At 35.7% G+C, this 71,439-nt stretch overlaps 6 protein-coding genes across 11 annotated transcripts in view; 3 read left to right on the top strand and 3 right to left on the bottom strand.

Annotated features, from left to right (window-relative positions):
* The first annotated feature begins 27,814 nt into the window (after positions 1-27,814).
* Positions 27,815-31,188, top strand: LOC136416835 (pre-mRNA splicing regulator USH1G-like). Of its 2 annotated transcripts, none has more exons than XM_066402202.1 (7): positions 27,815-27,895; positions 29,462-29,605; positions 29,658-29,937; positions 29,985-30,266; positions 30,318-30,625; positions 30,679-30,794; positions 30,847-31,188. In XM_066402202.1, exons 1-7 carry the CDS (start codon positions 27,870-27,872, stop codon positions 31,098-31,100), a joined length of 1,410 nt encoding a protein of 469 aa, XP_066258299.1. In that variant the 5' UTR covers positions 27,815-27,869; the 3' UTR covers positions 31,101-31,188. The 2 variants fall into 2 exon arrangements, with proteins under 2 accessions (XP_066258299.1, XP_066258300.1); XM_066402203.1 differs by having other exon boundaries at positions 27,863-28,152.
* Positions 31,189-32,213: 1,025 nt separating this feature from the next.
* On the bottom strand, positions 32,214-32,627 carry Mpp6 (M-phase phosphoprotein 6). The gene has a single exon (XM_066402165.1). It carries the CDS (start codon positions 32,625-32,627, stop codon positions 32,214-32,216), a length of 414 nt encoding a protein of 137 aa, XP_066258262.1.
* Positions 32,628-35,421: 2,794 nt separating this feature from the next.
* Usp16-45 (ubiquitin specific protease 16/45) lies at positions 35,422-40,973 on the top strand. Of its 2 annotated transcripts, XM_066402171.1 has the most exons (8): positions 35,422-35,593; positions 35,716-36,210; positions 36,965-37,241; positions 38,539-38,775; positions 38,895-39,630; positions 39,688-39,850; positions 39,906-40,175; positions 40,231-40,973. In XM_066402171.1, the coding sequence occupies exons 2-8, from the start codon at positions 35,725-35,727 to the stop codon at positions 40,642-40,644; spliced, it is 2,583 nt and encodes an 860-aa protein (XP_066258268.1). In that variant the 5' UTR covers positions 35,422-35,593; positions 35,716-35,724; the 3' UTR covers positions 40,645-40,973. The 2 variants fall into 2 exon arrangements, with proteins under 2 accessions (XP_066258268.1, XP_066258269.1); XM_066402172.1 differs by lacking the exon at positions 35,422-35,593 and having other exon boundaries at positions 35,633-36,210.
* A 353-nt stretch (positions 40,974-41,326) lies between these two features.
* Positions 41,327-54,239, bottom strand: LOC136416869 (microtubule-associated protein futsch-like). Of its 4 annotated transcripts, XM_066402260.1 has the most exons (15): positions 54,076-54,239; positions 53,603-53,981; positions 51,928-52,381; positions 51,770-51,874; positions 48,141-51,717; positions 45,742-45,879; positions 45,399-45,626; positions 45,200-45,345; positions 44,939-45,143; positions 44,661-44,846; positions 44,504-44,591; positions 43,280-43,387; positions 43,100-43,201; positions 42,918-43,022; positions 41,327-42,854 (listed from the first exon to the last, which is right to left on the bottom strand). In XM_066402260.1, the coding sequence occupies exons 2-15, from the start codon at positions 53,892-53,894 to the stop codon at positions 42,835-42,837; spliced, it is 5,754 nt and encodes a 1,917-aa protein (XP_066258357.1). In that variant the 5' UTR covers positions 53,895-53,981; positions 54,076-54,239; the 3' UTR covers positions 41,327-42,834. The 4 variants fall into 4 exon arrangements, with proteins under 4 accessions (XP_066258357.1, XP_066258356.1, XP_066258359.1 ...); XM_066402259.1 differs by lacking the exon at positions 54,076-54,239 and having other exon boundaries at positions 53,603-54,034; XM_066402262.1 differs by lacking the exon at positions 54,076-54,239 and having other exon boundaries at positions 44,945-45,143; positions 53,603-54,034.
* Positions 54,240-54,752: 513 nt separating this feature from the next.
* Positions 54,753-55,622, bottom strand: LOC136416927 (uncharacterized). Its single transcript, XM_066402369.1, has 2 exons — positions 55,480-55,622; positions 54,753-55,416 (listed from the first exon to the last, which is right to left on the bottom strand). Exons 1-2 carry the CDS (start codon positions 55,491-55,493, stop codon positions 55,095-55,097), a joined length of 336 nt encoding a protein of 111 aa, XP_066258466.1. The 5' UTR covers positions 55,494-55,622; the 3' UTR covers positions 54,753-55,094.
* Positions 55,623-66,246: 10,624 nt separating this feature from the next.
* Positions 66,247-71,439, top strand: part of Art4 (arginine methyltransferase 4) — a 7,341-nt gene continuing 2,148 nt past the window's right edge. Inside the window, exons 1-6 of the mRNA XM_066402298.1 lie at positions 66,247-67,059; positions 68,029-68,317; positions 68,373-68,609; positions 68,662-68,873; positions 68,926-69,171; positions 70,571-71,439. The exon at positions 70,571-71,439 is cut by the window's right edge and continues 2,148 nt beyond it. Coding sequence (XP_066258395.1) covers positions 66,429-67,059; positions 68,029-68,317; positions 68,373-68,609; positions 68,662-68,873; positions 68,926-69,171; positions 70,571-70,770 — 1,815 coding nt within the window. The 5' untranslated portion in view covers positions 66,247-66,428 and the 3' untranslated portion in view covers positions 70,771-71,439. The remainder of the gene's footprint in view (positions 67,060-68,028; positions 68,318-68,372; positions 68,610-68,661; positions 68,874-68,925; positions 69,172-70,570) is intronic.

Raw genomic sequence — 71,439 nt, 5'->3', positions numbered from 1 at the left:
TAAGTTGTTATAATCTTTAATCTATCAATAATTTTAAGTCTCAATTCTCCTAAAATCTCATTAATTAGCCTTTCAAATTCTTCCAAAAACTGGTCTGACTATGTATGCAGTCTGTCCCAGATAAAGATGAACGGCATGGGGATTTTCGAAACGCTAATAAATACAAAATCGCTTAAATTAGGAAAAAATTGTACAATGTAAAGCAAATTAATAATGTGTTTTTACATCGACTCCCATGAATTTCAAATGGTTACGAAGATATTCGAAAAAAAAACGAATTTGGTGATTTTCGTTTTTTGTAAATAACTCTTAAAGGGTTACAGTTAGAGAAATGAAAGTTTTACATTATTAAGAAACTTTTTTTGAGAACTTCTTTGCAGTACTGCCAGTTTTCTTGTTAAGTCCTTACTTTTGGAGATAAATTGTTAAACTTTTGATTTTCATGTAGACGCAATATCGAATATTTATATTTTTAAAATCGTCGTAACATTCTCTTTTCAGCCATGTATCATTGGTATTTTTCTCAGAAACTCTATGAGTTATAGCCATTAAAACATTTTTTGATAAGTCGGGTATAATTTTGACTTATAGTGATGGAGCACGTTAAATAAATAAACTTTATGAAAATGTCATAAATATTTTAAAGTTGTAAAATCTTAAATTTGTTCGACGTGTGTATCTTTACGACTCAAAACTTCTTCTCCAATGAAGAGAAATTTGATATCTTGTCGTGCTACATATTATGTCACAGAAATTATGTAGACGCTGAACATATGCATGTATTCAAATCAGATCCCAGAAGGAAAGCAACCCGGAAAATCCATATTTAGAAGACTGGTATTTAATTGGAAGGAATACGGTTCGTTTAAGCATTTATTTATTTATTGTGTATCATTGTTATAAGTCAATATCATAATAGACTTATCAAAAAATGTTTTAATGGCTATAACTCATAGAGTTTCTGAGAAAAATACCAATGATACATGGGTGAAAAGGGAATTTTATGACGATTTTAAAAATATAAATATTCGATATTGTGCCTATATGAAAATCAAAAGTTTAACAACTTGTCTATAAAAGTAAGGACTTAACAAGAAAACTGGCAGCATTACAAAGAAGTTCTCAAAAAATGTAAAACGTTCATTCCTCTAATTGTAACCCTTTAAGAGTTATTTACAAAAAGCCAAATTCGTTTTTTTTTATATCTTCGTAACCATTTAGAATTTAGCCAGTAAAAAAACAAATTATTAATTTGCTTTAAATTTCCTATTTTTAGGAAGTTTTTCCTAATTTAAGAAATTTTCTCTATTTATTACCGTTTCCGATATCCCATGCTGTTCATCCTTAACTGGGATAAACCGTATATTTCAATGCCAGGTAGAATAAGCACTTCCTTCAGTTTAAATTCACATGCTCTGCATTGTCACTGTTAACCCCAGTTTTCTTACTGCCCTCTTATAATCAACTTGTCACCCTGTCCTTGATGTCCTTGATTGATTTGATGATTTATATCTTTGATGTCCTTAATGTTCAAGTGCTCTTTGAGGTTTTTCATTGCTTATCCAGCGCTACTCACGTTGTCAATATGATATAATGTTTTATGCTTTTTATTGTTTTTGGTATTCCAAAACCTTTTCCTTTTGAGGCTTTAGGTTTTGAGTTATTGATAGTTCACTCATTACCACTGTCCTTGTTATCGGACGTATTTTCGCTATGCGAGTTCCTTTGAATAGCTTCCCTGAATTATTTGTTTTGAGGCGCGTCCATGGTACGCCCGTGTAGATTTACTTCTCTACTTGTTCATTTATCTGGATTTTAGTTTACAGGTTTGTTTTCTTCAGTTCTCCAACTTTAAGTATCAAGAAGGTCAGGCTTTTATAAATCTGCACTTTGGCTTCTCCCATAAGCTTAAGCTCTTCATGCGAGATATAAATTTCTTCATTTTCATCTTTTTGGCTAATTTGATCCAGTACCAAAAAGACGTCTGTGATCATTCCTTCTTGACCTATTAAAAGTCAACAATTTATTATCGTGTACATTTTCAAGGTATTGATCTTTCGTTCTAGCTGTTCTTTCCATTGAGGCATTACTATCGCATAGTGCCTCTCGTGTGTGCTTTGTTTTTATGGGCTTAAGAGGCCGAGCATAAAATCTTCATAATGGGTAACTTTTCAAGAGCACATATTTCGTTCTCATTGATTTGCTTCAAAACGGTTTATTACCTCATATGGCGGCATGGGACCATTCAAAGGATAACCAGAGATAACCCAGGGGTCTAACATTTGTCATCTAACGGAAGCAGGCCTGTTAATGAATAAGACAAGACATTTACAATTAACTACTGTTATTTCTAATTGTGCTCCAGATTTATGTTCACTTTATCAATACATTACTGATATCTGCCCTGAATTTATGGATTTTTGAATGTCTATAATCAGCGATTCATTGATAATAAAACCAATATTACATTACATACACGCTCCCGAGGTATTTAAAAAATTAAATGGGATTAAAAGCGAGACCATATCGAGCAGAACTATCGCAATTCCCAGCTGAAATTTTAATTTAAAACCGGTCATAAACAGTGCTGGCACCGAATTTCCGTATCTGGACAGACGTAATTCGATTGGGGAGACCATTTAAGCCCTGCTACAATTAACATTGGGTCAAATTGGAGCCTGGAGCAATAGATAACGGGCCATGCAATTGGCCAATCCTCGCAGGATGCGGCTGCAGGACAGTTTTTCCTGCTGCCGAATTTAATGCCGCGCCGGTGTCGCATAAATATAATTGGGATGCGGTGTAAATTTCGATTGTTTATTGGCCATGGATCTAATTTTAAGGCAGAAGCAATAAAAAGGCAAAACTGCTAATTTACGGGAAACTTTTCTTTTCGGGAAAGTTCTCAGTCGACGTAATGCAATAATGGTGATTTTTTGCCCCCTCCCTGAAAACCACGACCCGAAAACAAATTCCAAAGTCCGTCGTATATTTCATAATTAGTTTTGACGGATATCTGTTTTAAAAAGCGACTGTCCGACTTTTTAATTCGTTCCCGTTTGTCGTCCGGGTCGTAATTTTATTTTGGCCCTCGTGTTAATCTAAAGGGCAAGTTTAAAATTAATTTGCCCTAATGAAGAACGACGCAAATAATTTATGTTTCGATTCTCATTTCGAGGAACGCTGACGTCCGTTTGATAGCAATAGCCCACACAGGAGGTCAGGTGAAGGTCGCAGAGACGGTAGCCTGATGAGGAAATCTTTCCTGAAGTGTTTCAATAATATTAAATTTATCAAAAGAAATTTGATATTTTGGCCGAAACTGTGATAATTTCTCAATCGATCACATAATTGAAATTTTTAATTTTGTTCTAATTTTGTTTCTTAAAGCAAAATTGTATTTTTCGGACATACAGTGGCGGCCATAGAAATAGCACACTTCACAAATTTATTTATTTCTATCAAACTGTAAACAAACTCTTGGAATAAAGGTTTTCCGAAAATGTACCAGTCAACAACAATAAAAAATACATCGCCAAAAAATAGGTATTATTGTTTATTGACTTCTTAAACCTACTTTACCATTTGACCGAAGAGCACATAAATAGCACACGATATACATTTATTGTTTAAACTTATTTTTTTGGCGTTCATTTATTTTCTCAGATAAGAAATTAATTAGTAAGTAGCTCTATTTGTTATTTAAAGCATTTAAATTGATTGTTTTTAAGTGGGTAGAAAAAAGCACTGCAGTGCCGGGAAGCGTGCATTAATAATTGAATTGAAAAATGATGGAAAGGGCATAACTGAAATTAGTAAAAGTTTAAAGTGTTCAAGGAAGCTCATCTACAATGCGATAAAACTACATATGCAGACAGGCAGTACATCAAATAAAATTAGAGCAGCCCGAAAGAGAAAAACTACTGAGAAGATGGATAAAATTATCCAACGTTTAAGCAAGCTTAATCCTTTTTGGAGAGCGAAACAAATTAGGCAGGAAATTGTAAGAAATTACGATATAAATGTGTCAATAAGAACCATAAGACGCCGATTAAATGAACCGAACCTTCGGGGATGTATTGCCAGAAAAAAACCGCTTGTATCTAAACGAAATCTTAAAAAGCGACTACTTTTCGCTAAAGAACATATAGCAAAAAGTATAAATTTTTGGAAAAACGTGTTGTGGAGTGACGAATCTAAGTTTAACCGATTCGGAAGTGATTGTAAATCTTACCTTCGTCGTCCTCCAAATACTAGTTTTCATCCTCAATACACAGTCAAAACTGTAAAGCACGGAGGGGGTTCATTCATGATTTGGGGTGCAATGTCCTGGCGAGGAGTGGGTCCTATTTACAGGATACAAGGTAATATGGACCAATTTGTGTATAGGAACATACTTGAAAATGTAATGGAACCTTATGCTGATGAGTTTCTACCGGTTTCATACAGATTTATGCATGACAACGACCCAAAACACACTTCACGGCTTGTGAAATCGTGGTTCCAGGAACATGCAGTGGATGTTTTGGATTGGCCACCTCAAAGCCCGGACTTGAACCCCATTGAGAACTTATGGGAACATATAAAAACAGATCTCAAGGGGAAAAATCCATCTAATCTTAATGAATTGTGGGAAAATATCCGGAATTCCTGGTACGCTATTCCGAATAACATTTGCCAAAAATTAGTGGAATCTGTACCATCTAGACTTAAAGTTGTCATTCAAAATAAGGGTTTTCCTACGAAATATTAGTTTTTAAAGTTAATTTTTAGTTTTTTTTCACAATTTTTCAAAGTGTGCTATTTAAATGCCTCTAGATGTTAGAAAAGATTTTGTTTTTCCTAATTTTAATTCATTTTTTCTGAATTTTTTTTCTTTTATAACTTCTGTATCTTTCATAGAAATATAAGCCATATTGCATTTTATTTTATTTACTTGTCTTTAACTTATTTTAAGTTTTCTATGAAGTGTGCTATTTCTATGACCGCCACTGTATATACAGGGCGCTTCAAAACATGTGTCGGAAAATGAAGAGTGTGATTCTTTGGCTCATTTTAAGAAAAAAATCCTAATAACATGGGTCCGCAAACGCACCGTTTTCGAGATATAGGGTGTCAAAAAACATTTTTTTTTTCACTGTTTTGACGATATCTCGAGAATCGCTTAAGATACAGAAACCACATTTTGTTCACCTATTATCATTAATATTAGTTACATTTTGAGCACTATTTCAATTTTTCTCCATATGCCAGAGGTGAAGAATTTTAGGGTTGCGTGAGATTTTCATGTTATTGTCAGGTTTATTCATGTTGCTAATTTTTTACATGTTTTTTTCGACAATGGTTCGCATTAGAGCTTTTTGTGTAGAACATATTAGCGGTATAAAACGCATCTCTAAAATGTTAATTTTCCCCGTAGCGTAAAAATTAGGGGCAAAAAATCTCACGCAACCTTAAAATCTCCGCCTCTGGTATATAAGGAAAAATTGAAGTAGCGCTCAAAGCGTAACTAATATTAATGATAATAGGATTACAAAATTTAGGAATTTTTTTTCTTAAAATGAACCAAAGAATCATACCCTTCATTTTCCGACACATGTTTTGAAACACTCTGTATATTTACACCTCTCTTAAGGTTTAAAATACCTCACTAAAATAAATCACTCTTAGTAATTGCTGGAAAAATAAAGCTGTAGGAAAAGGTATATTTTTGGCAAACGTTGAGATTAAATTCACAACATTGCTATTATTTAAAACATTATTACTTCTCTGGTAGTTAAACTGCAGGCGTCATTTTATCGGAAATTGAGGCATCATAACAAAGTATACATATAGGTATTGTGTGAATTTCATGGCTTAATTGCCTATAAATAGGGCAATAGTAACCATCTCAAAGTAGACAAATTTTTCTAGGCACATTTGAGACATGATAGAAAAACTATTAGCCCTCTGACAGAATAGTTGCGGTCACCATTTTGTCATAAATTGAGGTGCCTATAACAGAGTGTTTTATACGAAGTGGACAGTTTGATTAATGAAGAAATGGAGCTGTAGCCAGAATCTAAAAGAATTACCATTTTTCTGTTAAAATTTAAGTCCTTGTTAAAAAGTTTGTTACTCTTCTAGTAATAGAACTGCAGTCACTATTTCGCCGCAAATTGAGGTCACTATAACAAAGTATTTCGTGTGAAATTACCAAGTTGATTGAGTCAGAAACAGGGTCGTGGCAAGTATGTCAAGGAGGGGGCATTTGTTAAACCAAATTTTAAATGTAATTTAAAAAATTGTTACTCCTCTAGTAAATCTGCAACAGTCACCATTTAGCACAAATTGGAGCCACTATAACAAAGTTTGTTGAAATAGACGAGTTAATTGATGAAGAAACAGGTCCGCCACAAACATTTCAAAGAAGCCGATGTTTTCAGGCCAAATTTTAAACAAAATTAAAATAATTATGATTCTTCTGATAGTAGAACTGCATTCTCAATTTTGTCATATATTGACTTTATTCTATCAAAAATATAATGAGCGAAGTTGGCAAGTTGATTCTTGAGGAATCTGGACCCGAGCTTAAATCTAAAGGGAGAGGCATTTTCAAGCAAAACTTGAGATGTAGATAAAAAAAATATGACTCCTCCGGTAGTAAAGCTACATTCACTATCTTACAGTAAACTAGTATATTACTTAAAATTGACAAATTAATTGATGGAGAAAAAAGGTCGTAGCAACTCTCTCTCAGAAGATAATTTTTCAGACCAAATCTGAAACTTAATTTAAAAATTTTATTCCCCTCATATTATATATGAACATTATTATATATGAAAATTATATAGAACTACAGTGGGCACTTTGCCAGATATAGACACGATCAGGGTATAGAGGGTGAAATGAAAAAGCTGATTGATCAGAAAACATGATCCTCGAAGGACTTGAAGGAATGATCTTTTTGCAAGCAACATTTGAGGCATATTTAAAAAAATGTTTCTTCTGTGATAATAGATACACAATCAGCAAACAATTTTACCATAAATTGAACCTGCTGCAATAGGAAATATTATGTGAAATTGGGAGGTTTATTTATTAAGAAGCAGAACCTTATTGAGCATTTAATAGAAGAGACATTCTTCTAACTATATTGACCATTGAATTGGGATCAAGAGGACTAGCGGAATTCAAGAACCTCATGAATCAACCTAAAGTAACTTCTAATTATGCTGCGAATGTCTAATACTATTATTAGATGTCTAAGTCCTTAGGACAAATCTGGAACAAGCTGATTGAATTGTTCACAATGATTCACAAAAATCAAGTGTTTGCTGTTGTTATTGTAATACAAAAACAATAAATGCCAATATTTCATTCATAGCAAATCTAAAAACGACGCATTTCCGCAGATAGTGGTCAATAAATCAACATCCACAGAAAATAGAATAAATAATCACATCTAATGGATTTTATCATTATATTCCAGCCAATCGAGGTCAGTACTGCTCAATTAATAATCGAGAATAATTTCAAATATTAATTGTAAAATACCTTATTTACATCCATTCATTATGGTGTGTTCGTTATCGAAACGAAAGCAGCTACAATATACGACTTTGGCAATAATTTATTGAAACAATTAAAAGACAACTGTTTTATTCGGTCAACGTGACAAATGTGGCATAATACGGTGAAATAATCACACAGAAAACCAATTACAATGACAGTGAACAGCCCCAATTCAAAAAGCTACAAGAGATGACAGGATAAGGTTCCCCCATAAATTCCCAGGTTAATTTCTCAAGACAAGTAGCACAAAAGCTAATAAATAGGATCGCCCTAACAATGTTAAAATATTCATGATTCCATCAAGGAAACGTTTTATACTTTGATACCCCATTAATGGACGTCCTGTGGAGAGGACAGCCGGTGTTTTGCCTGTTGGCCCCAATTTCTTAGCGATAACAACACCCGAAAAGTGCGAATCATTGCCTAAATTAACAGATAAAATTGGAAGATATCTATGAGATATTTGTTCATTTCAGGAATTAGATGGTTCTATTTGTAGGTGTTCCTGTCTTCTGGGACTGTCAATCTGGCTCCCCCTGTTACAGCTGGTCCATTCTTTACGCGTTTATTATAATTCTATGACAATATGTTTCGTGATACAAAACCATTAGTTTCAGCTACTTGGCTTTTAATAATGACTCTATTTAGGAAGTCGCCTATTCTCCATGCTATACGTGTATAGTTGCTTTTCTAATAAATTCAATAGGGGTTAAAAAATGAAAAAAGCAGGCCTCGGACTGTGCTTAACAAGGCGGCAGTCAATAAGTAGCCGCATATACGACCTGAACTTATTATATGAAAATCGCCCTTTCGTTTAGATGATTATCGGGAGGAGTGATGGCTTCTTTCGACATACGTCGTTAACCTTAATAGTATTCCAAATTACCGAAAATTTCATTATATTAATTTTAGTATACTCACACTTTCCTGAACATTGCTTTAATGGCTGAGGCAATTTGTACGCGTCAAGAAGACTTTGAGAAGGAATTGCTGGGTCAAACAATTGGGATTTGGCTCCTAGGTTTCATGGCAAACAAACCGACATTTTAATAAGGGCGATAGCACGAAATATAAATTAAAACTGGCACTTTATCGCTCCGGGCATATTCCGAAAACACACGCCTCAGCTTGGAACGAATGAAGACATTAGCAATGAAATTTCCTTCCATGTTCGTGCCGGCCTAATTACGATTAATGTTCGCTATATAAAGCAGTTAAACCTTCGGGTTAAACCAGTCATTTTCGACAAGAGGCAATCATAAGTCGTACTCACCCTTAAAACTTTAAAACTATCGATTTCTTGCCATTTGGAAAAATTGTGAAAGGTTAAGCTTAAAATGGAACATTTGCCACAGGGCCACCATGAAAGCTTGGCAGTTAATGTTTAGAGGCGCAGAAGTGTCTAAGATCGTATCACGAGAGAATCGTGACTACCCAGAAAGTAACGTGCAAATTTTCTTGTTCTTATTAGCTGAAAGGAAGTATGAAAGTGATAATAAAATGTTATGGTGTCTGCATATTGAAGGAACAAACGTCGTTGCTAAGCCATTAAAGCGAGGAAATTTCGTGGGACTTAATTTGAGCTCGTTTGAGATCTTGGAACAAAGATTTTTGGAATTGTGTGAAAGGTTCTAATAATAACCAAAGAAGAGCTGTTAAAAGTGACAATAAAACCCATCTCGAATTTAGAGGTTAGGGCGAAATATCTTTAAAAAATGGTCATATAGAGAAGTCAATTAAGGGGAATATGGCACACAATAAATAAATAAATGCTTAAACGAACCATATTCCTTCCAATTAGGCACCAATCTTCTAAATATGGATTTTCCGGGCTGCTTTCTTTCTGGGAACTTATTTAAATACGTAAAGTCCATTTATTATAAGAACCGACTGACGTCAAAAATGAAAATGAATTGTTGCCAACCAACAAATATAGCTTTAGCTTTGTTTGTTGCAATGCGATTTGCGCGTCTAGTTACCCGATTTTTTGGCTAACCTGATGCGGCGTTGACGCATATTTTTAGGAATTTTACACAAAGTAATGGATATTCAACAAATATGTTCAGATGTGAACATTTAGACATTGTTTGTCAGGTAAGCATAAAATTAAAAAACAGTATTGTTGGTTTTTTAAACATTTAAGTTGTAAGAATAAACCTCCAAAAAAAATACGTTATTGACAATCTAACGGAAAAATATGGGCACACGATCTTGAGACATCCACCGTATCATTGCATTTTTAATGCAATTGAAAAAATATGGGGTATTGCGAAAAAGTACTATGATCGACATGTTGGTCGAGATGGTAACACGGAAATCGATCGTCTTAATATGTGGCATGAAGCATTTGCAATAATAACTAATAAAATGATTAATCGGTGGTATGAAAGGGAGCACATCTGGATTGAGACGAACTTTTACGCCTAATTACACTGGTTTACACGGTTTATATGTATACTTTCGTCATAAAATATCATTTCTTATAGATTTGGGAGTGCTAAGTATGGAAAGAATATTGAAAAAGTTCTCTCACCTCTTATTAAGAAAACATTTATTTAACAAAAAAAATCAATTTAATAGCTTAAAATACAAAAAAAAATAAAAATGATTAAATTTGCTCTTCTTCTTATAACTTTCTAAGTCAGTTCTGTTAAAACAAACCAACAATAATCTCCTAACATACTTTCGTCCCAAAAACCTTTGTGTCTATCTTAAAAAATTTTGAGATCATGGTGAAAACGCTCGTCTTGCCCCTCACTCACGGCGCCTAAGTTTTCAGGAAATAAATCCAGGTGTGAATCAAGAAAATGTATCTTAAGAAACATGTTCACACCCATTGCATGATAATTTTTTTCATAAATTATCAATAATTTCTTTACAATTTTCATCTTTACGGTTCACTAAGAATACTTGGACGGCCATTTTAAAGGATTTCCAAGCATTCCTTTCTTTTGTAGATAAAAACTTTTCAAAACCATTATCTTGCATTAATTTACGTACCTGCGGACCCATAAAAGTTCCCTCTCTTAGTTTTGCGTTCAAAATACTTGGAAAAATGTTGTGTAAATATTTAAAAGCAGCAATGTTTTTATCTATGGCTTTGATAAATTTTTTTATCACGCCCAATTTAGTGTGTAATGCTGACAGAATTATGTTCTGAGGATCCACTAAAAATGTATTTTTGACATTCATTTTCCCTGGAGTAAATTCCTTTCGGATAAGTCATACTTTTTTTTTGAAATGATGTAGCTTAGTTCAGCTATCTCATAGGCACAAAAAACATGAATATTTGGTATATCCGCCCTGTAAGCCCAATAACAATCCAACTACTTTTAAATCACCACATATTTTCCAGTTGTGCTGTTCATATTTTATAAGTTTTATTAGCGCAGACATTGTTTCGTAGGTCTCTTTACTATTTACAGCGTGGCCGATTAGTAAAGATTGTTTTATATTACCGTTGTGAAGTAATAGAGCTTTTAAACTATATTTAGACGAATCAATGAATAAACGCCATCCATTTGGATCATAGTTTTGATTCATCGCATTAAAAAGCATTAAAAAATTAGGAATACATGATAAAAGTCATCCCGTCTTGTAAAAAAACTGCTGTAAATTTGACTTCTCTTCCTGTAATAAGTTACTTTTGTGTTCGATGTTAATATTATAATAATAACTTTTACTGTTGTAAACGAGAAATAATAATTTCTGCCATCAATCTAGATAGTTGCAAGTCTCGCACAAGATCATTTAATTCATTTTGATTAATTAGGTACGGTGTACTCATCTTTGAACGTGAAATCTCCATCACAATCACTATGCACATACAGATTTTCACTATCTTCACTAGTTGTGCTTAACATATCTGGACATGCAGGGTGTGGCAGAGTTTCCGAATGCAAAATTGGGTTTGTGACTGACGAAACATCCGAATATTTAATGTTCTGTTTATTTTTTGAATTAAAACCGGTAGTATTTGTCATGCAGAAGTAACAATCATTTTCGTTATTTGAGGGTTCTCTCCACAATATTGGCGATCCAAATTGTACATGAACTTTTTCGCCTGAGGTCCAACATATTAGTCATCCTGCAAGTTTCACAAAAAACATATGGCGCTCACTTTTTGCCTTGAAGACGCACTGAAAATCCAATATAATGCAGATATGCTGTGTTCAGAGATTCGGAAATAGGTTTTCTTTTTTTTGCAAATATGAATTTTCTACAAACGTAACAAAAACGATCAGGACTTAATTTACACACTCTATTAGACACTTTATCAAAAATAAAACCACTTTCTTTCATAAAAACTTTAAGAAATTAAGTTTCGAATAAAAGTAAAGAGTGCAGGTAGGTAAATAAAAATAATTCTGGTATTAGCAATATGAGACATGATAAAAAAAATTAAATACTACATTTTACTAGTAGAAGGACGTGGAATAAAAAATAAGAATTTCATCCGAGATATACATATAAAAAATTGTAAAATTTGGAAACCAGCGTTATCAGTATGAATGAAGATAGCGACAGCAGCGAAAGTGATTTTCTGTCAGATTATTAGATGGAAACTAAATTAAAAATATGTTATTACTTTTCAAGCCATTTCAATCAAAGAGTATTAAGATAACTTCCAGATAACTTCACATTACTTCGTTCGCATACATATCTAAACTATTAAAATTCAGTTTAATCCGAGACGCTCTAAAGCTACGTCAAGTTTGGCATCACTGCACGGTATTTGTGTTATGACGTCAGTCTGCGTTTATAATTAACAGATTATACATATGTTCAGCGTTTACACAATTTCTGTGACATAACATGCAGCATGACAACATATCAAATCCCTCTTCATTAGGGAAGCAATTTTGAGCCACAATTATACACATGTCAAACAAATTTAAGGTCTTTACAACTTTAAAATATTTTTGACGTTTCCTTAGCATCTATTTATTTAATGTGTACCATCGCTATAAGTTAAAATCATAGCCGAATTATAGCCATTAAAATATTATTTAATAACTCATAGAGTTTCTGAGAGAAATACCAATAATACAAGACTGAAAAGGGAATTTTATGACGATTTTAAAAATGTAAATATTCGGTATTACGCATATATGACTATCAAAACCTGAATAATTTATCTCCAAAAGTAAGGACTTAACAAGAAAACTGGCAGTACTGCAAAGAAGTTCTCAAAAAAAGTCTCTTAATAATGTAAAACTTTCATTCCTCTAACTGTAACCCTTTGGGAGTTATTTGCAAAAAGCCACATTCGTTTTTTTTCGGATATCTTCGTAACCATTCGGAATTTAGTCGGTATAAAAATAAATTATTAATTTGCTTTAAATTGCCCAAGTTTTTCCTAATTTAAGCGATTTTGTATCTATTACTTTTTCCGAGATCCCCATGTTATTCATCCTTATCTGGGACAGACTGTGTAATTAAAAATTTCATTCATATGTGCATCGAAAATTTTCGATAAATTTTACAGCAATATGCACTCATGCAATTTGTATCGAAAGAAAGTACTAGTACATATGTGCACTCATGCTTTTTACCCCAAAGCACATTAATGCAAATTGCTCTAAAATTACTGGATAATTTTCAATTCACTCGGTATTCAACATAAGATTAATTCATTGATCGTTTGCCACATAAACATTCGAAAATTTAATTTCTGCATTGTCTACATGAACGCATGGACTTGGTTCTATCTTTCAATTAGCCAGGCTGAAGCATTGGGTTTTAGATGGCGCTACCGTCACACCGTTTTTTGCGCTCTTATCAAAATTTTAATATATTGAGTTTTATTGAGCAATTAAAACCCATGAGTGACAATCTAAATCGACAATGGACGATTAAAATCTTGTAAAACAGCCTTGTGGAAAAGATTAAAGCCCATTTTTCATTGCCTAACATCGTTTTTAAATAGAGCTGTCGCGTTCAAGTGCAGAGCGTAAGTGATCGATAGTGGTACCCTATCAATAAACCACTGTAAGGAGTTTCTTATATGTTGAATTAAAAATAACGATTAATTCGCTAACGAACAACAATCATTTTCAGCTTGTTGTGTTTATGTTTACAGGTTATTTTCTCTTCTAACATGTTTAGAGGTTTTCTAATCTCTATGTTTCGCTTAATAAGTACCTACTGATGCAACCATCAACAACACCCAATGGCGACCCATCAGCAATATCTTAGAAAGAAACCGAGAGATGCCTAATAAAGACCGCCAATATTAATTACTACGCCTCGGGCTCTTCAGCCTTAAATTAAGATTTTTTTAATAAAAGATTCCTAGTGTTTATTACCTGACACATTATTTCAAGCCGAGTAAAATAATAAATAACTTCACGGCCACGATTTCTCTTAAGGTGTTTCTGGAGTGACTGCATCGTGACAGCAGCCCCAGATATCTTAATAATGCAATTTGGCAGGTAAATTGCGCATAACCAACTGGTCGCCCTGTAGATAGTACATAAACCATCGCCGAGATTAGCGTTCGCCTCCCATTTGGTCTTGTCATTAACTTTCAAGCTCCAAGATTCCTTCCAGAGGGTTGCCGCAGTGGATTGCCATTATCACAGTTCCCTTTGTTAGTTTCATTATTTTTTAATTAGTTATAAAATACTCATAACAAACAATAAAATTTAGGTGCTGAATAAAATACGAGGGGTCTCATTTGAAAAAATCGAGTTATGAAAACTCGTTGGATGTTCAGCACCCGCATCAGTGCACTCGCAGTGTGGTAATATGGGCCACTTTTTTTACTGCCTCTGTTTTACTATGACGTATGGTAATATGTTAGACCAACGAAGAAAACATTCGGCGACCATATTGCTGCTCCCAGGGCGCACTTTTTGGATGCTCGAATTCGCCATCGGTCACGACTCCATTTTAGTAAGTCACACAAAACGCCGACTTTTTGGAAAGCCCCAAATTTTTGGAAATCTATGCATAGGATAAACATCGAGAATTTACATTCTATATAATCGCATTTAACAGTGAAATTTAACTTTGAGAGAACGCATAGGGTACCTCATTCGAAAAAATCGAGTTATTAAAAGTCGAATATGAGCCAGGTTCAAAATGCAAATTTTCACAAACCTTTGAATTCCTCGCAACTGAAAAAGATAACTGTAGCACCATCATACTCATACGCAACTAACCTGAACAAGAGACTAATATTCTCTATGAGCATAGATATAATGAAAATTTCCAATTTCCCGTTAAAAATACAGATCGAACTCCGCTTCGCGTCGTTCAGTCAACTGCAATCAATGGGCGTAAAGTATCTTACTTTGCGTACTTGTTAGGTAAATAACTATCACTGCTTCATTACTCCTCCATATTTTAATTAAAATCGCTGGAATTAGCGTTAGAGCCCCGGAGCGGAAGTCTCTAATAAGAATTCTAATATATTTAAATTATTATGTATTACCTATACATATTTCCCCGTAGAGAACCAAGCCTAATAGACAAGAAAATAGTTAGCCATTTTGTTTTATGCGAGTATCATTCCACGTCGGTCCATTAACTCTCGCCCAAAGAATCCTCAAAGATAATGAAGACATTAAAGTTTTATTGTTTCTCTCCAATCGCCATTTTGCACGGATCGCTTTTTCTTTGGAAATTTCAATTTATGAGTTGTAAACTCGAAGATTTCTTTTGCCTTTCCAACGGTCGTAAATTGTTTAATAAACTTTTACGATGCGTCGCTAATTGGAAAATATTAATTAAATCTCGCCAAGACGTAATAATGACGTCTATGGATATGATGATGTTGCCATTGTCTCGAAACCTCCAAAAAATACAGCCAGAATGTACTAAGCGTGGGAACAATCGTTGTGATAATTTTAGTTTTGCTTAAATGGAACCGTCCAAAAATTATAAACCGAAATCAATTTCCTTAATCCCTCCTGAAACTTAAATGAATGAAATAAGCTGTTTTAAAGTCCGCAGGACCGCATTATACGACCCAAAATTTACTACCTACAAGCCGCGGCTACCATAACAACATAATGATCGAAAAGACGCTACACAAAGGACTAAATTAAAAAATCTAGAAATTATCGGTAGGCCTAAATGGCCCCGTACGGGACCTTAAAACTCAATTCAGGTAAAGCGGCCATTAAAAAAGGATTAAAATTATTAAATTTCTTAATTTATTGACTTGTGCGTGCACCTGCCTTTGGGACTCGGCCCGACTTACAGGGGGAAACACCAAAAATGTTAATGTATTTCATGATTTTTCGGCAATGTCGAGTTGACAGAGTTCTGAGAAAGATCGAAATTAGTCCACGGAAACGTGAACGAATGTGACAGTTAGCAACAACAATAAAAGTTTATTCGAAAATTCACATTTCATTGATCATTGTTATTTTTTAACAAAATTGGAATTTTTATATTGGCGAAGAAATCATGAAAATGCTCAAAGAAATCAACGGTCTTTGAAGAGCAAAAAAACATTTTAAGGACGTCCCATGTAACAAAAATGCAGAACAACAATAATCCGAGTGAGCGCGTTTCATTTCCATAAAGCGCAAGCGAATCGAAAGGGAACATGGCCAATCAGAAATCTTGTTCATCAAGTGCTTATGTGTGAAACAATATGCTTACTCGGATTTATTTACTAAAAACCATCTGAGTAATATTCGGCTAATATGAAGTAGTTAGTGATATCTAATGAGAAGGTTCGCATTCTCTGTGTGATATAATTTTAAAAAGTTTCACTTATAGTTACGTAAGGTCCACGTTATCAATCGAGAATCATCATTTCCATTAAAACTATCGAATTCAGCGAAATGCATTATAATTTTTTTGTAATTATTTTGCTACTAGAATTATTTATAATTTAACTTTGAAATTCTTGCCAATTTTGTCCATGTCGGGTCCAAAATTGACCTGAAAAGTTCCCCTTCCTGTACTTCTACACTGCTAATTTCCTATCAATCCACTTAATACGTAATCTTGCAAAAACGGGACTGCAGATCAACTGCCAGAAAGTAGCAATTTTAAGCACTAGTTAATTTAGACCTGCTCTACCTAAGTGCTCAAATGGAGAGCGTTCAGAATACATTCACGCTTATGCAAATAAGTGTGAGTGTGTTCAGGACACACTCCTCCACGTACTCGACATTAGTATCAGGTGTGAGTGATGTCTAGCGAATTCAATACTTTGGTTGCGGGTATTCTTTTGTAATGTTAATGAAAAAGCGGCCTTTTCTAGAAATTTTCAGCATGAAAAAAAAATCCAATACCCAAACAAATACACCCGGCAACTCAAGCTGATGGTTAGCCGTTAAAGCCGCGGTGCTCGTGTAATATTTCACAGCACATTAACCTGTCATAGCGTCTAATAACATAATATAATAACCTAATCTTCGCCTCGGTTTTGGTTCGAGGCGACCGAGGCGGTACCTTTTTTGTTCTCTTTGTTGAGGCATCTCGATGAGCCTCATTGGGAAATATTTTAATTATCTGATGGGTGTTATGTGGCCGGATTGTTTTGGGTAATAGATTAACAACTGCTTCTCTCTTTTTTCAGATTATTTCACACTTTCGTCCACTATATTGATTAATCACAAGTGTGAATCAAAACAAGAGTGCATGCGACTGCAAATTGAAATGCACACACGCGATCACGCTGCGTGATCCGTTCGGCTGTAAGGGGTGCCTTGTAAGTATTAATGGCCCGAGTTCCAAAGATTTATTCCTCGGAGACCGCATATCGCCTTGAGACTGAAACTGACCCCTTGAAGAATTGAATAACGACTAGAGAGTATGAATATTAGCACGTCAACATCTCAATCCACCCGAAAGAATCTTCTTAATTAACAGAGTGACTGGTGGGTTTAGTGGGAATTAATTTTTTTTATTCGAAAAGTGATTGAACAAAGTGATGGCGTGTAGGAAAAAATTAATTAGTTTATCCGAGGTGATGAGCTACTTGTTTTTGGTCGGGGTTGGGTATAATTATTTTACAATGTTTAAAGTGTAACTCGCAATGCTTAGTGAATAAGAATAACCGCATGGAGAATATATGGGTAAGTGGGTGAAAACCGGATAATTCGTCCATAAGTTCTAGAAGGATCGACGATCAAAGTTCGAAGTGTTCCAAAAAGTACTAGGTACCTTCCTTTGGGAAAGTGACGCATTGTGGAGGAAGCACCAAAATTCGACAATGTGACCTCATATTAAACGTTCAATTTTTTTCACGTCTTATTCTACTCTCTACCTCTTATTCTGTTATTGACTCAAACCAAACACTAACAGAAATAATTTTTATACAAACTCTTAAACAGCTCATCAATATTCTGCGGCAATCGGCAATGCTGCTTTTGCATTAGCAGGCACTCTTATACGGGCTTACGTAGGCAACTCACAATACACCACTGATCCTTTGTATAGGCGACGTTGCTAGAATTCTTAGAAGATTTATCCCACTAAACTGCTTCGTTCGGTTTGGAATAACTTAGAAAAAATCCTAGTTAATCTTAAATTAAAAATAAAATATTCAACCAACATTTTTATTTTTTATTCTTGAATCAAGACGTCGGTTTTTTATTCAATTAGACCGAAAAATAGGGCCTCCAACATTTATATTTTTTTCAATACCCTAAAGTGCGAAGGTTTATTATTTTTCGAACTTTGAGCACCAATATCTAGAGGATTGGTGAAGCCATTATCTCAAAAATCCGTTCAAGTTACTCGTGTTAATGAGCCGTATAAACCTGCCTTGAGAGGGCTAAAATATCTCTTTTAGATTCTGAGATATGCTATTTATTTTTCCCTATATTCACAACATTGAAAGTGCTTCAAAATAATAGATCTGGTTTGTGAAATCCATGTCCAAGGCTCCAGAAATGGAGGTATCCAGGTTCAATACACAATGTACAATACTCTCTTCTCTCAAATTTTGCGCGTCAATATCTTGACTGATGGAGCAAATATCTTATGAACCAGCTCAAATTGTTTGACTGAATAAGCTTTACAAGCCTGTCCTAAGTGGGTTGTAATATATATTTTATACCCTGAGATATTTGAGTCACTTTAGTGTCTTTTGAAATTTTCAATGTGTCTCAAAATAAAAAATCTTGAAACTCCATTTTCAAGGTTCCAAGTTTTAGATGGAAATATGCAGGACCTTCACAGGATCCGTATGAGTCGACTGGGCCGAGGAAAAGCATCGTATTAAAAAGTTTAATTATTTTTTTGTTGAAGGGGGCTGCCGGGGCACCCTCCCTCTAATTCTTCATAACAGTTTGATAGAAAAATATTTCCTAAATTGAGCTTTTCTTTATAGTTCGCTTAGAATTCTTTATAAGAAAAGCACTAAACAAGTGTTTTATTTATGATGTCAATTGCTTTGATTGCTGTTGCAATCAAAGAGCGTCGATAAAATGCGACCAATATTATACAGAGTGTCTGGAAATAACATAAAAATATTTTGGGAGGTGATTTTAGAAATTAAAATAATAAAAATGTTCTTATAAACAAAATCAAAAAATTGCTCTTTAGAGGGGCTGGAACCCGTTAAAGGGGAAACTCTCAAGATGAATTTTTCGCAATATTTTCGAAACGAATTAGAGGATCCATTGAAATGAACAAAGGATTGAGATTTTCAACATATGTTGTAAATAAGTGATAAATCCTGAATAATAAAAGTCTTGTTATTGCAGGCTAATAAAAAATTGTTTCTATTATAAGGATATCTACTATGTTTATTGAGACGCATTTTGATGTTCATGTAATCACGCATTGGTTCAAAAAAATCCATTTTTCTGGAAAATGGTCTATCTTAACGAGATGAAATAAGAGGACCTTTTAATGATGTAATAAGAATGTAATATGAAGTATGTAATAATGAAATAAGAGGACCTACTTAAAAATATTTGCGATTCAGTAATTTAAGTTAAAAACTTAAAAAATGGCACGAATAAAAAAAAGTTAGGGCAATATTTACCTAAAAGACTCTCTGTATGTAACGCCCCTGACTGAAACATGCAATTATTAACATTAAAAAAAATTTTCCATTCCAACAACCAAGTATATCGAATTTCGTATTTTTAGCGCAAACTGTTTCGAAAATGTTATGGAAAAACCATCTTCAGAGATCCTCCTTTAAGAGGTTTTAGCCCGTTTAAGAAACAGTTATTGGAGTATGTTTATAAGAACTTTTTTATTATTTTAATTTCTAGGATCACCACCCAAACTATTTCGGCGTTATTTCCGGACACCCTATATTCGCGGTAATGGTTAAATGATTTATTTTACTTTTAAATAATTACCAGAATCAATTGCTATTATAAACCGGTAATTTATAACACCTCCTTTATTCAATTAATGATTTATTGTTTTTCCCAGCTTCACCTCAGTATAGATAATCAAACCTTTGCACTCCGCGCACTAAATGTCAATGGAAAGAAAATTTATAGCCGCTAATTCAATCATAAACAATTTATGGCATCATGAGTAATAGAAAATCTAAAAGATCCATCATCGAGAGGTGAATGTCAGAGCTTGGAAACGAAAAAATTCGATGTATTTATCGCAACTAGATGTTTATGCTAATGCAGCCCGAATTGTTTGTAGGCCGGCTAATAAAGTCGTCTTCAGGTGTGTCCGATCCGAAAAGGTCCAATGCGGTCGCAGCCCCCAGGGGGCCGACACTTCGACGGTGTAAATCACACCAGGGTTACCACCTGGTGCTCTTTGCGCCCCCTGCGAGGAGCCCCGTTTCACCAATTTAGTATAGTGGGTGAAGGCTGATTTGAAATATCACTGTCTGAGGAAGACTGCACTGAAGGTGGAGTTAAATAGGAAACATTCAAGAGATTTTCAGCTCGGAACCCAGTCTTCTTGAATCGAAGATGTAAGGCACAAGTTGCCAACGTGTTAGCAACTTTACTCGGAGGATAGCTTCTCCTAGATAACGTTCTTGAATCGAGAATCGAGATTTCGTAATTAATAGTGTCACAAAGGGTCAGTGAAGCAGGAAAATCCAGGAACCTCCATCACCTGCCCGTGAGCACATTAACGTTCGCTAACAAGCGATTAGCAATAATTTAATAGATCTGCGATTAGCGGGACGTCTCTCGAAGTTATCTCTCCTATTATAATGAACACGTACGTTATTCAGTTTCACACCAGACTGTCTGTAAATGTAGGTTTATTATAAAAGCCTAAACAAAATCGTGAAGAAGATAGAATCGGGCGCGGCTCTCGCTAAAGCCCCGTCCCAACAGTATTGAAAACCGTTATCGGGGCAGCGCATCGGGGCCCCTTTAAAAAGCCGGTGTTAATTTTAGCCCCTTTATCTCGCACAACAAGTGTTTTCGGCCTCGTTGCCTCGGAAATTATAATTAAAATTTTTTGAAAGATTTATCTCCGTGGAAAAAATTGCATGGTAAACATGTTTTCGATGATTTATGGTAAAGCACGCCTTTAGGTTATTTCTAGCGGTTTTTTGGTCATCTTGCTTCGAACTGACCACTGGAGTACGGGGTCGGGGAGTTTGCGATTTCGCAAAGATTTTATTTAAAGGCTGTTTGAAAATCCGCGGAAATGGGTAGAGGCAAAGTAGTCTCGTATCTTGGAAACCAGAAGAGATATCAACATCCTGTTTCCGAAGGCTTAGAGCGTAGAGCTTATCAAGACAATAAATTTTACGTATTTTTTGAGAGAAATGCGACCTCCAATTCTCCAAATACTGACAATCAAAGCTGAGAAAACGGCAATGAAAGGATATGTCAACAATTTAGAAACTTTCCGGAAATTCTTTTGCTGTTATTAGCCTAAGTCGACTGACTTAATCCATTATACCGTGCGTTTAAAATTACATTCAAGTAGGCTTTAAAATTATTAACACCGAGCCCGTATGTCTTTGATATAATCTTCCACGGAAATAGATCTAACCTTACTTAAATACAACTTTTTTTACCTTCATTATTAGTTGAATTTTATTAGAAATAGTCTTTGTCAAGACTTAAACTTTAAACCAATTGCAACATCGCAGTCTCTTCTCATAATCCGGGGGCCGCAGTTCCTGAAATACTTGCACCTTGTATTGATATAATCCCAGATTTTTTAAAAGAATTAAACAAGTGCTAAACGATACATAGACTCGTTGAGAAATGTTATTAAACACGAGCTGGGATGGTAATCCAATACTCGCCTCACATTTTCAACAAGTTTTGGGATTCCTTTAGTTGGTCTACCACTTTCCGATTTCCTTTGAACACTGCCAGTTTTACGAAACAATTTCACAACGTAATTCAAAGTTTCGCGAAATTACGATTCTAGCACTGCAACGTGGGGAAATTTGTTACGAAACTCTTGAAAACGACGTTGAACTTCAAAGGCCCATTCTTCGTTTATGAACTGTTCATTCCTAAAATATTGTAAGTAAACATCATTTTTAGCTCTTAGAAAACTTTAACTAATCAACACACAAATCCGTGGAGTCTTGAAAAATGCCATTTTAAATAAAATCCAACTAATAACAACGGCAAACAGAGTCGCATTTAAGTGAGGTTAGGTTTATTTGTTCATGTTCGAGATTACGTAGAAGAACTTATCAAAGACATACGAGCTCGGTATTAATAATTCCAAAGCCTGCTTAACCGAACATTTTTTAAAATGCATGGTACAATGTGCTCAAGAAACGAATGCGCTATAAAGAAATCCATCTTATTGTTTTTAATCTTAGATTTCAAATTCTAAATTTTCTGTATAAGACTTTATGTCGAGTTTATAAACTCTGATGTTCTCATTCGTCATTCGCCATCATATATTTTTCTCTTTTTGGTTCAGGTCAAAACCAAGTCTAATCTCTTTTTTTTAAAGGTTGAGAAATGTTCGTGTACATACACTAGACCATAGATGGTAAGATTTTGTTCGGTCTGATGGTGAGGACTCACTCACGGACTATTGCAGAATAGCATCTAAAACGCCCCTTTCCTTTCTTCACACAGTTATTCACCCTATATCGCCGTCACTTCGGGTAGACCAAGTCTAACCTGAACTAACCTGATCTAATATGAACGAGAATGTTCCAACATTTTTGACTGTCAAAAACTGTTACAAAATTCCTGACTAAACTGAATTTATCTAATTCAGAAGTCTCATCATTTCTGTTTAACTCAGATCGACATGCATGAAAATGACAAAATTTTAACGTTGAAATAGTGCCGAGATATTCGTAAGATTGTTGAATTCCATTGAAAAAAGCTTGATCTTAAGTTGACGGTATATTAATTTATTTGGTTTTAAAGCCAAATAAACCTGACAGAAATTAATGTTTAACAGATGTTAGAAAATTAATAATTGTCAACAACATAGAGAAAAATTTTGAAAAAACCACGACAAATGCGTTATAGTATCTACATATAAAGAAAGTTGTCGTAGTGTTCAATAAAACCAAGTTTACGAAATTAGCATACGTTCATGGTATAAAGCTAACGGAAACTATTAATTTTATCAATTTTTGAGGTCAATATGTCCACAAAATTTGAAAAATGACAAAAATTAGGTGCCTCCCACCAAAATTTCAAAATTTGTAAGGTTCCATTTTTCAAGCTATGTCTAGAGAGACCAGAACCTCCATCGAAGTTCCTTGGAAATGCATGTTGAGCCTTTGAACGTTCAGTCGTTTGAAAATGGCAAAAAGAAGAAAAGCCACGTATCTCGAAAATTAAAAGAAATATTAGAATCTGATCCGTGATGGTTTACAGAGCTTGTCGACAGCTTTGAAAACAGGCAAACCGGAAGTACATTTTGATTAATATCTAAAATTGCCATTTTTATGGATTTAATTGCGTCTGTATTCATTCGAAAATCGCATGTTTGCGTCTATTTATTTGAATGGCCTTCACAATAAAAACATGTGCCTATACTTAGCTTGGTGCAATTTGTACGTCCATCCAACAAGCCAATGGCTTAATCCACCTAATGCGGTCTTGTCTTCTTCGCGGCCGATGTTGTTCCATCAATCATTGGGCATAGAGAGGTGTAAATTACGGCATCATTAATAAATCAGTCAGAACTATAACTTAATATAAATAAAAAGCCAGGGGCGGATTTTTTAACGACTTTGAAGGGATTTTTAAGGTCGGGTAAATGGTTCCTCTCCATGAAGGTATTGCTACATAATTCAAACTAAATTTCTGCAAAAAATCACTAAATAGAAGGTGATAAAAAACTGAGGACTGGAAAAATTTCCATTAGGCTGCTACTACGGCTCTGTGCCCGAAAACAGAAATCCTGTCTCAGGAGTGACTAAATTGGTCCCTGGTTGCTCGAGAAATCGGTGCCCACTGGTAATCGTCTTAATGTTAACATCATTTTTCAGGTGTCCGAAGTCTTGTTCCTATTTGTCTTGTTTCAGGTCGTTTCGATTACGTGTGGGGTTCAATTTTTATCCTCGCTACTCAGGAAGTAATTTTAACTTTCTACCTAAGTTAAACAACCATAAGAGTAATCTGAAACATGAAATTTGTGGTTAAACACCTTCAGAGAAAAATACAAAAGAAGCACAATTAATTATCCCTTAGCCCGAAACAGATGTAATTACTTATTAATCTGATTGGAACCTTATCGGATCGACCGTGGTCGCCTGCGGCTCTCTAATCGATCGGTATCACTTACACGGCCCGATTCTATTAATTCCAGACTTATTGAGCCGATAAATTATGTTTTTTTACGGAGACAGAACCAAAAGATCCTAGAATATATTAAAAATAATAAAACCAGTCAAGTAGCGATACATTTCTTGACATAATGGTGAAGGCGTAAGGTCACATCCACAGCGACACTCTAAAAGAACTTTTATATTACAATTGTCAAGAAAATAATGTTCTGGCGAACGTTTTGGTTTTAAATTTAAATTTTAAAAATAAAAAAAAATTATTATAGTTACGAGAAAATTGCTCCAGGGTTTTGAAACAAAATGTTTCTAACCCTGACGAATGTTTTTGGTCTATTACTGCAAATTTTGATGTTTTGAGATGTGATCTGAATGGAACTTAAGATATCTTTAAGCGTCCCCGGTAACACAGACCTGATCCTATTAGCTAGATAAGATACAAGGTATTAATATGACCGTATTGTGCCCATATTCGTGTGGGTATACAAGAGATGTCAAGAATTCTCAGCTGGGGCCGATTGTTGTCGATAAGAACGGTTTTGTGCGGTGTCTCTTTCAGGGTTATGTAAAGTGAATTGTTTTGTTATATCACAATTATTGTTGTTATATTGTGTGGGAAGGTATTTTGACATGGGAAAGAAAGCTATAAACGGGTGGGTTTGCCAAATTTTTTGTTTCACAGTAATTATTTTTATTTTGAAATCAGATTTCGGAAATTGCATTAATTTCCATTGCAAATTTTTCGCCAATTTGATTGTTAAAATATTCGGCAATTAAAATAATTCAATTCCTTTGCTACAGAGGTAATTAAAGTCTTGCAGCCTCTCACGACGGTAAATGGCGTTTAAATAAGCCCTGCTTTCGCCTTATTATTAATAAAAGATTGAAAGATATAAAGTTATCTTTAATATTAATCCCCGGTATATGTCTCAAGTTTTTCGCGCCGCTGCAATACAACAAGCTAGTTAGAAACGTGATCCTGCTCTTAGCTTATTGTATAGTAGAGGATATTAATTTAAACGGCTTCCCTTCTAGATACCAAATTGGTTTAATATAGTTTTTGATTGAACGTGAAATCGACAACTGACTATTTGAAATTAAAATTCTGGCTCTTTGGTTAATTAATATATAATCTCATCTGCTGATGGGAGTGAGCTTTAATAAAAAAACTGCGATTATTATTCCTGGTCGGAACGACCACAAAAGAAACCCTTGCTAATATTTAAAGGCATATCGCTTTCACATTATTCTCAAATAAGCAATATAACAGCTTCGCTCCAATCGGCCAATGGCCATTAAACGAAATTGTTATTGTGACATATTGCAATACAATATCCATTACTCTTTATCCATACAACTTAATTAACCCCGCGAAGCGGCCCGGGCAATAATATCTCACCTTTCTACCAATTACTTACGAGAACCGAGAAGAACGAGAGGAAGAAAAGGAAGCGTCAAGCGCACACCATTACAGAACGCCCCGTCTTTGTTTCGCGCTCGTTCTTCTTTCTTCGTCACCTTTATCTTCCGTGGGAGGTGGGCGGATCTGGTACTCTGCAAGAGACCTTTCATGGGCGGGGCTGCACGCTATATTTCAAACTTCAATTTGACCCCAACGATGGAGAAAAGTGATTTCAGATTGTCTTTAAGCTTTCCCTTGTTAGGAGGATAAATTTTCTTCACTAGATCAATACCCTTTGTTCTACATCAATTTCTTTGTTTCCGACCTAACACCTTTTGTTTGTTATCTCTAGTTGAGCCTAAAGTTCGTTATCGCTAATTGAGCCTAAATAAGCTTAAATGTAACTATAGTTTTCGCGAGCTTTCTTGACAGAATGGTGAATGGAAAGTGCTGTTAAAGTCTGTAATTTATCGAGTTTTTTAGACCACTTCCTTATTATTTGTATGTATGTCTGAGTAAATTAATCAAATCTCACGAGGTCATTTTTTACTAGATGTCGAATGAAAAATCATAACAATTCTAAAATAATATTATACTTATTGGAAAATAAATTTTATATATTTCGTGTGATCCCAAGAAATTCTTACAAAAAATTTAAAAAATAATCATCAAAATGAAAACAACATACGGTCTAGATATTGACCATTTAATAACGTTAATAAGACGAATATAGGGCATATAAGCAACATAGGCATTATCGGTTGGCCTTGTGCTCATGTCATAAATCACAGGGGCAACTATCCGAAAGCGTTAATTATTAGTTAATATTAATGAGCCGATTCGGTTAATTAGAAAGAGACGATAAATCGTGCTAAAGTGACAGTTACCAATAAACCAGAAACATTATATGCTCCCCGCATACACTGGTGCAGTCGTAGATGTAACTTGACTAAGTAGAGAAAACAGTAATATGTATATGTACATATGTATATAGTTATAAGTATCACATAAAGCTGTTTAAAATAAAACCTGCGATTTTAATTAGTGAAGCAAATGTATATGGCTACATAGAGCATAGAATTTATAATCTTACATTCGATAAAGTTTGATGAAGGTGACCAGTTTTAAAAAAAAATACGATTTTGAGTTGCAGCGTTTTTTAAATAAAAACCTAATTTACATTCCTAATAAGCCTGCGTGGCTCTGAATTGGACACCCATGTAAACCAATAAATGTTGTCCTCACCATCATTAACCGCAGTAAAAATGATAATAATCCCATCACTCTCTCTCCCTCCCAATGAAGCGATCAATTCTATATGAATAACCAGAATATAATACAAAGTCTTTTATTGGAAGGTCGTTGAAGTTTACGATCGATATATTTACATAATTGGGTAATCGCCAAGTAATTATTCAAGTTTTACGATTCTTTTTGCCGAACTCGTGAGTAAGTGTAAGAAAGACGAATGAATAATAAATATTCAGAGTCCGTTACAAAATAATTTGCTTAATAATTGCTTAATTAAAAGAACCATATTTTGAAAAACGACAGCATTTTATATATTATTATTAATAATGGATTTATTAATGTTGCTGAATAAATTTCACAGCGATGCCTGAAACAGTTTTGTCTGACACAAGAATTTTATTTTCCAAGAGATAGTGTCGACATCTATTTTCAGCACTATCAACAGCTACTTAGTATCATTTTGGTACTAGCCACAGACTTTGACAATCGTTTACTAGATGGCAGACCTTTTCATACTCGGTCTCTTTTTAACTCTCTCAGACAAAATACGAGAAACAAAGACAAATGAACTCAGATACTACTCGCAAATACTGAAATACGCTTTTCTCTTTTCAACAACCTCAATTCACCAACAACCGACAGAGACAAAGCAGTAAAGAACGGGGCGGTACTAAAAAAGGGTCCGTAATGTAAGACAGAGACAAAGCAACCATGTTTTGCAAGTGGGAAATGCTGGTGGTACCGTTTAAAAGTCGGTGAACCAAAGCGGTACTCCAAGCACTGTTGCCGCCTTTCCTTCAAAATAACCAAGTTTAGGGAGTTGCTCTAAATTATTATCGAAGTTCTTTGCGTCATTCTTCTTATCATGACACGTAATACAAGCACTCAGATTCCCCACTCTATACTGAAATGTCATCAATTTTATTGATAAAGCTGAAATTGTCGCGTTGATGATAATGGATCAATACGGGAAAAATGTGACAACATAGCAGCAAGGAAACAAACTAATTGTTTCAGCAGATGATAGTAGGTTCGCGGTATGGCAGGTGAGTGATCAGAACCTGTATCGATGAAACTTTTACCCGATTATCTGTAATCCCAAAGAACAATAAACAATTTCCGATAGGCTGTTTCATTCAACGGGCCGGCGAGACAAAAGATTAGTGGACTAATACTAATTTCGGAGTGTTTTTCAGTTAGAAATCACGACGTAAAAAGTGGTTTGTTATAGAGGAAAAGAAGTGAGATCCTGATGACCCAGAAAAATAAGAAACACAAGAATGACAACTGATAGATTTCACAAGTTCGTAAGAGTTTTTCTTATCTATAAAATATGTGGTAATCTGGAGTGTAATACAGAAATTTAGTCACAGAAAACTTTGATTTTTTTAAAATAATAATTTAGAGTTTTCTCGTATTAGCGATGCCATCGAAACAGAAAAAATGTTACGATGTATGTGATTATTAAAATATAAAAAGATAAGATACAGATTCACGTAAGTACCGATGAAGTTATAAGTAATATAAATTGGTACCTCGTTCTTAAAAATCGCAGGAGTTATTGCAATAAGATCAATATCAAATATAACAAAAATCCATTACATGTTATCGAAACACTTGAAAAGATATCCTTTTTTTTTAAATAAAAGGAGAATTAAACAGTAAAATTAGAATTCGAGATTACGTCGGTGTTTCTAAAATATTAGAGGAAACAGTGATTTCACTAGGCGTGACGAAAGGGTATATACGCTTGATAAAACAGCTTTGAAATTTAATAATATAATCGAATTGGTATATTCTTTTTTTCCAGTAATGAAAGTTAGTCACAAACAAAACGTTCATGGGTTAGAAATTTTATTTGTGGGTAACGCATGTTTTCATAAAACTAAAACGGTTATATTTAATCATTGTACAATAGCAATAATCGAAACTGCACAAAAAATTTCGGAAAAAAAACCATATTGAACAATATCCGAATTTAGGCAAAAAACAAACACAAACGTCACTCGCCATATTATCAAGAAAATTACAAATGGTTGGAAACCAGACGCATCTTTAGATATAATTCTATACTAGTGAAACCGCCACTTATCTTCATAAACACCTTCGGAGTTACGCAAACAAATCAATAAGTGCTGAAAAAATTGATTACTGACTACACAATAATGAAATGCGTAACCATCTGTTAAGGCTGACTTGGCAAGGAACCAATAAATATTTTCAACTTTAGCCGCATTTAAATTGAATTTATCGCTGATTGACGGAAACATCCGTCAATGCAGTAATAATTATTAAAGAATTCTCAATAAATTTATTAGAGAAAACACTATTAAACTCTTGAAAAAGGCTTAAAATGCTTTAAAACGCTATTAGGGAATCTTACTTTGTTGCGCGTTACAGTAGAGGGCGCACATTTCTACTATTGAAGCTGAATCTGAATAGACGACGCCACAAAAAGGTGCATAATAGAAATAGTCGATAACCTTCTTTCACCACATTGTCAAGACATTTTTGTAGGTTCCACCTTTTTCCCATTATTCTTCCATTAACTCTACCGCACGTGCAATATATTAAAGCATGCTTTAATTTAAAAATAATCTTCATTCATACAGAGCCGCCAAAGACGGAATAATCGACATCCTAAAAGAAGCCACCAGCAGAGACTGCAATGGACGAGACGAACAGGGTATGACCCCCACCTTATATGCAGCGTTTCACGGTCATCTGGAACCTCTCAGACTTCTATGTGGTCGAGGGTAATATCACCATCACTCATTCTAAATAGATCACTAAAAAACATGACAATAGAGGTGATCCAGACAAAGCAGATCTCTTCGGAAACACAGCCCTCCATCTAGCAGCCATCCAAGGCCACATGCGAATCGTCACCTTTCTGGTGAACTTCGGCGCTAATGTATTTAATACGAATATCGATGGGAGGACGCCGCAAGAGGTAGCAGGAATGAACAGCAGTGAGGATATTCTTAGGTTCCTTGACGGGGTCACAGCGAAACTGGAGGCGGGGGATAAGAAGAAGGTGAAAGCCATGAAAGAAAAGGCGAAGGAGAATGCCAAAAAAATTGCCAAAGTAAGCTGTAAATAGAGATTTTCCGTGGTATTATAGGTGATTTTTAGAATTACAACAAACATAAAGCGAAAATGGAGCACACGCATGAAAAGATGGAAAGACGGCAAACCAAAGATTATAGACCTTCAATGATAAACACTATTAAAAGCAGGCTGAAGAGTGGTTCAATGTCTAACCTCTCGAATATACCTCCAGACAGACGAAATACCTTCAGTAACTTGGTAGGTGGAGGCACCGTTAAGGGCTCAAAAACCATGGGAACTGTGCAAAGAAGAATTATGGCTAACAAAAACAACAGGCTTGGGGGTCAGAACGAGGAAGATTTTAAGGTAACAAAAATGTATTACTTACCTTCAAGACAATAATTTCTCCTTCTTTAGATTTCTACCATAGAGAACGGCAAAGCTTCAGTGTCGAAATTAACAGGAATTAGACGAGACTCGGAAGTGATTTTCGGTGGAACACTGCAACGATCAGCATTCGAACCGCATCAGAGGGGACGCCTGGATGGATTATTCAATGAGGCGGAACAGGTGGGCAACAACCCTCCTACCTCTCCAAGCAATGGGTTATCTAGAAGTGTGTCACAGCCAGATTTCTTGGCTGAACTGCAAAACAATGCAGACAAACCTCTTCAAGAGCCCTCTAGTATTTTTATTCGGCCTGGAATGGGTAGCATTGTAATCAGGTTTGTACAAGCATTACTTAGAAGATTGTGAATACATTTGGGAATTTATTTAGGAAGAGTTTAAACTCTTTTGGCTCGTTTTATCAAAATGCCAGTCGCCCTGAGGAGAGTTCTATAGATTCAGGAGAAAGCTACACCCACAGGGCTATGACAGATGATGAGCTATCAGGTAAAAGGGTTTGAAAAATTATCAGGAAAGGTTTTATTCGTAAAAATATCAGATGCGGAATCTGAAGAAGAAGAAGACAGCCCCAATGCGCCTTTAGAACGCTTCCTCACAGCCTTTGGATTATGCGACTATGTGCCGCGATTTGAGGAACAAAAAATCGATCTTGAAACATTGCTTATTTTAACTGAAAACGACCTCAAGAGCCTCAACTTGCCAATAGGACCTCATAGAAAGTTGGTCAATGCGATTAATGAGAGAAAAGCAGCGTTGGAGAATCCAGGAGAAGTTACTGACAGTGCTTTATGAACGTTCTGGCTTATTGTTGAAGTAATAAATGTTTAAAATTTGTAATTAAATGTAGAGCATGAAAATACATCTGTTATTTATATGTTTACTGTATTTTTATTTTAATTAAACTTGCCAGCTTAAAATACCAAAATCCTGCCAAATATTTTCACATGTTTCAGTCAAAATGTTTAGGAGCTTAAAGCTGAAACATATGTTAATAAATTTAAATAAAACTTCTACCCAATCTGTGAAAAAATTACCTAAATGTGCTCATAATTTTCATGATTGGAAGCACATTATTGAAGCTTTGCAGGTTAGGTTTGAATGATACAACAGAAAAATAAATTTAGAATGGTAATTGTGAAACTGAAATTGCAGTTCGATTAGCCTACAATTGAAAATAAGATAAGAAATGGTTACCATTGAAATAATCATTAAGGGAAAAATGCCAATGAAAATTGAGAGAGGTTTGAACTACCTAGTTGACTAAGACAACTGTTGCTCACAACTATGGGCAGTAATTGCCTGAGAGTAAACTCAAAAATGATGATATGACCTGCAGGAAAGGCAAAGAAATATTTAAACTATCAAAAATTATAACAAACTCAATGCTTTCAGCAATCACATTACTTACCTTCTAAATAATTATAGTGTATATAATAATTTTATAATTTCTAAAAAATGTTTTGTACAATAATAAGTGACATATTCTCTTTAACATGTTCGCTCCCAAGTTATTTTTTGCCATGTCTGCTAATAACTCAACATTATACTTCGAACTAGCCTGAACTAATCACCTCTAAGAATTGAGTTGATAAATGGTAAACAGAAACCGATTTTTCCATTTGAAGGCCGATTGTCCATGTCACATATGTGTGACTTGATGCACTTTTGTATTTCACACCTATGTCACATATATATGACGCGTGGTAGCTAACATGTTAAAGAACTTAATATTGAATGACTGCTATGACAAGATATGTTTCCAAAATGGAAACAGTTTACCATAGGTTTGAATAATATTACTTGAAACACATTGAACTTTTGAGACAAGAACTTGAACTTAAAGAAAACGTCTTAGAGAGAGAACTGAAACTCTAATAATAGAAAAAATCTTACAAGGGTTCATTTTCAGGAGGTTTTCCGAAACTTCTTGTTTTTGTGTTTTTTGGTTTTAAATTTGTTGCTAATGGTATCTGAGACAGGAGAATACTCCATGGCCATTTGCTCGTCAGTTATATCCTTTTCCTGCTTCTTGTTGGCCTCTGCCACAGCTTTATTATAATCAGTCTCCATCAATTTCTCAACTTCAGGATTCATACCACCAAAGGATAATCTACCATCAATGAGGCCCTTGCAGATGGTAATACTGGTTTCCCGGAATATAATGTTGCCGTTTTTCCTCATTTCATCAGTGATTTCATTGGAATACATGGCTTGACCCTCTGCATCTTCTTTCTCTTTAAGCACTTTCTCTTTGGTTCTTTTCATAAATTTCATTTCAAGAATTGAATTTGAAAGCTTAATTTTTCTATCTTTATCCATTTTTCGAATTGATCTGGTTATGGTTTCTTTTTAAATTTAATTTTAAGCAAAACTGGTTAAAATACTTTCCTGGTTTCTAGTGTTTTGCAGATTCATTTCGGTTTTTGAAGTTTCATGTGTATTTGAGGTTAGAAAATAATGTTTGAACGTGATATGTTTGGCATAGAATATTTTCTATCACTTTTAATTTTTATTTATAGGACAAGGACAGAATGCAGTCTCTAAAATCAAAGTATTTAAGCATCTTGAATCATAATTATGATCTACTAATCAAGAACGTTATTAATATCTCATTATTAATTTCAGTTTACAACAACTTTTGTTATTAAGTAAGATTACAAAAAATACAAAAACATAATTAATAGCTCAAACTAGATTTAAAAAAAAAAATTCCTTGAAAGTAAGATACATTAAAATGTTCCTAAAGTATGAAGAACAAATTGTAAAAATTAAGATATCAGAAGACGTTAAAATTCTGTGTCTAACAAACACCTACAGTACCTAATAGGAGAACGATAATATTAAATAGAAAAACAGAGAATTACTCAATAATAGGGATCCATTATTTTACTTAGAAAAATATTACGCACATACTTATTTACTAAACAGGCCAGGGATAAAAATGTAATTTGAACGTATTACCTAGCCAACATATCGTGATAAAGATACCAGAATGTATCTTTCTAGTATATAGAAAATTAATCTATCTAAGATGTATACTCATTATCCCAATTTTCATGCTCCAAATTCCAATATCTGACGTTTTGCAAATTGGCCTCATGCATCAACTCTTCAGATTCCTTAACTTTTTCTTCTGGAAAATCTGGTTTGCAAGGACAATTTGGCAAATGTTTTTCCAAAATTTCATTTGATCTACAGAAAAAAAGAGAAATTGAATAAAATGTTTTATATTAACAAGTGAAGGAGAAATATATGAATTAATTGAGGAGGTCATAGCAAAAACTGCCATTGTCATTCGCATATGTCTCGTCATCCCGTCGGGTCTCGCCTGAACTGTGAAGTTCCACCAATTAGATGAAGCCAGATCTACTGGGACATATTTCTTTAATCTCACGAAGTAATAGAATGGATGTCCCAAGTACTACATTAATTTAGTCACAAATGAAATCTGGACATTCCACAACATTCGCAGGGGGTTCTCGGTAACACTCATCAAATGTTGACGTCGTTGGAGGTGGGGAAGCCCAGTTAGTAAACCAGCCACAATTCTGATATTACTTCTTTCGAGCGATATCGTGCTGATTGCGTACGAAAAATCACTAGTTATTTAAAACGTGTGGCAAAGTGTGTACAGAATTTTCCAATTTTGTTAATTAAGGCGAGCGTAATTGCAAATATCACCATAGTAAAAGATATACATTTAAATTCTCTTCAGAATGACTCTTCTTTTATGTCAGGTATCGCAATGGTGACGTCATGGGATACATTTTTTCTTAGTCTTCTTACACAGTCGTTGCGACCCCATCGTGTAATAAAATAAATTTAACTTTCTCTCCAAAGAGTCAATACTTTTGATGATTCTCCTATTAACTATCGTTCAACGTGCATCAGTGCTTATGGACTTCATAATAAAACCCTAAGCTTATGGACTCCTTTTTACTGGTTGAGAGGACACCAATTCTAGTGATTCATTTAGGAAAATAGAGTGGTTTTAAAGGAAACACATATAACCTATTTCAGAAAGTATTAGATTTCTGGAACCAGTCAGAATTTTCTAAAGTTTAAATCACTGTTTCATTGGAAGTTAAAAATATACAAATTTGGCCCCATTTCACTATCTTCATATCTATTATGAATTTCCAGATTCCAATGGTAAACAGTGAATTTGAATAACACTGTATACAGATAGTTAATTTACAAACTACAAAGGTACTTTGATGGGCTTGAGACATTACTGTGTATTGATTATCATATGAACAATGCAAAAGAAAAATTTTAACTTAATCTCATATCCACAAACAGAGAATAAGCTGAACTTCAATAGAAATCTTACCTGAAAAAATGCATTGCATTGTAGGGACACGAAACATAAGTAGGGTAATTTTTCCTACAATGTATGATGTGACGCTGCAATGAACTTTGACACATCTTGTGTTGGGAATTAAAAGGGCAAATAACCAACTCTTCCCGCCCAAGTTCGACTATGGGGAGATATGGGAATGACCTGAGAAATTATGAAAATAGATTCAATTGTATAGTTCTTATTAAGTTTCTTTGAAGAGAGGAAAACTTAATCTGAACTTTTAGAAATATATGCCAAATAGCAGTTGGGCCTTGCACATATTTCTTCCTTTATATGACGGTCGGAAATTGACATTTTTTCCTATTGAAACAGAGCTATTATTAATCACAATTTAGTTTATGGAAGAAAAGTGGTCTTGACTGACTAATTCTCATTCTAGTGAATCTAAGATATCAATCCAAAGGGCTAAGCTACTCATTTCAACTTACATTTTATTTATGGAGGAACAGGGGTTTATAAGAGACCATTTAAACAAAACAATAAGAAATGTGCACTACTTTTTACTGAAATGTATCCAATTTTATTTACAAAAAACGAACCTTCAGCATTTTTCTAACAAAAAATTGAAAATATATATGTGACAGTGACACGACAGATGATGTTACTACGTCAGATTAATTTCAATGAACATTGTTAGATAGGGTATCTATTTTGTCTTTAAACAGACGCTTTAGACGAGGATAGCAATATATTCAACTTGCTCAATAACCCATAAAAAATAAAGCAAAAAGTGACATATCATCTTTCATATTGAAAAGTCTAAATCCTCATTTCTCATTTGTAATTTGCAGTTTCTTTTCAATTAATTTTACTGTAAAAAAGTTCGTGGTTTGTGAGACTGAAGTGAGCTTGTCTAAACACTGATTTAAATAGCGAAATAAATAAAAAATACTCGCCAGAGAATCCCGGAATTGGAACTAAAGTAAGTATATAGCATTCTCTAATCATTTATAGTTTGAAAAAATCCAAAGGTTATCTCTTATTCACATTTTAACAACGTGCATTGTCTTTAAGTCCCTTTAAATTTCACTCATCATTTCTCAGTCCTAGACAATGAGCAAGAAAAGCAAACCCCCAAAGGACCCCTCCAATGCCAATGACTCCTCAGACTCTGGAGATGAGAACCAGAATGTTGTCGAGTGCATCCACATTAATAAAGCCGTAGATTTACAAAGAGTGAGGAAATTTATCACCAAGACTGGTTTCCACACTGAATGTGAAGAATGCACTAAACAGCCTTTAGATCCAGATTTGGCAGACCTGGAACTGGATCAATCTCTGTGGTTGTGTTTGAAATGTGGAAATCAGGGCTGCAGTCGAGGCAAATGTCAGCATGCTTTGGCACATAATGCTACCCCACATTCTGATTCACATGCTTTGTGTGTTAATACCACAATTTGGAGTGTATGGTGCTATGACTGTGATAACGAAGTTAATGTAACTTGTAAGAAAAAGTTACTCGAAACTGTTGAGTATCTGAGAAAACATGCTGAGTCAAATAGGTCGAAGCAAGCACCCATACCAATGATTACTGAAAAGGTAAGTATTGTTGTGAGTTGTATGTGTTATATGTAGTGATAGTTGTAGTTATATACATTGTGAGTTGTTTAACATACAGGGCATCCCAGAATTAGATGAAGATATTTCAAGGGACAATTATGCAAACATAGTTTGGCAAATGGGTCCCAAAAGACTTAGAAGGTCAGAGTTCTCTTTAAAGGGTGGGTCTTGAAAATGTTTTTTTATTAATGTAATCAAAACAGATGTGATGAAATTTTGAGCATTACTCAGATTTTTATTAGCTCACTATTTAAAAAGAGTCAAGGTCTGTTAAGGGGCTCGCACAGGGTCAAAAAAACATGAACCAAGCTGAATTGTGTTAAATCTGGCTGTCTGTGAATCCTGACTCTCTTACCTGTCCAATCTATTGAGGAACATGAGAGGCAGGCCAAAAAACTTAAATGTTTTGCAAAATTTTTCAATTTTATGGCCAATGTCTGACCATTGCAACAGGTATTATTTATTTGATTATCAGTACTTTTTAACTTCTTTTATTGCAAATTTTAGTTATAAACCATAGAAATACAGTTATTGTTATCATATACATAATAAGTACAACAAATATTTAAACTCAATAAATTTTTCATTCTGATATATTAATTTATATGGTTTTGCCAGTGTAAGGAGCTAAAGAATAAAGGGATACCGATGTTATGTTTTTTGCCATACAATCTCCCACCGAATTGCCTGTACCTATTTTTGGAACACATGACGTACACATTATGAATTTCAGCTTATGGATGAAGGAATTACACTCCCTTCAAAACCAAACTCAAGCACCGGAGCATTTCCAAAGGTCCCTTTAGCAGGTCTAAACAGCCTTCCAAGAGCCAGAGGCTTGACCAATTTAGGAAATACATGCTTTTTCAACTCAGTAATGCAATGTTTAGGCCAAACCCCATATTTAGTACAATTGCTGGACGAATCAGCATGTGCCCAACAGTTTCAGTTATCAGGTGGCATCATCAAGATTAAAGACAAAGCTGAGATTCCTGTACCATCTTTAGAGGGTAATGAATGAGTTAATTAAGTAATGATAAATTGTTCACTGAAAAGATGAGATTTAAGAAAGGTGTTTCTTCTAGAATCATGGTTGGAGGTTGATCTTAAATGAAGGCTATTGTCTCAAGAATATATGGAGTAAAAAAGTCACAACAATGGTTACATATCAGCCTGTTGCTTTGGTTGAGATCTTGGAAGATGTTTGGTAGTTTTCAGTTTTTTGGTACTTAAAAAAATACAAGGTATATTCAAAAAGTTTATACTATTTTATAGGTTCTAGTAAGTAATTTTTTTTTATATATAGGGTGTTAATGAATATGTGTTACATACTTATAGGGCATACAGGCCGATTGAAAATTGACCAACTTTTATTAATAAATTCATATGCGGAAACCCACCGTTTTTGAGCCATGGCTAGATTTATTAGCGATGTTCATATTAATCAAACACGACAAATGACACTCATAACAACTTTCTAATTTGTCAGTAACTACAATAATTGTTTAAAATGACGACCATCAATCTTAATACACGGGTGGCATCTATGTATCATGTTTTGATACACTATTTCTAAGATACCAAGTCTTGCTTGTATTTCTTGCGTCGCAGCCATGATACACAGCAGTGTCTTATAAACAAGACTCTTCATATGGCCCTATAAAAAAGTCTAGGGGAGTTAGGTATGGAGAGCATGGTGGCCATGCAACTGATCAACTGACAACAGCTATCAAAAGAATGACAGCTTACTTTTAAAAAAATCAAGGTAATCACAGAAATAACATGCATACGGGTGAGTCATTTACCGTATTTGATTAACATGAGCATCACTAATAAATCTAGCCTTGGCTCGAAAACGATGCGTTTCCGCATATGAATTTATTAATAAAAGTTGGTCAATTTTCAATTCCCCTGCATGCCCTATAAGTATGTAACACATATTCATTAACACCCTGTATAACTTATGAGAAAGTGGAAACTTTTTGAAAACACTATGTGAATTTTCTTTATAGACCAGAAAGCTGGAAATCACCAAACATGTCCTGAGATACTAACCAAAGTTTTAAAGTTATCCTACCTCTCAAATGCAGTGCATTGAAATATAACTATTTTTCTATACTTTGTGTACTTGAAAAAATGGCGTTTATTCAAGATCAATCTTCAACTGACTTTAGAAGATATAATCTAAAATTTCTTTATATGAATTGTGGCTAAGGCATTTCCCAGACACAGATCCTCAAAACTGATGAAAAATTTTGCTGTATCAATTTTCTCCACAAGCAGCCTAGTTTATTGATAATCATATAGGGGAAACTGAGACATGGAAGCCGCTGACGCAGGCTTTAGCCGAGACCCTGCATGAGTTGCAAAGCGGAAGGGCAGAGGTGTATAACCCAAGACATCTATTGCAAAAATTAACTTGGAAATTGCCTCAATTTGGTGGAGGGGAACAACATGATTCTCATGAGTTATTGAGACATTTATTGGCGGCTGTTCAAGAAGAAGATCAAAAGAGGTTTAAGGCAGTTATTTTGGGGAAATTAGGTATGTGGAAATTAGTCCTTAATACTTGGGGAAGGGATGAGAAATTTATTTCTATGAAAGAGATAATTAGTTAAAAAATATTTTTATGAATCTGATCTGATTCTGAGTGTCTAATTTAGGATTAAGAAAATCCGACCCATCTACTGTGGACGACGAACAAAAACAAATTGTTAAATTCTACGGCCAACAAGTATCCGAAAGGCTTCAAGCCACCGAGCAGGTCTTCAGGGGAGTTTTAGTAAGCATCCTGCAGTGCCAAACCTGTTACCATCTCTCCCATAGAGAGGAAAAATTCCTGGATCTAAGCCTGCCTATTTCTGAGAAACAAGTAGCCCCAGTTTTGTGGAGAAAAGCCGAAGATAACGAGGGTAACAAACCATCAAAGTACCAAATGAAAAAAGAGAAACGCGCAGAAAGAAAAAAGAAGAAACAAAAACACTATAAGAACAACAATCTTTTAATCATGAATGTGGATAATGGGGATAACAATACGGATGTGCAGATGGAAAATAAGTCTGACACTGAGGAGTCTGATGCAGATGTTGAGGATAATGTTGAGGATTCCTGCAACAACATAGTAATCGCTTTGCCGGCTCCGGGGGAAGATTTTTCAACCAAAGGCGGCGAATCGGGCTACAACTCTGATAAAGTGGAAAACAGTAGTCCTGATTCGAATCGCATTAATTCCCCCAGCGAAGCGAATGTGGATGATAGTGGGGTTCCAAGTCCGGCGGCTGTCAATAATATCCCCAATAGTCTGAATAATAGCCCGGCTTCTAGTGAAACTAACGTGGATATGGGAAGTCCCTTGTTGGGGTCCACTAGCCCGGACGATGAGTATCAAAACCAGAATGGGTAAGCGTTTCTCTTTTAATTCTGGGAGGATGTTTAAAGCAATTTTATGTTACGTAGGGCTTACACTCGTGCAGTTTCCCGTTTAGCCTTCGCAGAGAAAACGGACCTCAAGACCGATCTAAGGAAGCTTAGTCTGCTCAATGATGGAGACAACAAGGTTAATCAGGTTTTCGAACAGCCTGAAGATGGCGCTTGTGCAATGGAAACCTCCAGCGATATGGTACATGCTTCATATAATTTCCTCAAACACTTTCATGATTTTTACCATTAATCAGATGGAACAAGATGAAGACTTTTGCGACGATGCCACATCATACGAAAGCACCTTAGCGCCGCGGTACCAATGTGAGGAAAATGAGTGTTCCGTGGAATCTTGTCTCAACCAATTCACTGAGTGCGAACTAATGATGGGCAGTAACAAAGTAGGCTGTGATCGATGTACTAAAAGAAGCGGAAATAAGAAAACTGTCTGCACTGACACTTCCAAACAATTGCTCATCTTCAATCCCCCAGCAGTGTTAATTTTGCATCTTAAACGGTTTCAGGTAAGAAATTTAACAGTCGGAGGGTGATTCAATTTCGTTATTTTTCTTTCCTTAGGTGTTTCATTATCGCTCAGCTAAAGTGTCAAAATTCGTTAAATTTTCCACTCTACTGGACTTAGGTCCGTTCTGCTCAAAACGATCTCAAAACTTGCCGTCCATTCAAGAAGGGCAAACTAAAGTGCTTTACTCTCTTTATGGAGTGGTGGAGCACAGTGGAGGCATCCACGGAGGCCATTATGTCTCTTATATAAAAGTTAGACCTCCGCTTGAAGAGAACCATCCTCGTTGGAACTTCATTCCCAATAAACAGAAAAAGCAAATGATTCAAAACTTAAACGAAAGTAACAAAGAGCCTGAATTGACAAGCGGAAAATGGTATTACGTTAGTGATTCTTATGTCAGCGAAGTGGCAGAGTCCAAGGTATTAAGCGCGCAAGCTTATTTATTGTTCTACGAAAGACTGGTGTAAAGTGTTTAACTTCTTTCTTGATTTTGCTATATTGCGTGTATATGATTGTGACAGGTCTTAGTGATTATTTTACAATTATTATTACTATTGGAGCGAATTGAATTGCTCTACTGAGAGGTTTCAGACTCATTGGAGCTACAACTTTTCCAGTATTTTACAACAAAAAGCAAAGCCATGGTATATAGCGTAAGAATTGCGCTGCGGGTAAATCTATCACGACCGTAGTTGGTTTGAAGATCGATCTTTAACGTTTTAAATTATGGTTTCATTTTTATTAATATTATTTAAGGAGTATCTTCTGATATAAGAATAAATTTTCATCCCATCAACTTTAGTTTTATTTGTCAAAAAGTAGAAAAAAAACTTAAAGCCTAAACTTGGCTTAACGAAGTTTCGCCTGGTTTTCTTATCAAAATTACGCGTGGTTCAATCCTAGAAAAATTCTTTGCTGGAAACTTCTAACATTTTGAGTTATATCAATGTTAAAGTAGTAAAATATAAAAATAATGGCTAAATGATTAAATAAGTACCGTAAATCAATCAATTCGGACGCATTTTTGTTGTTTTAAAATGATAACTTCAATATAAGTTATAAACAAAAGTAAAGATAACCAGATTTATAAGATAATGAGAAATGTCCATAAAAAAGTTTTTTCGGTTATACAAAATAAATCAATAAAAATAGTTAAATCAATTACTTTTATTGAGACTATATTTAAACTAAGATGACTCTCCGATAGACTTCTTAAAATCAATAAAATGTAACATATATAAAGTTCATGGAAAAAAATTTGATGCCCTAAATGTCCCAGTAAACACAAAATTTGCACAGTTTAACAACATTTTATAAATAACTCAGAAAAAAGAATATTAAAACACCAAGCAGTTATGCCCAAAAAGGGTGTTTCCTACAACCTTAATAGAAATTTAAACTTTCTTTCCAAGGGAACAAAAGTATTTTCCTGCATTGCAAATACGTCCTATACCTTTGAGGGGAAGTATTTATTTTTATATTTTGTTCGTGAATAACGCCTCACCCCCAAGTAGGAGTTGTTAGAGTGGTGGAATTGCATACTATTCCTCAGTTAAAACTAACTGAAAATAATATTCACTCTACTAAGAGCTCGGGCGAAAACCTTTGTTAACCTTGATAAATCTGTTACCATCTTCGAACCCTAAGAAAAAATTGTTATAAAAACGAAATTTAACAAAAGTAAAGTATATAGAAAGTCAATAAGTAAAGTATGTGGAACACTAAAAATTCGTCGTCTTACTGAAGTAAAATATATGCATTTTGCTTGATTTTACATTTTTTTGATAATAGTTCCTTGATAACGATGCAAGCTTTGTTTCATTTAAATCTGTGACCACATATATACATTTATAATTATAATTTTAAACCTTTATTTAGTGACAATCTTAGGCTTTAGAACCGTTTAGTTGTTATTTTTTGTTTTTCTAACGTTTTTTTTCTTGGGTTCCGAAGACACTGATAGATTTGTCACTGAAACATTAATAAGAATTCTCGCCTGAGTTCTTACTAAAAGGTGAAAGTTATGCTCAGTTAGTTTTAACTTAGAATAGTCTACCGCACCAATCACTCCTACTTGTGTATGAAAACAAAATGAAAGAAAAAAATATTTTCCTCCTTACCCATTATAAATATACATAATACCTGTTTTTTTTTAAAGAGAACATTAGTAGTAGAAAAAAATTAAAGGCACACCTCTGGAGGAGAGTGCCTTTTTCTTCCTCGAATGTTAATGTTTTTCGCGTCAGGCCTCACATTATTTGCAGAATCAAAAGTAGTACTTTTCTCCCATGTTGAGCAAATAACTATTGCCGGTAATAAATTAGAACAATTTATAGAACTCATAACGTGTTTGATTTAAATCTACAATTTCTAACTAATGGTCAAACATCACAAAATTATTATAAATAAGACAGTATTTTACAAAAGCTTGGACTCACCTCTTGGAATCAAATATTGAAAATTCATAAAACGCTAGTTTCCTATAAACAAATCGCATTCGGGTATGAGTTGATTTAATATCAACAATTAACAACTCATCCCTATAAAGTCAATTGTAAATCGCACAAATTAATTGCCTAAGACACCAAAAAACGGTCCTTGTCTTCTCATACATCGGCAGCTCTAGATTAGACTGGTAATTCGCTAGGAAATCATCACTAATAGTGGCGTAAATGACCTAAAAATAAACACAATGTAACGTAAGCATAGAGTAAGATTTCTTGAAAAAAAAAAATCTTACCGACACTATGCGACGCAGGATGATGTGGCGCTACAGACAAATTTGGAGGCATTATAACTCCTCCGTGAGGACTTTGTATATGGGGGGGGTGCGAATGAAGATGCCCTTTAATTATTCAAATTTTAGGTCAATAGAGCAAAATAATAATAAATTAGTGTGAAAAAAGCTCAATAGAAACTTACCTGAAGTATGAGGGGATGGGGGTGGTAGAGATAAGTTCGGCGGTAGACCGGCAGCTGCAAGGGGGCTTTGAACGTGGTGGGATTGATGAGAGGGTACCGAACCTAAAAAAACAGAAATATAAGGACTTCAATGAAGAATTTTATTACAATGACTTAATAGCACAGAACACACTATCTTACCTGTAGAATGTTGAACTTGATGAGGAGATGGGGGTGGTACGGTCATCGGGGGCAAACCTGGCGTTCCAAGCGGGCTCTGCAGATGGTGATGCATGGTTTGAAGGTGGCCTACAAAATCTTTAATTACCTAAACCCTTGTTTCTAGGTAAAACGCCTGTGCAATAAAAATACAACCGTAAAAAAAATATTTATTATATTTTACGACAAAGGTTATGAAAAATGTACCAGTTTCCTCAATTGCTCCATAGAAAGGCGTCATTACATTACTTACCACTCACCACGGAGCGGTAATATAAAATTTAAAAACCAATGGAAAAAATAATAAGGAGATCACAGTTATACAGAGTGATCAAACCAAAACGGACGGATTTTAAAATTCTGTTAAAATTTTAATTTTGATTGTACAGGGTTGAACCTAAACTCAATGTGTAAAGAAACTCAGAAAATTTTATTGCCAAAAGGACAAAATCGAAAACACATTACGTTTTAAAGGCCCTCGATTGTAATGTATTCTTCCAGGCGGCGGTCGTTGAAATTTCTCATTACTCTTTGCACCATATCGTCTGGAATCGTCGTGATTTCATTTCTGATGGCTTCTTTTAATTCTTAAATGGTTCTTGGTTTATTGGCATATAGTTTAGTTTTCAAGTAGCCCCAAAGAAAGAAATCACAGGGGGTCAAGTCGAGGGAACGTGGATGCCAAGGAGCATATTAGAAATTTTAGAGAATAAAGATGCAGTGTTGATGTTAGATGAGGCTCAAAAAAAAAGGCAAGGATTTCTATGGATTTCCTAAGAGCGGCTTTCCCTCGACGCCTGATTTCACGAAATGATGCTGTTCTTTGGCCTCCACGTTCCCCCGACTTGACTCCTTATGATTTCTTTCTTTGGAACTATTTGAAGTCTAAAGTGTATGTCAACAAATCAAGAACCATCCAAGAATTAAAAAAAGTCATCAGAAATGAAATCATAGCGATTCCAGACGATATGGTGCAAAGAATAATAAGAAATTTCAACGACCGCCTGGAAGAATGCATTACAACCGAGGGTTTTTTTAAAACGTAATGTGTTTTCGATTTTGTCCTTTTGGCAATAAAATTTCCTGAGTTTCTCTACCCGTTGAGTTTATGTTCAACCCTGTAAGATCAAAATTTAAATTTTGACAGGATTTTAAAATTCATCCGTTTTGGTTTGACCACCTAGTATTTAAACTAAAGTACCTCACCTTGAGATAGAGCTGGAGATGCCATCATAATACCAACAGGCGCTCGATGCAAGTTGGACTGATACTGAGCCGGTGCTTGCTGTTGTTGCTAAATAAGGAATAGATAGAACTCATTATTATTACAACACCTCTAGAAGTAAGCTTAAGCTTTACTTACCTGTTGCTGGGCAGAGTGAATAATGGAAGCCAAATATCCGGCCGGTACATTATTTACTGGTGCAATTTTAATTCGTGGTGGGAAAACATGCGGGGGTGGTGAACCTGGTGGCGGGGATGGAGGTGGCAGATTGTCCTCTGAGTCACTATCGTCCATCGGCGAGGACAATCTCTTGATCACTTTGACCTAAAACCAATCTCAAATTAAACAAAATTCAACTATAATTATTAAAAAGAAACTGTAATTAATAAAAAAAAAAATAGGAAAAATCTACAGACCTTTACCTTCTTCTTCATTTTCTTCTTTTTACTCTTATTTCCCAGTAGCACCTTCGTAAACCTCTTTTCTTTCGGCAATTTCCTCTGCGGAGGAGGGGGTGACGTCAAGTCTTCTCCCGCTGAAGGTGACGTTCCTTCTCCGGGTCTAATACCGTCAGCGAACTGTACATATTTCGGTCGCTTTTCCACAATTTCCTCCAAATCCCTATACGATAAACAAGTTCGAGAATTTTATTATTATCTATATTGATAGCTACTAACCTGTCTTGCCTATTAACCAAAATACCTTTACCCGCTTCTTTGTGGGCCACCACAAGCGATAACGGAGGCCATTGAACAGGTTGTTCGCCTAAGACGTTAAATTCTACAGAGTCATCCTCTTCATCTTCCTCCAATTCCAAGGCCCTCTGAGATACATTATTTGTTATTTGTAATTCATGAAAGAAAAATGTCTCCCAACCTTGATCATACTTTCAGTCTTGGCCTTCATTTTTGCCTGTCTTATCTTTTCCTTTTCTTTCCGCCGCTTTTCTTTTGCTTCCCGACGAATCTCTCGTTCCAGGCGGCGCATCTCACGCTCCGCACGTCGCTCTGCGATTTTCTGGAGCATGGCGTATTCTGCCGATGCCTTTTCTGGCGACGTGAGAGGCGATTCCAGGAACTCAGGATCGGTCTTTTCAGTTTTAATCTAATAGAAGGTAATTGGGTCAATTTAAAGGGCAACAAAAGAAATCATAGACGTTCAAACTATGGGAAAACTTAAGCTCGAAAAAATAATTTTCATATAATAGTATTTTTTTCACCTCAGTAATAGATTGTGGAAGTGTTTGAGACAGCTCAGGAGGAACAATGTCAGTTGGGACGATCTGAAGCATATTGCCAACTTGCAAGATCTTGGGCCGCATATCCATAAGGTGAGGAGGTTGTACTGGTAATTGCTGCTGAAATACGTCTGATCAATTAGAGAAATATTATACAGGATGTTCTAGAGTTAACTGTACATACACTACCAAGGGTTAAAGTACTTCACCATGATTCAAATTCACTCATATAACGTAGCTAAATCTCTATTAATTCTCGAGATACAGGGCGTTTCCTTTTTTTTTATTCAATTACTTTATAGTCACAACTTTTAATCTACTTGCTATAATTAATTCAAATTTTGTGGGTAGCCACGTCTTAATATACGTTATAAGATATCATTAACAGAATTTGTAAATTACAAGTCCAGACTAAGAAAAAAATATTTTTAGAAATGTTTATGAATATGAATACCCTTATATTATTTTCTTTAAAACCATATGGAATCTTCAATAAAGTGTTAAGTGCCGTCTTTACCACATAAATTTCATAATTCCTACACGTGTCTTTTTGTCATAAAGGACATTTCTGAAAAAATTAAAATATTTAACAATTATTCGAAATAAACGCTATTTTTGTATTATCATAACGAAAAATTAAATTAAATAATAACAACTACAATACAACAAAAAAACAGTTATAAGAGCCATTCAAAGTGAGTGTCATTTGCTTATATATATTTTCTTGCTCTTAGCGACAATTGCTTTATTGCCTTTCGTATAATGTAGGGATTATTTCCAATTGTCACACAACAGTCGTTTATTCTTTGAAGGAGCTCCTATCTTGTGTTTATAAATCTCAGATTTTAAATACCCCTAGAAATAATAATTAAAAGGATTAAAATCTGGCGACAGGATATGGAGGTGGGCCACAACGTACAGTCCATTGGTTTTCGTAATGAGGATTCAAAAGTTCTGTAATTGCTCATGTAGAATCCAACATCATGAATGGTGCTCCATGATGTTGGAACGATATACTTCGAATATTAATGTTTTCCCAAAGAAGATGTAATGCATTTTGTAGAAAATCTAAATAAGTTGCGCTAGTCAGAATTTCAGAGAAAAAATATGGGCCTATAAATATATCGGTGATCGTTTATATATATATATTCTATAAATATATAAAAAATATAGCTGATTGTTTATCAGTCCGCGCCAAACTTTCATACTAAACCTGTACTGCGTGTGGATTATGGAAAGCCCACCTGTGACCATTTCTCAAGTTGACGATGCCATCCCTGATCAATAAAGCTTCATCCATAGAGAATTCTGTAATGAATTTTCCGATTATGTATGATCCACCGGCTGAATGCTGCTCGATTTACTTCATTCACAGGTCCAAATATGTGGACTTGCTGCACATGAAATGGATATAAACCTGTCCTATTTAAAATATTATAAACCTTAAAATAAGTTATACTAAGTTTATGACTAATTTTCCTGGTGCTTATTTTTAGATAGTTTTCTGCCATATTAATTATATTTTCATTAAACTAAACCTCTTCATTATGGTCAGCATGTCATTTTTAGTTGTGAGAAAACAGCCGTATTTTCATAGGTAACTAAATACCTTTCCAAACGTTTGATAGTTGAACAATTTATGATTGGGAAAACGTCTTTCATATTCACGAATTGTTACTCTTCTATTACCGTTGTAAAAACCATACACAAAGATTTTGTCGGATATTCTTGGGTTATATGGCATTATGATACAATAAAATATTTGATGATCAAACAATTCAAACTTTGTATCTTAAGAATGAATCGATATATGAGTGAATTTAAATCATGGTGAAGTATTTTCACCCCAAGTAGCATATATACAGTTAACTCTGAAACACCCTGTGTATCGAGACATATGTTGCAAACTTTTCTGTCATTCAGACTTATATCCAGTTGTTCGAAAGTCGATTCAGCTGAATCAAAACCAGAATAAGTCTAAGTTCGGCTTATAGGCTTTGAGGGATTTGGGTTACAAATGAAATTCATTCCATAGTAACGCTAATATTATCGAGTGGTTCAAGTGCTAATTCCGGTTCAGCTTAACCGACATTTTTATAAGTAGGTCTCAATATAAATTGTATGTTCTAAAAAATTCTTACAAATCAAATACCCACTTCAAAGTTATTTAGCTACAATACAATTTGGATTAAACTGAAGTTACTACCTTAAAAAACTCTCAGATTTTATTCATATTGTAAGTTGAAACTTGAATAGCAATTTTTTGCTTTATAAGAGCTGTAGCAACATTTCTTTTAGCTTTCACTCTCCATGTTAGCAAACATTTCACCTTTTCAAACAATTACTCACCAAACCTACTCAATCTATCAAGAAAAACGTACCTGTATTTCATACGGCATACTGATAGACGCTCCCGGAACAGGCATAGGAATGCCGGCAAGATCATCAGTGGGCACAATTTGCAACATATTCCCCACTTGCCGGTAAGTGCTCTGTGGAGCTCCCATTTTGAACTCTCGAGGTACCGAAATTTGTGATTGTATCGTACTGTACTGCTGCCCATAATCGTACTCTAGAGGAATGTTAGTGTCGAATTCTTTGGTTGAATCCGAATGTGTCATTTCCAGTTCCTCTCTGATTCGAACATCCAATGGTATTCGTCTGGGCGATGGCAAACCTTCCCCTACTTCCTGCTCTATGACATTAGCCTTGAAGAAGTTCATTTGAGGCAATTGATCGTCACTTATAGTGGAATCTGCAACGCTCAACTTTAAAGGACTACTTCTGCGAAGAGTTGGTGATTTCCTTCCCTTTTGTTGCTCTTTCAATCTTTTTCCTTTAGGAGAAATACTTCTTCGTCTCCTAGGCGAAGTATGACGGTTTCTAGGCGGAGATGATAATCTGCGTCTTGGAGAAGGGCTGTGCCGCCTTTTTCTCGGTGACAGGCTACGCCTTCCTGGAGACTTTCTTCTCTTAAAAGGACTTCGACGCATAGGAGATCTCCTCCTAGGTGACAATCCCCTTCTTCTAGGCGAACGCTTCCTTGACGTTTCACTACTATGAGGAGAAGCTTCTTTTTTCCTACGTTTTGGAGAAGGCTCCCTATGGTTGCCACTACCTTTAACTAAACTAGAGCTCTTTGAAAGTTCCTTGTTTTTCAAACCAACAGGCTTCACTGACATCTCATCAACCTTAATTTCTTTCTTCAAATCCTCTAGTTTTCTTCGTCTTGTTTCCTCAACAACCGCCTCGTCCTCTGCATCCGAATCATCCAACCTTACACGGGAGTCCAGTACTTTCTTCGAAGGAAGGGTTAAAGACGTAAATGTCGGCCTCACGGTTTCCTCAGACGCCCACACATCAACGGTTCTAAATAGACCTGCTGTAGGACTGATGTTAATCAGAGGTTCGGAGCTCAATTTAAAGTCTTTGGTAACGTCCACGGATGATGAATGACTCATGGGCAAAGGAATGTTGTTCATACTCACAGTAGTATCATTTGAGATCTCTACACTGGGTTTGGATACATTTTTAGTGGACGTTGTTGGAGCTGATATGCTTGGCATACTAGTCGCTAGGCTTAATGTAATGTTTTGGGTAACATTGGCGGATAAACTAAGATTAATCATGGGTTGGTTTAAATCCAAAACAGCCTCTATTTTAGGGGATGGAGAGGGAACAGGTTTGATCGGAGGATCTGATGTTTTAATTGGGGGCAGAGGGATTTGGATTGTAGGAATATCCACTGAAGATGGAACTGGCGAGCCCTTCAAAATTTTTGACATTATGCTCTTTTCTGCCTTAAATTCATCTACAAACATAAGGGAGCAATCTGAGCTACTATCAATTTCTATTGGTTTGCACGGACTTCTTATCTCCACTGATTTAATGAACTCTTCGTACTGGTTTTCTAAAGCGTTTCCACTGTTATTCGACTCTAAATCAATGACTTCGTTAAGTTTTTCCAATTTTATTTTGGGGAACTCCGCAACATCCCATCTTTTTCCTTTATTTGGAGTAGGAGTCACATCCACTTCAATATCAAAGAACTCTGGATCGACGTTTATTGAAACTTTCTCAAGACAATTTTGCGGCCTTACAGGGGCGCGATCCTTTTTTAACCTATTCTTTCCTTCGACAATCGAAGCAGCCGTTAGTTTGTGCAATTCCTCAATTGATAATATGTCCTTTTCAACTTTCACTTCGATAGGAATAGACGGCTCTGTAGTAGAGGGCAACTGAATATCCAATGAACTATCAGTATTCCCAATATCCTCATCACTCTCCCAAGAGCTAATTTCCACGTCCTTTTCTTGTTTTATCTGCGAAAGGGGAATTAGTTCTGGAGTTGTCTCTCTTCCGAGGTTTTGTTTGAGCGAACTTTGGGAAGTTTCCGATTTTTGTTGTTTCCGCTTGGGTGATATTTCTTCCCACATATCTAAATAATCCAAGTTCTTATTGCTGCTTTCAGACCCTTTTGTATTAAGAGGAGCAGGATTATCTTCTAGAACCAAAAGTTCCTCGTATCTGCCTTCTAAAGGAGATCGGAAAATATCGGACTTTGGAGATAATATTTCTGTTTTAATTTCCTCTTTCAGTTTAAGCGGTGATTTTGCGTGGTCGAAAACTCTCATGTCGGCTTCCCCTGACTGTTCTTTTAAAAACGCCTCATTCAATTTAAGCAAATCCACTTTAACGTCCTCGATCTTATCTCGATTTTTTTTAGCAGAATCGGATTGTTCTATAGATTCAACATTATCTTTGTCCAATGTTAAATCATCTAGCATTATAATAGCTTTTATATTTTTATTTTTAGATTTCCCTTTTAGTTTCTTTTCCGCGTCTAATCGATCAGCGAAGAATTTAATGTCGTCCTCGTAGTTCTCTTGAGTGTTGTCTTCTGTGTCAATGCTCTTCCTGTCAGAATTCTTCACTTGGGAGTCTCCGCTAATCGTACGTTCCTTCTTTTTCTTTGAAAATAATTGATCCTTTCTTGTCCTTTTCATCGAATGCCGGATTTCGACCAAGTCAAATATTTGCTCACTGTCCGTATCTTGACCTTTCCTTTTTTTAAGTTTCTTACGCTTCTCTTTACTAATCTTCAATTTAGAATGTTTTCTTTTCTTTCTCTTCTTTTTCTTCTTCTTGTCACTTTCATCATCTGATTCTAAAGAATCATCTCCATTAGACTTGTCTTGCTTCTTTGCTTTCTTTGATGATTTCCTATTGTAAGGTTTCACTTTCAAAGAATTCTTTTCTCGATTTTTTTTATGTTTCTTTTTACTTTTTCTATCTTTAACAGATTCGGCTCCACTAACTTCAAACCCTTCCTCCCTATGTGACTCACTACCCTCAATTGACGCTTCAAGAAACTTTAATTTTTCTTTGACTAATTTATACTCCTCCGTGTTTACATCTATATCAACGTTACCTTTGACAACCTCTGTTACTTCTTCATGTTGCTCTTCCCACTCTGACTTCTTGTCATTTCGTACTGAACTTAAATCATCTTTATCTATATCTGCAACTTTGGGCGTACCAGTAGGAGTTAATTCCTCACTTATTATTCCATCTTCTAGCAACGATTTTTCATCCTCCCTGATTAATTGAAAGTCAAAGTCATCTATTAAATTATCATTATGTTTTTCCTTAACTTCCAGTTCTTCAGGGACTATTTCAGGTTCTTCATCAGAGTAGCTTTGAAGGAATGAAAGACCAACAGAATTCTCCAATAATGTCGCTTCAGAAGTCTCAGATTTTTTCCAACTTTTGGGATACCATTTCCCAAAAGAAGCGGATTTTTCTTCTGGTTGGCGTTTAGAACATTTACTTAGTTTTTCTATGATAAATCTTCGCTCTCGCGGTATTAAGTTGAAAACTTGCTCCCTAGTTAGGAAGCCCTTTGAGCCTTGCCGCTGGTTTGTACTATACATTATTGAAGGTTCTGTCGCAGTACATCTAAAGAAATTGTCTCTTCACGAAATTTTCCACCAAAAGAGAGATATGTTACCTTAAGTATGAAAAAGGGACCCATGAGAATTCCCCAGTTTGCGACTCAATTTTGTAACTTTCTATTGGAGGTGGTGGGGCTTCAAAGTTGAAATATTTTTTAAACCTGTAAGTTATTTCTACAGCCAATACCCAGCAATACCAAGGTTAAGTACTCACTCAAATCTCCTTTCCCTGGATTTTCTGTGCAACCTCTTCAACGCCTGATCCTTCTGAAAATTGAGCCCCATTTCCTTGTACTCAGTCCAATTCTTTGGATACTCTTTCTCCTTTTTACTGCTCCCGCCATTCCTTGTCGACTCTCTTTCCTCACTTCGATATTTAGTTGAACTTCTAGGCGACACCGACCTCCTATGAGTGCTATCATTTTTCCTAATATTCCGGCACTTAATCTCCCGCCTCTTAAACATATTTCCGTGTTCAGAAACCGATTTTAAAAGACTTGATGTTGAATCGTTTGCTAGTATGGCTGAGTCTTCTGGTATGATAATGCCAGCAGGTAGTGCTGGAGATGGGCCCTGCGGAGCAAATCCATATCCAGCCCTTTTTAATAGCTCTATGTTCCGAATCACAGCTTTAGCCGACTCATTTGGATAAGTAGCTGAAGAGGGCACTGGAAAGAAATTAGATTTGAGGCAAATGTAAAGGAAGTTTTGATAACAAAAAGCAGGAGTAAAATTTTTTTTAAATGTGTCAAAAATTAATTAATGAACTATTCAACTAAGAACCTTATGAAATATAACTTATGAAGTAACTGACAGTCAAGGGTAACTAGCCATCAGTTAAAGTAAGTGTATCTGTAAATAACTTTAACAACAAGCTAGTTTTCACACAAAAAACAAGAATCTGATCAATACCTTGAGTTCCTTCCTTTCCTTTCAATGTTTCTATAGAAATTAGCCTGCAGTTAAAGTTACCAGCATATTATAGGCGGTGGCCGTCATGCCTGGATAAACATATCGAGTTAAACAGAATACCAAGAAATCAACAATTTATAAACAACTAAGGGGCAAGCTCAGTTATACTCATTTGAAGCTTAGTGTAGCTTAGTGTAAAGGAGTTACCCACTTTAGAAAACTAACTCAAGTGTTTTGTTATTGTTGCCCCATTGGACAAAAAAGTATAAATTATATAACACTGAATTCTAGCCACAAAATGTTGATATACCGAGATTTTATTTGTGAATAATATAATAATACAATAATACAATACAAAGAAAATTTTGACATTTTAATTTGAGGTTATATTTTACAAGCTCCGAAATTTTGCAGCTCAATTTGGAGCCAATTCAGAGTGCTTCAAATAGTTCCTCCACTGTTAAAGCACCTGTCAAGTGCCCTGAGATTGTAAATTGAACATTATGCAATTTTCTAGTTTAGTTTAAGGTGGAAGGAGGAGGTACAATGAATATCAAATAAGCCATTAAATTACAAACAGAAATTTGCAAACAAATCTGCTTTGCTGGCATTCCATTAGTTGCAATTTAAAATTACAAATAAATAATGAAATTCGAAGATAATTAAAGACATTAACAAAACTAAATGATGATCAATTATGAGGTGACTTAAGTCACAATAAGAAATTCCCATTTTCTAGTTACATTGATATTGTGATAATAATGAGCAATACATGGGCCCTCGAACATGCTACAGGAATGGAAATATAGATTATTTTAATAGTAGCATTACCTCTAAATGACTATATCCAACTATTTCTTGCTATACAACTACTTAGCAATGCTGAATATGAAAGTCCATAATTCTATGCCTCAAGTTTCATCAGTATAAAGTTAAATTAATCTTATAAACAAATAAAGTTGCTAAATAATACTTACTTTTTTTAGGTTTATCATTTCGTTTGATAGAGTTAATTTTATCATTCTCATTTCTTACTGCTTTAAAACTTTCGCATCTCTTAGCACAATAAGCTTGCAGTCGTTTCTTGGCTAATTCAGAATTCTTGGGAATCAGCCCTATTTTAAAAGGCTGGATTTGATCAGTGGTGGGATTGTCTGAACTCTCATCTTCTGAGTAATCCAAATGTGTGGGACTCTCTACAAATTCATTCAAACTTGCCAGGACTGAGGCAGAGTCCCCAGAGTCAAGATCAGTTTTCCACAAGTCCATATTTCTCTTCAAAAAACAACTTCCTAATAAACCTTGGAATTAGTCTTGGCCCCAGATTCAGGCCATTGTTGAGGCAGGTTTCATTTACTATGGATCAAACATCATTTTTGAGAGCGGAGGCTTGAATGTTAATTAAAAATATTAAAATGTCGGCTGTTTATGATTGAAGATCAAAACTTACCTTTTAGATACTGAATAACCCTAAATCAGGAAGGTTGTAAAAAGGACCATGAATATACAATTAATACAGGAATTGTTTATATTTGTCCCAATTTAAGTTTTTGGAAATTCTATGCATTTGACATGAAATGCATTTTAGAGAAAAATGATGGTATAGTGCATGTGGCACTGCCTGAATTTATTCGATTTATATTTTATCGGGACTATTATGTGATCTGCTTATGTTATTTTCTAACCGTATAGGTGCGAGAGAAGCAGATAGCGATAAGATTTTGTCAAACAAAGATCGCTACTCACTACTGAGTTACTCTGCCTACTCTGGGGGTAAAGGGAGTAGTGACCGTTTATTGTGTTCTAGTCGAGTCGAGTTTCTGTGAGGTGAACCTGAGCAGAAGTAGAGTATTAAGCAACGCAACGAGGGCATAATGAGTAAATCCTACTTAATCAATAACAACACATTTATTTAATATAGGTCTCCTTTGTTTTATTCCTCGCAAATCGCCAGGAAATCTTTACAAGGATAAGGCATCATAATCTATAAACATGACAGAAGTATATAGCCATAAATTCGGCAAAAACTATCAGAGGAAAGACGCTTAACAAAGGAAATGAATAACTTAAATAATTCTTAAGTTTTTGCTTTGCTAACGAAAGAACAAATTTAAATGCACTTCCAACTCACAAAAAAGATTATTTATTATTGATTATTTACACAAAAGACTCAAAAACTAAAACTGTAACATTTAAATGCCTTTTTAAAACTGAGAGATAAAGACTTAAATACAAATAATGGAACTGTGTATCATAAAAGGAATATCTAAATAACAGCTACAGATCATTTAAAATAATAATTAACATAATATATTACTTCTATATGGCAGTATGTAAAGAATGTGTAAAACTGCAGGGTAACAACCCAGATAATCACTCATATTACCAATAAATTCATCATATATCTCCTGTGCAGGACAACACTACTTTAAACTGCAAATAGCCTAACACTAAAATATACAGGGTCTTTTATATTTGGTGACACCCTCGACTCATTCTCTCAACATACATTTCATACAACAATTTGTTTATATTAAAGTAATGAGGGTTTTGGGATTCATTGAGATCGGGACAATACTGAGATTGGGGACTGTAGTTCCATTCGATGCTCTGCTCAGAGCCACTAGGTGATTCGGGAAGAGGAAGAGATTGGCCATTTAGCTGGCCCCATGGAGGATTGGGGCCCATGTGGGCGTTTGGGTCTGTCAGCATGTTGTTTATGTGGAGGTTGTTAATTCTTTTCGACAGAGGCATGAAGTCTGTTTCGTCCTGAAAGCTGCGAGTACGTTTCCTGCAAAAATGAATATTTTGCAACGCGAGGGAAATGTTGAGATAATGTTTGCTTGAAACTTACCTATTTTGAGTCATGATTAGAGTCAGTTTAGTCAGATCTTAAGTAAAGTGAATAGGCTTTATTTATAATTCTTGATATATATTAGAAACTAGTTAATTTAACGAAGCACCGTCAATGCCATATGAAATGAAATGACGAAGAATGTGTCCTGGTTGTCTACGTGGGGTTTTCAGATCGGCTGTCTAGGAGTGGCTAGGGCGATCAAAACACACGACACAGGATCGTTCACTTATTTTATAACGAAAATAAATATATTGAAATAATAAAGATAACTGTCTAAATCAATCAGAATAGTAAGCGTTCAGCAGCGACGTGTATAGCACGAAGGTCGGGTCAAGAGTCTGAGGAAGAAGAGAGCTTCCACAGGGCTGTTGCTCCTTTTAAAGGCAACCAACCCTTTCTACACTTCCGGGTACTGTCACCTATCCAGTGTCGCTCGAGTGAGTGTCACTCGTCGGTGCATGTTCCCGGAATCCATAGCTGTAGAGTAAGTAATCCATTACAGTGCTGCTGTCTCCGCCACAATACTCCCCTCCCAGATACGGAGTACCGCCTTACATAACCCCAAAATACACAATGTCACTTATAACTAGGATGCCTAAAGCTATTACAAATTTTTACATTTGGAAGTTCAACAGGCATAAATAGCGAAAATCTAGCACAAGTTGAATCGTACCCGCTTCTGACTTGGGTTGTGAATAGGGTCCGATTGGGCATAAGAATGATCATGGGAGGTAGGGTCTTGACTTAGGATAAATGCTGGTTTGAGTTGGTCTTTGGAGATATTGACTTCCCGATGGTTGATTGAAATCGAGAAATATTTTTCAGCTCGTCTAACAACAGGGAAGGGACCTTCGTATGGGGGTTGTAGTGGCTTCCTGACTGCGTCGTTACGAACGAAAACATGCGTGCAGTTGTTGATTTCTGGAGCCACAAAGATCTTCCTTTTGCTATGGTGTTTGCTGGGCACTGGTTGTAAAAGTTGCATCCTCTGCTTCAATTGGGAAACGAATGAAGTGGGATCTGTGGAGGACGGAGCGGACTCAAAAAATTCTCCTGGAAGACGCAGGGGGGTGCCATACAGCATCTCTGCTGGCGAGACACCAATTTCATCTCTCAAGGTGGCGTGTAAACCCATCAGGATGGTAGGCAGGACTTCAGTCCAGCGTTCAGTTGCATAGGCCATTATTGCTGCCTTGAGAGTACGGTGCCACCTTTCCACCTTACCATTGGTCATAGGATGGTATGGGGTGGAACGGGCTCGTGAGCAACCTAGAAGTATGGACAATGCTGCAAAGAGAGAACTTTCGAATTGACGACCTTGGTCGGTGATGATCTTGCGGGGTGTACCAAATCTACAGATCCAATTGTTGTAGAATGTGCTGGCAACCGTGTCGGTCGACATATCTTTCATGGGGAATGCCTCGGCCCAGCATGAAAATCGATCGATACAAGTGAGACAATATACGAAACCATTAGAAGGGGGTAGTGGACCAATTATGTCAATGTTAATGTCTTGGAACCTAGCATCGGGAGTTTGGAATTGTTTCAATGGGGTGACAGTGTGTTTGTGGATTTTAGCCTTCTGACAATTGGTACAGGCTTTAGACCAGTCACGGATGTCTTTGTTCATGGCAGGCCAAACAAAACGTGAGGTGATGAGCTTAGTAGTTCCTCTAATGCCTGGATGTGAGAGATTGTGAAACTTGCTGAAAATCGTTCTTCTGAGATTTGTTGTGATAAAAGGCCTGATCTTAGAACCACTAACGTCGCAGTAGATCAAAGAATCAGAACCTGGTATGTTACATTGTTTGAGCTGCAGTGAAGTTGCTTTCTGATTTTTGAGGATCTCTTGTAACTCAGTATCGGTGGACTGGTATTGACTTAGAGCTTCGTAATCTATCGCTTGAGGTGTGGATATTGAAGTAATCCTGGAGAACGTGTCAGCAACAATATTGCTTTTGCCACTGATGTGTCTAATGTCAGTGGAGAATTGCGAGATGAAATCAAGGTGTCTGACTTGCCTTGGAGAAGCTTTATCAGACTTTTGGAAAAAAGCAAAAGTAAGAGGCTTATGATCAGTGAAAATTGCAAAGGATCTGCCTTCTAGGAGATATCGGAAATACTTGACTGCCGAATAGATGGCGAGTAATTCCCGATCGTATGTACTGTAGTTCCTTTGGGTATCTGAGAACTTGCGAGAGAAAAAACTTAGAGGTTTCCAAATGTTTTCTTCAAATTGCTCGATGACCGCTCCCATTGCGTAATCTGATGCATCGACAGTGAGGGAAATTGGGGCTGTGGAGCTAGGATGTACCAAGGCGGTAGCGTTGGCTAAATCCAGCTTGCATTGGTTGAATGCGGCTAATGCCTCCTCCGACCAGACCAATGGAGTTTTGTCATTCCTCTTGCAGTTGTTATGCATTTGGTGCAGAATGCCTTGATGGTGAGCTGCTTTAGGGATGCATTTCCTATAGAAGTTGAGCATGCCAAGAAATCGTCTGAGTTGTGAAACCGTTTGGGGGACAGGAAAGTCGGAGATGACAGCTACTTTTTCGGGAAGAGGTGTGGAACCTTCCGAAGAAACTAAGTAACCAAGGAATTTGACTTGTTTCTCACCGAATACGCACTTGTCAAGGTTGATAGTTAACCCAAATTGTTGCAAACGGGAGAAGACTGATTTGAGATGTTCCTGGTGTTGTGCCTCGTCCTTAGAAGCGATAAGAATATCATCGATGTACGGAAAACAGAAGTCTAGTTCTCCGAGTACTTCGTGAATGAATCTTTGAAAGGACTGGGCTGCGTTTCTCAGACCAAATTGCATCCTGGTGAACTCAAATAAACCGAATGGGGTTATAATTGCTGTTTTGGGGATTGACTCTTCTGCGACTGGGATTTGGTGATAGGCTCGTACCAGATCTAAGGTACTAAAGACCGTTTTCCCTTCTAGGAAATGCGAAAAATCATGGAGATTGGGGATGGGGTACTTGTCAGGCACTGTGGCTGCGTTTAATCGGCGGTAGTCGCCCACCGGTCTCCACTCACCCGGGGCTTTCTTGGTAACCATATGTAAGGGGCTGGCCCAAGGGCTTTTGGAGGGTCGGCAAATACCCATATCGCAGAGGTATTGGAACTCCTGTTTGGCTATTTTAAGCTTATCAGGGGCTAAACGTCTTGCCCTGGCTGCGACGGGGGGGCCGTTCGTCTGAATTACGTGCATCGAGCTATGTTTAATGTTGCTCGGGGTAGGAGAGAATGTAGTGATTTTTGGATATTGCTTAAGGATGTCGTTGTATTTGCAGGATGAAGGGATGTTGCGGATTGAGTGGACGCTACAGGATTTAGTTGTACCGACTCTATTCAGGTTAGTGGTGCCGTCAGTGATTCTGCTGTGACCTACATCGACCAATATGTTGAAACGGTGTAGGAAATCGGCTCCTATAATCGCGTGATCAGTTTTAGCTATAATGAAATCCCATGTAAATTTCCTTCGCAACCCGAGGCTTACCGACAACCGCTTGGTACCAAAAGTAGGTATCTGTGTGTTGTTGGCTGCATATAAAACGCGGGATGTTTCAATATTTTGGTCTCTGATTGTTTTAGGTACTAATGACACATCGGAACCAGAGTCGATAAGAAAATTTATGCCTGTTACGTCATCCCTAATCACTACTCTACGACTAACTAAGCTTACGATATGCGGGGGTGATTGCGCCTGGCTGCTATGGCGATCCGGTGTCCCCACGTCTCTGATCGCCGAGGATGACGTGGAGATTAGTTTTCCTGCTGGTAGCTGCAGGGTTTAGCGCACCGCCTAGCCTTGTCTCTGAACCTCTGGTGGTACCAGCACACTCCGGGATCCGCCGATGGCGATCTGGTTTCAGTCCTCCGCGTCCTGGACTTGCTCCTGCTTCTCCTTATCGGTTTCAGTCGCTCCATTGATTGCTCCAGTCTGCTGATCCTTTCGATCAATTGGGGGGCTTGTGCTTCCTTACCGGAGACTTGGACACTATAGGTTTGAGGCTGCACGATCTCGTGGATTTTGTCTGCGAGGTTCGCCATCTTGTCTAGAGGCTCGCTGCTTCCAGCTAGGATGGGCTGTATGGACGTGGGTAGGTGTTGCATCCCTAGGGTCTTTAGGATCTCTGGGGATACCGCTGCTCCTCCTAGGCTCCTCATCTCATTTAACAAATGAGATGGTTTCTTGTCGCCTAACTCCACTTGCGATAGAAGCTTCCTGAGTCTTTTCTCGTCTGACTCAGCAAATAGGGAGATGAGCCTATGCTTGATACCCTCATATTTGCCGTTGGAAGGCGGGTTGTCCATGAAGTCAGAGACCTGATCCAAGATCTCTGAGTCGATCGTGGCGATCACATGGTGGTACTTCGTCAGATCCACCGTTATGTGCGCCAGAGCGAACTGTGCCTCAAGGGTCCTGAACCAGGTTTTTGGGTTCGTTTTCCAAAACGGGGGGGCCCGTATGGAAAGCCTGCTTACCTGCGACGTTATGCTGCTCTCTTCTTCGGGGTCCGGGACTGTAGCTGGTTGGGACGTTGCCATGGTTTTTGCAGTTCCCCTGATTCGAATTCTCCTTCAGGGGGTTCTTTCAGAGGGGTCACCAATGTCCTGGTTGTCTACGTGGGGTTTTCAGATCGGCTGTCTAGGAGTGGCTAGGGCGATCAAAACACACGACACAGGATCGTTCACTTATTTTATAACGAAAATAAATATATTGAAATAATAAAGATAACTGTCTAAATCAATCAGAATAGTAAGCGTTCAGCAGCGACGTGTATAGCACGAAGGTCGGGTCAAGAGTCTGAGGAAGAAGAGAGCTTCCACAGGGCTGTTGCTCCTTTTAAAGGCAACCAACCCTTTCTACACTTCCGGGTACTGTCACCTATCCAGTGTCGCTCGAGTGAGTGTCACTCGTCGGTGCATGTTCCCGGAATCCATAGCTGTAGAGTAAGTAATCCATTACAGTGCTGCTGTCTCCGCCACAAATGATATTTATGGCATGCGCCAAGCTGCCAAATCAAACCGCTACATGACGCGTAAATGTGTTGCTTCTGAAATAAGAAATTTAGCAACACTGCCGATGCTCGGCTATTTTATGCGTTAAAGTCCTTATCCTAACGTTACGTAGATGAGTGTTGATGTATATTTACTCATATAAAATTAGGAAAGATGTTGCTAAATAATCAAAAACGCCGATATTTCAACACCTTCTTGTGTTTTTCTTTTTAACGATCACCCTTTATTACTTTATGTACAATCAAGTTGAAAAACAGACGTATCAAAACTGTTAAGTAATAAGAGAAAATATTGAGGAATAGCTGGAATAACAACAATTGAAAGCTTTAATTTATTCATATATAAAATTTTTAAATTGGGTTTTAACTTGAGAAATTAGAATATCTCGTCACAAGTATATACTTTCATTCTGAACCACGGTACTACTACTATTGCCACTATCGTGTTTACAATCGTATTGATTTTATTCCGTTTTTCGAGCGTGTGGGTCACGTCTCACACGCCCCTTTTATAAATATCTACAGTTAGCAAAAAAATTATTTGCACACCCCAATAATTGCGATTATTATGGAACAAAGCGAGATCTATGGGACATTAAGTATTTTATTTTGAAAGTGAATTGAATTTACATTATATTTTAACCAAAAAATATATTTAAAAAAACCGGACCTCTAGTTTTAGCAATTAAAGGAATATTTTAATGCAAAGAAAGTATTTGCACACTTTCAAACATTTACAACGATGAATAATTAGAAAATAAATAATGAAATTAACAACTTATTAATACTTCGTATGCATCCCTTTTGCTTTGATAACCGCTTCTAATCGTCGAGGCATCGATTCAACCAGTTTTTTAGTAATATCTGGAGACATTTCATTCCAAGTTTCGATGAGCATTCTTTTAAAAGCTTCTTTATTGGACGTATGCCTTGACCTTAGTTTCTGATCCAACAAATGCCATAGATTTTCTATGGGGTTCAGATCTGGCGACTGAGGTGGAGTTGGAAGTCTTCTAGGTGCATTGTAAAGCAACCATTCTCGAGTAATATGCGCGGTGTGTTCAGGATCATTGTCCTGTTGAAAGTAAAACTCATTTTGCAATTCTAATTTTTGGGCACTAGTCGATAAATTGCCTCGCAACACATTCACATAACTACGTGCTGTCATTTTATCATCAATAACTTGTAAATTTCCAACTCCAGCCCATGCCATACATCCCCAAACCATAACATTCCCTCCACCGTGTTTAACAGTATTGAGGACGTTTTTTGTCTCTAAAGCCGTATTCTTTTTCCTCCAAACTGTCAAAATACTGGCTGGTTTAAAAAGTTCAAATTTACTTTCATCGGAAAATATAACTTTTTTCCAAAATTCTAAAGGCTTGTCCCTATAGGTTCTTGCAAACTCTAGCCGCTTCTTCTGGTTTATCTTGCTTGTAAAGGGCTTTTTCCTTGGCCGCCTGCCTCGAAGACCGGCTTCATGAAGGACATTTCTTATAGTCTGCGGCGTAACTATTTTTCCGAATATTGATGCGATGTCTTCGGCAAAATTTCGGGCACTTTGAAGGGGATCTTTTACAATGTTTCTAACAACATGGTTCCTCTCTCTCACAGTTAGTTTACGGGGACGGCCACTTCGAGGTTTATTATCGGTTGATCCGGTTTCTTTCTGTTTTTTAATTATATATCTGACTGAGGAAAAGCCTAATCGCAACTGTGATGCTATTTCCCGATAACTCTTTCCTTGATTTCGCAAATTGATTACTTCAATTCTAGTTTTGCTATTAATTTCACTTTTCTTAGGAGACATGTTGATTGCAGTAAATTTGATATGATGTAAAACTATGAGTAATAATGGAATAAATATGCCGCACAAGCAATAACTTGTTTATGCATTCTTCTCGTTTTTTTTATTACTTATTCCGACCGAGGAAGATGTGCAAATACTTTCTTTGCATCAAAATATTTCTTTAATAGCTAAAACTAGAGATTCGATTTTTTTCCCAATGATCTTTTTAATCAAAACTAATGTAAATTTAATTAATTTTCAAAATAAAATCCTTAAGGTGCGATAGATTTTTTTCATTATGTAATAATATCAATTCTTGAAGTGTGCAAATACTTTTTTTGCTAACTGTATATAGCCGTAACATTTTTTCAAAAACTATAAACATTCTAATCTTAATTAATCATTCTTATGTATAAAATTAAGTTAATTAATAAAAATAGGCTTTGAAACAAAGCTAGTTGCTTAATATTTAACAGTTTGATATTTTTGATGATTAGTTAAGTAACCTTTAGCAGTCGAAATTTAAAGTGAATTACTGAACGTATTACAAATAATCAACTAGCTGACATTTACTGTATTTATGGCACTACCTACAATGGTAATGCAAGTGCTGCTGTACGGGAGTATCAAATGCGATATCCTACCAGGACAGTACCTCATCGAAAGTTCTTTGTCACTGTATACAGTTTAGTGGAAGATGGTACATTTTAGCGGCCTCAAGGACAAAGAGCCTACTTCAGTGTTTTACTGAAAATAATATGAAATGTATGCAGAACATTAAATTACATTTTTCTCACAAACGGCGATAATTAGAGACATTATTCAATAATACCTTTTTTAATTAAAAAACTCTAGGTATATATATTTTTAGCAAAGAAATATAAAATTCACATCTATTAAAGAAATATGACGATTTTTGTAAAACAAACCCTTTCAATGACAGGTATATGATCCACAGTTAACTACTTCGGTCAGATATTCAGATTGAGCACGTCAAAATTGTGAGAATACCAAAATTTCATGCATTTACGTTAAGTAGTTTAAGAGTTTTTTAGCAAAAGTAATCTCATTGGAGCCCCCTTTAAGGGGCCGTTTCTCCATTAGGGGGCACTTCAGAACATATATTTATTTACCAATTTGGTATTATTTTTGCATGTAGATTACTCTGTTTAAGGAGGGGTTCCTAATTATGGGACACCCTGTATATGCATACAGGGTATATCAAAAAATGTGGGCTGACTATACATAGGGGGTTTTACGTTTAAGAATAAGAAAACAAATTATATCGACATGGACCCGGAAGTGCTTTCTATCGAAAATACAACCTTATAAACATGGCGACCAAAAAGTGGTTTTCATTTAATATCGTTGGAATTACTTTGGGCAGAGTTTTCAATTTTGGTACCATATTTGCTAGTATTAACATCTACTTTTAGCAATTAGTCTCAATTTTCTATCATGTTCAGGGGCGAAGCTGACGGAGGGGCGCTCTGGATTTTTGCTCCTAATTCTTTCCACTAATAATTTTTCATATTTTTTTGTTACCGAATATGACTTTCTGTCGTTTTTTACGTAAAAAACATACTTTTGTTTCAAAGCTTTCAGACGCACCGCTTTAGAGAAAAGTTGAGTTGAAAGTTTCTGTGTAGTAGCATTAGGAGTCAAAATTCAGAGCGCCCCTCCCTCAGCTCCGCCCCTGAACATGATAGAAAATTGCGACTAATTGCTAAAAGTAGATAGTAATATTAGCAAATATCGTACCAAAATTGTAAACTCTGCCCAAAGTAATTCTAACGATATTAAATTAATACTACTTTTTGGTCGCCATGTTTATAAGGTTGTATTTCTGTTAGAAAGCACTTCCGGACCCATTTTGATATAACTGTGTGCAGTATAACATTTAATCTGAAATATCGAAATATCTTGAATACTAAGCATCCTATAAAGAAATGTTTGGTATTAAACTTTAACCCATCTGAGAAGGAAATGTATTGGTGCTAAAGTTGATTCCCCTTCACCCACCATTGTAGACGGGGTGAGGGTTAACTTTTTAATTTCAAATGACCACCTGCATTTTTTTACAGATTTGGATAATATGGCTAAAAATAAGAAAAATTGATAGAAACATTTTTTTCGATTTATGCTAGAAAACACTGTAATTAACGAAATTCAATTCATATCTGAAATGACAACCTCTTCTTTTTAAAAAATTCTATGGTAATAAAATGGGATAAATAAACATAAACACATAAAACATATACTTTTATACATTCTCTTAATACTGCTTCACGGTGGAGTATTTGATTGTAGAAGGGAAAATCGAAATGGTTTTGGTGTATGAAGAAGCTGGTAAGCATTTAGATAATGCTGTCAATCTCCATGCTCAGCGTTTTTCTGAAGGACCACGATCCCGGACTTCTTTCTATCGTGTGATTAAAAAATTTATTAATAAAGAAACTGTAAATCAGAAGAAAAGAAGTCACCCAGCTACTGTGTGTGGAGAAAACAAGTAGATTGCAGTCCTAGGTGCTGGGCTTTTATTAATCCTCAAAGGAGCAGAAGAGAAATATTGGGATTATCAAGAATTTTTCATATGAGTGCTTGGAGAATGCTGAAGATGCATAAGTTTCTTCCTTATCATATCTCTTCACACCAAGAGCTCCATGAGGTAGATTTTCAAAATTATTTAAACTTTTGTGAGTGGGCATTTGAACAGATAGAATAAAATCCCAATATTTTCCGTTGTGTATTATCCTTTCACGAGTCATCGTGTATAAATCATGGTACAGTTAATAGGTACAACATGCATTACTGGAGTGTTGAAAATCCGCATTGGCTTCGACAAATTGAGCACCAGTATCGTTGGACTTTCAACGTATGGTATGGAATTATTGGCAGTAAACTTATCGGTCCCCACATAATTGAAAGTAATTTGAGTAGTGAAATGTACCGGAATATTTAGGAAAATGAGCTGCCAGATTACTCCAGGGCTTAAACTTAGAAGTGCGTCAGAACATGTGGCTTCAACATAACGGTTGTCCGACTCAATATTCTGCGGTTGCATAGGAAGTTCTTAATCGTAATTTTAACGGTGGATGGATCAGCAGATCTGATCCGGTGAATTGGCCTCCTAGATCTCCAGATCTTACTTCACCGAATTTCTTTGTCAGGGGATATCCCAAAGATCAGTTTTATACAGAAATACTAACGACACGTAAGGATATGATTTTGTGAATTATAAACGTTTGTGCCAATATTCCAGAAGACACACTTCATAGATGTGAAGAATCCTTTAAAACATGGATGAATAAGTACATTGAAGTTCAAGTACACTATTTTGAACATTTATTTTAAATAAAAGCTATACAAAAATTCACGTTTTCATTAATTCTAAAGCAGATCTAAAATCATCAAACCTTTCAGTAAATCATCAGCGAAAGAGAAATTGAATTTCGTTAATTACAGTGTTTTTTAGCATAAATCGAAAAAAATGTTTCAAACAAATTTTTCTTATTTTTAGACGTATTATCCAAATTTGTAAAAAAATTGAGATGGCGATTTGAAATTAAAAAGTTAACCCCTATCCCGCCCATACAGGGGGTGGAAGGGTATCAACTTTAGTCCCAATACATTTCCCCCTCAGAGCGATTAAAGCTTGATATTAAATATTTATAGGATGCTTAGTATTCGAGATATTTCGATATTCCAGATTAAATGTTACACACTGTATATCATCATTAGACAATTTACATGGAAATTATCTTCTATAAAATTAAAAGTCAATAATAAAAATATAAGTAATTCTCATTGATAATGGAGATTATGTAGAATCGTCCTAGTAGCTAACCAATATGCATTGTTGCCGTTATTGCTTCTTGACTCATATTTCGATGCCTAAACTGCATATTTCCGAGGACGCCCGATTGTTTTAACCGGTTTTCCGTATCCCGAACGAACAAAAGCCCTTTTGTCAAGCGATGCGTGCAAATTTGACATATTATTTGCAAAAAAACGTGGGTCATAGCATGAATTAAACACATAAATATAAGTTTGAAAGTGTTTCGCTGCATTACGTGCGTTCGAATTAGTGATTTAGTGGAATTTAGTGTTCAATTGTCATCATCGCTATGGCCCCGCGAATCTGGGAAGTTTTGGTGTATTCGGTAAACGAAGAGAACCTTTCAGTTCCCAAATATAATAGAAAAGTGAAACTGAGGGCGGATTATGACCCTCAAGGATTAAGCATAAGCCTCCTGGAAATGGACGAAGTCACAGAACTACTAGAATTTCCTATAGACGCATACACTGAATGTTGCAAAGTGGGATTCAAATCCTATTTGTTTACTATTGACAATGAAACTTTACTAGTTAAATTTAATTACAAAGAAGAAGCCAGGGAGTTTTCCTTAGCAATAACGAAAATCAAGTCCGGAAAGGATGCCTCAGTGTTCTCAGTGAGGACTGAGGACTCATCCGCAACACAGTATTTTCAGTTTTACGGTTATTTATCTCAACAACAAAACATGTTACAAGACTTTGTAAGGACTTACACGTATCAGAGAGCAATATTAAGTAATTTAGATGATTTTAAAGACAAAGTAGTATTAGATGTAGGTGCGGGCTCTGGTATTTTATCCTTTTTTGCTGCTCAAGCAGGTGCTAAACGTATTTATGCTGTTGAAGCCTCCACTATGGCCCACTATGCCCAGAAGCTAGTTGATACCAATAATTATTCTAACATTATTAAAGTATTACCAGGTAAGTGTTAATAAAATCATTATGATACCATCATGTTAAAATATTTATTTCAAATAATAATCAATAGAAAAATTTAGTAGAGATGACAGACTTGCTTAATGAGTTTACAGTTGAGTTCAAAGGGTAATTGGTTATGTCAATTTGAAGGTGATATAAAATACAAATTAAAGTGGCATATTTTTACTAAGGATTAGGAAACACTTTTAACTAGAAAATTACTTCTTGGCAAATATTTTTTAATTACACAAGATGTAATGCCATGGACACAGAGCATTTATGTGCAGAAGACCTCATAATAAATCAATTTTTCATAAGAATTTTTTTCATGTTTATGCTTGCTCTAATGTTGGCCTCAGAAAATACCTAAATAAATTCAGAAAAAAAAAATTAAAGCAATTTCTTAAGATAACTCAATCAAATTTTAAAAATGTATTTCTTTTACTAAGATCTTCAATTGATAAACATTTGAAGCAACTGGCAACTTAAAAAGGGGTCGCTTAATAGTGGGTTGCTCTCAAAAATGTATGCATTTTTTTAACTATAATCCTTTTAATAAGCAATTTTGTCACATACATGCAAATCTTTAAAGCATAATCATACACATTGAAGATTTTAAAAATTGAAATGCTGCACAAGATTGTACTTAATACTTCTATTAAACTATAGGAGTTCAAAGGAAAAGAAGAAAATTAAAATTGAACTTGAACACTCTGTGTATTTTAGAGCTTTGAGAAAAATGAATCCAGTTTGTTACCTTTTGATTTATTTATGTTCAAAGTGTTGTTACTGCTGTAATTGTTTTGTCAAAGGTCATGGGATTGGCCTTCTTTTTTATGACATTTAGTATATTGTTAGTCCTTTAGAAACTGAGAACATTATTCATTATAAGCAATCATTAAACCTTAAGGCATGTCTATCCTTCAAAAAAATTAAGAAGAAAATCACTGGAAAACTTCAATAATTTTATAGGTAAAATAGAGGAAGTGGAGCTTCCAGAAAAAGTAGATATAATCATTTCTGAACCAATGGGGTACATGTTGTACAACGAACGAATGTTAGAATCTTACCTCAACGCCAAACGGTGGCTAGTTCCAGGAGGTAAAATGTATCCTACAAGGGGCGATTTGCATGTGGTTCCCTTCACGGACGACGCCCTCTACATGGAGCAGTATAGCAAAGCCAATTTCTGGTTTCAAACTTGTTTTCACGGCGTTAATTTGGCAGCTATACAAAATTACGCTGTAAAGGAGTATTTTAGGTGATCTTAAATTACTAGAATCTGAGGATTTATATGGAAAAATCTGTGATTTTAGGCAACCAATAGTAGATACTTTCGACGTGAGAATTTGCATGAGTAAAAGTGTTAGACATGTAGTGGATTTTTTGGAAGCGGACGAGACGGATTTACACCAAATAGATATTCCTCTGGAGTTTCACATATTAGAGTCAGGCACTTGCCATGGACTAGCTTTTTGGTTCGATGTAGCTTTTATTGGCTCTCAACAAACTATTTGGCTCAGTACTGCTCCTACGGAACCTCTTACTCATTGGTATAATAAATTTAATATCTGTAAATTAGAATTTTTTCATGTTGTTTTCTAGGTATCAAGTGCGGTGCCTATTAGAGCAGCCCTTGCTTTTAAAGCAGGGACAAGTTTTAACAGGATCTGTGATGTTGGTGGCAAATAAAAGACAAAGCTATGACGTGACCATAGAGTTGACAGTAGAAGGGACTGCACAAACTTCAAGGAACACACTGGATCTTAAAAATCCTTATTTTAGGTACACTGGGGCTCCTGTACAGCCTCCACCAGGTTAATTTTTTTTTTGTGTAATTTCAATTAGTGTTGATTGGTCCTTCTTCAGGTGTTTCAAGTGTGTCTCCCAGCGAGACCTATTGGAGTCAGTTAGACGCCCAAGGGGTGCGTAATGCTGTAAACATGGTCAATGGCATGTCAGTGAACGGTCTTGGGGAGGTTTCCATGGACACGACTCAGACTTTAATCAACAATAATCTAATGGCTAATAATCTTATAGCTTTAGTAGACCCTGCCCACATGGATCAGGCGGCTCCTAATATTCATCCAGGATGTATTCCAAGCACAGGCAGAGGTAAGTGAAAAATATTGTGCACCTTAAATTTCTGGAAGAAGAAATACCAGAAAAATCAAACGAAAATATCAGTTTTTTAAATGCACATGCTCAAACATGTCAACCACCAATTTAATAATAATATAGTTTTCTGAAAAGGATCAAAAATTTATTTTAAATATAATTCATTATTTTGACCTGTCCATTTAAATATGCAAGATGTCCATTTACTCCGACGATATCGTCCTCATCTACTATACTATATCTAAATAATGGAGAAATTAATCATTGTGATAGGACACTCAAAAAAATATTTGTAGGTAAACACATCTTCCTATTACACTGGGTTAAAGTTGTCTTTCAATGTAATCTATGAAAATCTCATATACATTAAACCTAAAACTCTTTTGCTATCATTATCAAATTTTATCAGTTTGCTTCCTCGTAAAGTGGTTTTAGGAGAATCTACGTTCCCCTTTTTTCTACCATCAGAAACAGTAGTATAAATGCTGGTTGATAATATCCCATTATACTTTCGAAGCGGCTGATAGTTTCTATCTGCGAAAAAGCTCTTTTTAAGTAATTAGAAACTGAAAACGTTATTTCCTTATCGTGTTTTATTAGTGTCGATTTTCTACTTTTCCTGCTACTTTCACCAGATACGGTTTCTTCAACTTTAGGAATATCCTGAAATTTCATTTAACACAAACTTTCAAGCGTTCAAAAATAATAGTGACTGCCTCATTCATAAGTATTACCTACATAAAATTGTGTATTCTAATAGAAAATATATTTATTAAGGTATTTAATAATAATACTGTATAAGAAAGGCATTGTATTCAAATGTTAAATCAATGTGAGAGATTTAAAAATGTGTATTATTTTGAACCACTGTACAGTTCGTCGATCGTTATAGACATATTTTGCCGTTTGCAATTCGTAGGTTTTTGTGTGACCTATCGTGATGATTAATTTCTTCATTATCAAGATAGGACATAGCTTTGCTACTGTCAAGGACACATTGTTTAGGTCAAAGTGTACTGCTTTCATCTACATAACAAACTCGTCAGCTATGCTTCTTCAGTTCCTTTCGCTGGTCAGTAGTCGAATTCAATTCTTACCTTCACCCCCCCATTTGTCTGAGAATTTCTGTGGACAAGTCGTTCACATACAAGCAGCCGGTCACTAAAACAGCAGCAAAACTAAATATGATTAATAAACAGCATATCCCTGAAAAACTTGGACCAGGGGATATCACAAATTCCTGAATTCTTTTACATTATGTTCCATTTTAAAAAGCAAATTAGACAATTTGCTTTTTGTTTATCTTTTTCTACAACATTCTGTATGATTTCTTTAAAAAGTTTTTTTTTCATTCTCCTTTATTTACGAAAAATGAACAAATCGGTCATCTTCACAGGTCGAGTAGCAGCCAGTCCCACATCAACCCACACAGCTCAGTTGATAGGGGGAGCAATCTCCCCCTCGTTATTTACTTCGCCGGCCGGAGCTCCCCAACAGCCCCTCGTAATGACGAATTACCCAGTGGCCCAAAACCTGATGATTGGTGACTACGTCAAACCGGGCAATGGCGTCGTATCTGCGGTTTACAGGCAGTAGTTTTAGTCAGTATATAGTAGTGCATATGGTGGTAGTTGTAAAGGCAGCGTTAATGCTCAATAATTTTTTAAGGCGTTCGAGGTGGATTTAAATAATTATATCTTGCCGTTATTTAATTCACGTTGAAAACTACGCAATTCATTTCGAACCGTATGAATTTCATTGGTGGCAGATAATATTGCAAATAGATCTGGCAGTCGTATATCAGGAAGCCTTTATTTTAGTTGGTAGCGTCTTAAGTTATATTAATGTGTTAGGTTAAGGTACGTCTCGCCTTATGGAACGCAGTTAGCGGTTTAAGTTTTGCGTCACTTTAGATTAGGCGGAAAGGGTGGTTGGTTTAAGTTTAGATGAGATCAGGAAATTTTCGCCCTGTTCTCTAATATATTTAAATTGTTGCTAGACACATATTTAGCACTTAGAAAGGTTAACGAGTTTCACACTTGCTACAACGTTAAAAAGCGTGACACGTTTTTCGCCGATACCAACTTGTATACATCCATATACATTTAGACTAGCCTTGGAAAGTCAGGATAAAATTTTATTAAAGTTTTCACCATGCCATGTTTAAAAATGTGTTTAACGCGGTTCTAAAACCAAACTTACTTTACCAATGTGGGACCGCAGTCAAGGTGGAATAAACACTCGATATTTATATGTAGTCCCTCC

This window comes from Euwallacea similis, chromosome 25 (genome assembly GCF_039881205.1).
Source record: "Euwallacea similis isolate ESF13 chromosome 25, ESF131.1, whole genome shotgun sequence".
NCBI classification, from domain to species: domain Eukaryota; kingdom Metazoa; phylum Arthropoda; class Insecta; order Coleoptera; family Curculionidae; genus Euwallacea; species Euwallacea similis.
Note: the sequence above shows the minus strand (reverse complement) of the source record. Positions and strands in the feature narration are given on the sequence as shown.

What these genes read in the sequence shown, in the direction of transcription:
- LOC136416835 (XM_066402202.1), top strand. Translation starts at nt 27,870, where the DNA reads ATGATAGTAGGTTCGCGGTATGGCAG. An exon ending in ATGCCAAAAAAATTGCCAAA is followed by an intron (nt 29,938 to 29,984) that starts GTAAGCTGTAAA and finishes GGTGATTTTTAG; the next exon opens with AATTACAACAAACATAAAGC. An exon ending in ATGGGTAGCATTGTAATCAG is followed by an intron (nt 30,626 to 30,678) that starts GTTTGTACAAGC and finishes GAATTTATTTAG; the next exon opens with GAAGAGTTTAAACTCTTTTG.
- Mpp6 (XM_066402165.1), bottom strand. Translation starts at nt 32,627, where the DNA reads ATGGATAAAGATAGAAAAATTAAGCTTTCAAATTCAATTCTTGAAATG.
- Usp16-45 (XM_066402171.1), top strand. Translation starts at nt 35,725, where the DNA reads ATGAGCAAGAAAAGCAAACCCCCAAAGGACCCCTCCAATGCCAATGAC. An exon ending in GAGTATCAAAACCAGAATGG is followed by an intron (nt 39,631 to 39,687) that starts GTAAGCGTTTCT and finishes TATGTTACGTAG; the next exon opens with GGCTTACACTCGTGCAGTTT. An exon ending in TGGAAACCTCCAGCGATATG is followed by an intron (nt 39,851 to 39,905) that starts GTACATGCTTCA and finishes ACCATTAATCAG; the next exon opens with ATGGAACAAGATGAAGACTT.
- LOC136416869 (XM_066402260.1), bottom strand. Translation starts at nt 53,894, where the DNA reads ATGGACTTGTGGAAAACTGATCTTGACTCTGGGGACTCTGCCTCAGTC. An exon ending in AGACTGAAAGTATGATCAAG is followed by an intron (nt 45,346 to 45,398) that starts GTTGGGAGACAT and finishes AATGTATCTCAG; the next exon opens with AGGGCCTTGGAATTGGAGGA. An exon ending in TTCACTCTGCCCAGCAACAG is followed by an intron (nt 44,592 to 44,660) that starts GTAAGTAAAGCT and finishes TTCCTTATTTAG; the next exon opens with CAACAACAGCAAGCACCGGC.